Source organism: Coturnix japonica, chromosome 7, assembly GCF_001577835.2.
Source record: "Coturnix japonica isolate 7356 chromosome 7, Coturnix japonica 2.1, whole genome shotgun sequence".
Classification (NCBI taxonomy): domain Eukaryota; kingdom Metazoa; phylum Chordata; class Aves; order Galliformes; family Phasianidae; genus Coturnix; species Coturnix japonica.
Window position 1 is genome coordinate 25,201,429 of NC_029522.1, and position 51,990 is coordinate 25,253,418.

General features: G+C 39.7%; 1 protein-coding gene across 7 annotated transcripts; it reads left to right on the forward strand.

Annotated features, from left to right (window-relative positions):
* Nucleotides 1–12,300: 12,300 nt before the first annotated feature.
* Nucleotides 12,301–36,950, forward strand: TANK (TRAF family member associated NFKB activator). 7 transcript variants are annotated; one of them, XM_015869129.2, is made up of 10 exons: nt 12,341–12,432; nt 12,942–13,050; nt 15,835–15,981; nt 18,384–18,492; nt 19,316–19,428; nt 24,933–25,112; nt 26,365–26,441; nt 28,877–28,995; nt 30,481–31,064; nt 35,367–36,950. In XM_015869129.2, exons 3-10 carry the CDS (start codon nt 15,883–15,885, stop codon nt 35,532–35,534), a joined length of 1,449 nt encoding a protein of 482 aa, XP_015724615.1. In that variant the 5' UTR covers nt 12,341–12,432; nt 12,942–13,050; nt 15,835–15,882; the 3' UTR covers nt 35,535–36,950. The 7 variants fall into 7 exon arrangements, with proteins under 7 accessions (XP_015724612.1, XP_032301911.1, XP_015724616.1 ...); XM_032446019.1 differs by lacking the exon at nt 12,942–13,050 and adding an exon at nt 14,853–14,941 and having other exon boundaries at nt 12,359–12,432; XM_015869127.2 differs by lacking the exon at nt 12,942–13,050 and adding an exon at nt 12,816–12,877 and having other exon boundaries at nt 12,369–12,432.
* The last annotated feature ends 15,040 nt before the right edge of the window (nt 36,951–51,990 follow it).

Consider the following 51,990-nt stretch of genomic DNA (forward strand, 5'->3'; position numbering starts at 1 on the left):
ATGAAGAAGAAAAGCAAGTCAGGCAAAATAAACAAATCTGGTACCATAATCACTGTATGTTCACTACCCTTACTGCCAGGCTGACGTTTGTAGGTCCTTCAGATATCTAAAGAGAGAAATATTTGCTTTCAAGTCAACCATTTTGGAATACTTACAGATTTAAACAAGAACAAAGCACTATGCAGGACAGAATCCAGGTGGTCCTTTCTGTTTTCCAGGACTTTCTCTTTTAGTTTTCCATAAACCAGTGTTTTTTGTAGTTCTTACAGTCATGAGCAAGACTGCATACTGGCAAATGTTTTTACATCAGCAGCTACTCTTTAGAAATAATGCAAAGCTAACAACAGGAATAAGAGTTGCTAGTTGAAAATCAAATTCATTCACTGGAGTGTAAGAAGCAGAATACAAAGGAATCTGTGAGTTAGGGAAAATTGATGGAGTGTGGGCAAAGGGAGAGCAGTAACTGAGAAACTCTTAGAAAGCAGGCAGGTAGCAGAGGATGAAGACAAGAGGATCTAGAGGAATAGAACAGATTCAGAGGGAGAAAGAATAAACAGAAAGCCCAGTGCCTGCTGAAAGATGGACAGCATCTGACTGAGACAAAAGAAACTTTACCTTGCTCTCCTTAGATCTGTAGGTAAAAAAGTTCTCAGTATATAGAACCACCCCTAGGATGCTTTACATACTGGTATTGGCTGCCAGATGTAGAAATGGAAGTGAAAGCTGTTTCTATAATATAACACAACACTGCTTTTGTTGATGAAATAAATGGTGCCTGATATTTCTCCATAATAAACTTTTTCATTGTGCTGTATACCAGCCTTAACCTCTTGACAACTACTGATTTTTCCTTTCAATGTGAAACATTATGCTCTCATTTCTTTTAATATAAAAGAGGCCAAGAAATTCATTATCGTTGTTTATTATCATTATTACCAATGCTATAGTGTGGTATTGCCCGTGGCATTTTGCTATACGTCTGCTCAAGTAGATTGGGATTTGCAGTGAGGACCTGTTTAGATGCTGAATGAACCCAACAGTCGTGTTCAATAAGTCTTGTGTTCTGTCAGAAAAAAAAGAAAAAAAAAAAAGAAAGAAAAAAGAAAAAAAAGAAAAGAAAAAAAAAGCTTATTACTAATGAGATGCATTATGTTATTCAATATCCAAATAAAGCAGTATTTCTCAAGTATGCATGCCTGGGGCACAAATCTGACAAACACTTAGAGAAGCAAAATGCTGTCCAAAGAGACAGGGATTAATAAAGACCAGTTGAGAGAAAGGGAGGAGTTGTTTCCATGTTCTGAAACACTGGCATTGCTATATCGATTTCTTGGAGTGAATCCAGAACCGTGCAAGTACTATAGGGAGAGCTTCAGGATACCCAGAAATACAGGCAGGATCTCTGCCCACTGGCTGGGATATTTACGCCTTACATGGATGTTACTGGGAGCATTGCAAGCTTTGCCCAGTTACCAGTATGATGCCTAGGCATCTTCAGTTTCTTTAGCTGGAGTTGAAGTGCAAATAAGCATCATAGTGAACTGTCATTACATTTTGTAACATGTCTGCATAACATTTTAGCCTGGCAGCACACTATGGACATTGATTCAAAGAGAATTCATATCATTCAATTAAAATAAAAATATTCTCACAGGCTACAATACAGAATAGAAAAATTAAATTGCTTTTATCCTCCATGGGTCTAATAGTGGGAAAAACGACAACTTGCCATGTCCATACAGTGAGCTACTGCCCAGCTTGTTCGCACCTTGAAACGATCACCCATACAGAACCAGTGGTATCGGGTGCTCCACCACAACCACCTGCTTCTCTCTGCTAACTTATACTCCCCTTGCAGAAGAATGCCCTCACTGATGGGGAATTTTCTCAAACAGCAGTTGGCGCCCATGGAGGAAAATTCTATGCGCAGAAGACTCTCTGAGTAAATTAATTCACCCTTGCTGTTATTAATCTATTTTTTTTTTAACTGGCCTAAACAGAATTTAAAATACATCATTTTTAAAATACACATATATCCTATAGTAGTCATAAAAATAAATTAAATGCAGAAAATGCTGTAATTGCTATTAAATGATATGGTCATACAGAATGTTCTCCCAATGAATTTCTCTTCAGCAAATTCTACAAAAACTTTTCATGCCGTGTTGTAACTTTGTATTATTTCCTATGCTTTCTCCTATCCAAACAGATCTATACATTCCAAATACGAGTGTTCTTCAACTTTCTCCTGCAGACTGTTCTCTTCCTTTTTCTTTTTCTTTTTCTTTTTCTTTTTCTTTTCCTTTTCCTTTTTCTTTTTCTTTCTCTTCTTCTTTCTCTTTTTCTTTCTCTTTTTCTTTTTCTTTTTCTTTTTTTTTTCTTTTCCTTTTTCTTTTTTAAGAACAATTATTTGAATCACTTCATAGCCTTGTTATCTATAATCAGTATTATGGCATTGTCTGATTTAAATATTTCTATTGGTATGGCAAGATCTGTTTTAAAAGTAAGTGAATCATATATAAATTTAAAATACATGGCATTCCATTTAGCATAATGGAAGAGAAAAAAGTGATGATGTTTTTGTAATAAAATTATGAATTCAGATGTAAGAATTATGATTTGATAGGCAATGGATTTTCTTTAAATGACTTTACAGTGGAAAAAAAGAAGTTTAAGTCCAAAGAAGGAAAGCACAGTGATACCTGATCCCATCTGATACTGCCCAGACACGAGGAGGGTTGGCCTTTGGGAAAGCAGTCTGGGCAGAGCACAAATGTGTGTGGAAAGAGTACAGAACAGGTTGCGCCTATTTCTGCTGCTTTTTGTTGTTCTCAAGTAAATGAATATTAATTGAGAAGAAGCATTGTTACATATTTTATGACATTCTGGTTACATGCTCCGAAGTCCCATGAGGCCTGGTTTAAACTCAAATTAATCCTAAACTACATTTAATTAGCATTGCTGTAGTTGGTTTTGCTTTTCCTGTTGTAAGGGAAAATGTGATATCTTACAGTTTTGCTGTTTTCAAATGTTAAAATATATGATGGAGGTGAAGAAGTGATTTGGTAGCTGAATGACTTCCTGGCAGGAGAGAATCTGACAGGATGGCATTTTACTAATTAAGAAGAGTGCTGGACTAACCAGATGGGAAAAATACATACTGAAACTTTTTTTCTTTCTTTCTTTCTTTTTTTTTTTTTCCCCAAGACAATGTAGAAATAAACAAGGACAATGAAGGGCACGCAATGAAGAACTGGTAAGTAAGGCAATTTGCTAGCATAAAATAAACCTACATAATTGAGATAATAACCAAATAATCCTGCTTTAATCAGATCATAAATTAGGCAGGAATCAGAAGCCACTGATGTGAGTAAGGCATTTCTGTGCTTCAAACTCAGCTCTAGCACAAATGTTCATGCAGTGCGACTTCTGGCAGATCAGTCAGAACCAGATCTATGCAGACAGTTCTAAGCCTAAATGCAGTATGTAGACACCACTGAGATCTTTGGAGCAAATAAATAAATAAATGAAACAAGGAAGTCCAGAGATTTTGCATCTCCTTTAGAAATGGAGGGAATAGCACAAATTATTCAACATCACAAAATAAGAAACGCGCTTAAAAATGTACCAACAAGCTAAAAAGAACCCAGCAATACATAAGTACTTTTTAACAACCTTAATAACCAACAGTCAAGGAAGTTTCTACTTTATATTCCTTAAGTCAAATTACTGGGGAATGTAAAAGAATAAAACAATGAAGTTTAAAAAAAACAAAAAACCACCCAACTGTATTCTGTTAATATCTCTGTACTAAGACAAAGACAAATGAAGGAGTGCTCTGAACTCTTTCTCTGAAGAGACAGAAAAAGAAGTTATTGAAGATGTTATGGAAAAGGCTGGTTTTTTTTACTTTCTTCAGCAGAAGGGTCAGCCTCAGTCAGCAGGTTAAAGTTCTTGTCAGTGACAACGGCAGAAAAATTCAGGTTAGAATTATGACTTTGATGACTGTTTTCAAACCAAACTGGGCTTGAGAAAATTCCTCTCAGAATGCTCAGATAATAAAGACATTTTGGAGCCATTAGCAATTGTCTTTGAGAACTTGTGGAGAACAGATGAGCTTCTCAAAGAATGAAAAAAGGCAGACATCATGTTTATCTCTAAGTGGAGGGAACAGAAGAAACCAGAGAATTACATAGTGTTCTGCTTTACTTCCATTCAGAGGAAAATACTGGAACAAATAATTGAACATGTCTGTATAAAAGCTTAAGCTTTTGTCTTGTTTTAAGGATAAAAATCTGTCAGCATACATTTGTTGAAAACTATGGTGGAAAGTCTCAGCTGGAGCATATTGTCCGGTTTGTTCATTGTACATTGTGGAAAGTGTGGTTCAACTGAAGAATAATTAGAGATTTAAAAAAAAGAAATCTGTAAGGAAGAACAGAAGGTCCCTTGGGAGGCTGTGAAATCTTTATCACCAATATAGATCTTCAAAACAGGCAAACATATGTTAGGAATGGTTTAGGTAAAGCTGATTCTGCCTTTGGCAAGGATGGTGTCTTTAGAGGGCTGGTTCTAGGCACTGGTAAAATAGAAAATCAGTCAGTAAAACTGATTGTCAAAAGCAGCAAAGTAGAAATACCATACTGCCTATCATGCCATAAAACATGCAAGCATTGTTAGAATGGAGGCTTGAACCCTTAGGGACTGGAGAATTTTAGTCTCTGCGGTCTGCCTCAACTACTCCATGCAAAATCAAATTTTCATATCCAAGAGACACAACTAGAAAGGACTCAGAGCTACAGAGACAGCAGCTCTACTTAAGGCGTTGCTTTTCAGTTAGCCCCATACACTGTGTAGGAAGGAAGTTACATACTGGAGGCTGTAGCAGCTGGTACCAAAACCCTAATTTCCTTTTGTGATTCTTGTCTTTAGCTACTCTACTATGTGCCAAGGAAGAGCTAGATTTATAGAGCCTTGTGAAGATGAATTAATGTCTCTATAAAAGACTATCTCTGTTAGGAAATGATTAGCACTCAGGATTTGGAAGTTGCGCTGCCAGTTTCAAGGCTGGCACAGTAACCAGTGGGTTACTGTGTTTGTCACAGTAACTGGTAACAGGCAGGAACTGAATAGTAACTGGTGCACTCAGATACATGAGTAGGAAGGGTGGAAAATGGTCCATGGTCTTCTGAAGAATTTGGAGAAGAAATTTAAGATTACTTCTGTAAGTTCCAGGCTCCAGTGTAAATCATATCTTCTTAAAAGAGGGCTTTAGAGAGAGCTGTCATCTCTGCTGTATGCAAAGTAAAGCCAAGCACAGAGAAGGAGGTCTCTGGCACTTCATTTTCTTATTATAAACTAACCTGAAATCTATCACTACCATCCATCTTTCCTGCTTTTGTTCCTCTTATTAAGGCTGCCTTTCAACATTGTTCTCTTTTCCTGTTCTCCCTTTTGTGATGAAAAAAACTGAGCTGTTAGTCACTGTTGCAGGGAATGAACCCCCAGCTCTGTGTACAATTCTTTCATGTGATTTAATACACAATAAGCTGATTGCAGTGCAATCTAAAAGCACTGTCAGGTATATACTAACACTGTAGCAATGGTCAAAACCTAGCCAAATATGTATATTGCCAAACAGCATAGGCAGAAAATAATGTGAGCAAAAATGCCAATTGCAACAAGTAATTCTAAGCCTTCAGAGTAAATCTACTCATGGAAATTGTTAATTAATACAGATAAATTAACATATAATCACTTTTTAAGAGTGTGGCAGTTTTGAGTCTCTCTCTGTGATTATTCAGATCTCTAATACAAGCCAAAATTCTTTTACATCTTTTGCTTCCAGGAAGCCAACAATAAATGGAAACAATGTGAGAAGAGCAGGTGTGTTTTCACTCAGAGGAAGCAGCTACGGATATGAAAATGACTTAGCAGCTGGTGAACAAGAAGACTGAAGCTGTGCCAGACAAAGTAAGCGAGCGTGTGTGTGTGTGTGTGTGTGTGTGTGCATTCGTTTTACCACTGATTATACAAAAAGGCCCAAATTCATTGATCATGTAGTTCTATCCCTGCGTAACCAGGAATAAATATTTAAGTGGCATAACAATTTCAGAAAGCCACTTATTACCAGTGATACATTTTCTGTGTTGTAACTGGGAATACACATTAATCATTCTTTTCTTCTTCTTCTGTTCACCCTTCTTCTCTCCATTCCTGTTTACAGCCCAGCGAGAACAACTATCACTTCCATGAAGCTGGTCTGCATTTTTGTTTGACATTTAGTTTTCTCAGCTTTACAGACAAGGCTGTGTTCAAACAAGTGCAGCACCAGTTCACCAAACCTACACAGGATATAACTTGAAGCTTTCTCTTCTTGAAACTAGAAAAGATTTACCGCAGAAATTCAGCAGGATGGTTTATCTTTGGTGTATGAGGACATTAACAAACTTTTGTTAAACCTTGAGAGGAATGATTGTTTGATGGCTGCTCATAACTTTTTGTTTCACCCAGTGGTAGGATTTCAGTGCAGCGGAACACAGTAAGATTTACAGCAACCCTCACCTGAGAACCTTATTTTGTCTTGCACACTCTGAGCAGTCAAGCTAAACACACTAAATGCTCAGAGGATGGCAGTGAGCAATGAAAAAGGCACACTGTCAAAATCACAAAGCTATCTTTTCATTTATAAAACAATTTAAAATAAAGCAGGAGGAGCTGGAAGAACTACATCAACAAGAGAAAGACTGAAGAGATGAATCACTCCTAAATATTTTTCCAGTGTGCAGAAAAACAGAAATATTTCTTTTTGAATTCCACAATATCATACAATAAAGCAATATTGAAAGTACACCAACCGAATGCATTAGGGAACTTATAGTTACATTTTCAGTTGCTTTATCATCCTGCAAAATAATTAAATTGGACTTGTATTTTTCTTAAAAATAAAAGACAAAAATAAATAAAAAAGAAAATGAAGCATTTAAGTAGCTTTCCCTACAGCTTTTTCGTTAGGAAGAAACTTGGAATGTTTATGCTATTATATGGATTTTATGTATAGTTGAGGAGATCCATAACTAAAGAAAACCAGGAAAAATTAATTTGTATGCTTAAAGATTCCATTCAAAGTTCCTGGATTAAATAAGCATTAAAATTTTAGATGTCATCACCACTTAAATAATGGGGAAAGCCTTTCACCACCGCGGGTTTTGAGGTCTCTTTCCTGTGATCCATGTACAACACACTGAATGAGAAGGTTACCTTGCAGTGAGTGTATTCTCATTGATCTTCCTTTGTTTTGTGAGCAGTTACAATGATAGCTAACAACAAAAGCTATGAAATTATGGAGCTGATCAACAGGTCACTGCAGCATAAGTGTAAGCATAGTCAAAGACAAACTATGGAAAGCATCTTTAGAAACCTTCTATTATTCTCAGAACACCATCTATAGCAGAAATGCTAAGTCATGGCTTGAAGCAGTGATTGAGCACCTGGTAGGAAGGCAGGGCCAACCCAGGGGAGCTCAGGTGCATGCAATGCATTGAGTGACCAGAAAGGATGGAGCCAGGATCTATCCCTTTCTAGACCTCATTTAAAGGTTGGCAGAGATCATCTCTTGCTGGAGATCCCTGCATACTGGAGACCTTCCAAAGGTAAGCAGCCCTTTTCTTTCATTTCTGCATCTGTGGCTGCTGCACTTGGCCTTCTTCTTGTTTGCTGCAGCCAAAGACTTTGCCACCCCACTATTACTGTGGTACATTCCATTCTAGCATTACACCATCTACAAAAGTATCAAAATGTTTCATTTTTCAACTGAATATTCTGAACTAATAAAAAATATATATTCTAGATGGACACTGCAAGAACTTTTGAAACTGCTGCAGTTGCAATGTTCCCTATCCTTCCATATTACTCTCTCTTTTACAGGAGATCATTTAATGCAGAGAAATTCCTACGCATTTGTATCAGCATGAAGTCATTAACATAAGAACATATGCCACATTGGTTCAGACCCATCTTCTCTTCAGCAGTGGCTAAAAATCAGTGCCCTGGGAAGAATAAGAACAGGGCAAGCATATGTAATGTTTCCTCAGAGTCTTCTCCCAGCTGCCAGCTATTTTCAGGTCAGAGAACTTCCTGAGATCGATGCTGCCTGTCTCTTTAGTTTCCCTCAGCGAATCTCTCCAGTATTTATTTGACCAGTCTCCCCTTGAACACATCTAACATGTTCACATCCTGAACAGCTTTGACAAGAAGTTCCACAGGTATACTAACACAAGTCCATTAACTTAATGACTTTGCATTAGCACCTGTCTCTTCCTTTTCCCCAGACTCTACAATGTTTTGAGACTACGGAAACAAAAGTAATACCGTGGAAGCACGAATCTTGCTGCACTACATATCTCCACCTTTCTGAAGGAGGGAGGAAAGAGGTAGAAAAAATAAAAACTGAAACAAATCCCAGAAACTAAATGCTTTATTTCAAATACTTCTCTTTATTCTCTCCTTCCTCCATTCTTACTCCACATTGACAGCCTCATAAATGGCTTGGAATCAAACATTCAGCCCAAAGTGCAAAGGCTCCATATATCAGCCATGTTTTCTTAAATTAGATGCTCAATATAATGTAGCTCTGTCTAAAACAGCTACGAGATTTGCTGAATATTATCAAGGAACTAGTGGAGAAGGCGTATGTCATGTAGTTGATATCAGAACACCTCAGTTCTTTACACTGGCAGGCCTGAGAAATTAATATTTAGGCATAAAAGCTCCTGAGTATTTGCTTTTATGGGAGTGGGGGGGGGGGAAGCCACCAATGCTGTGTGTGTCAGCTGTTTCCAAGCACGTAGATTTCTGCTGCTCCCTTTACATGCAAGGTAACACTTTCTCAGGACAGCAAACCTCCAGAAACAGCTGGAATCAGGCATAGAAGTAAAGCACAGCACAAAGGCAGTTTGTCACAGGATGGCTGCCTGCCTGCAGCTGCACTCAGGAAGTTCTCCAGTTGGGTATTTCTCAGTGGAAGTTCCCAGCTAATATTAGTCATAACCAGTGCTGAAACACAGAACTGTATTTCATAATCCTGTTGACGCACCTTCCAGATAACAAAAAGATAAAATAAAATAAAATAAAATAAAATAAAATAAAATAAAATAAAATAAAATAAATCAACTTTACTCTCTAAAAAAAATCCACTGAGAAAATACTCCTGAAGACATTATAAGAGAATTCAAACCTTAGGTTCCTATATTTTGTAAAGAGAACAGGTAAGTTACACTTATCAACTTCAGCTTTCTAATGCATAGAAAAAGTACGAGATGAGTTGCAAACTTTACAATTGTACTAACACTGCTTTTCAATTGCTTGCATTGCACCTAGGTCGTTTGTTTGGATAAATACTCTTCATTTTCTGGAAGCCAGATTTTGTCTGTTGCTACCTATAGACAACCTTATTTGCATTGAGCATCGTTAGGTTTCCACAGGCTCGCTGGCTAATTTAGCTGTTGGGAAAACAAAAAGTAAAATCAGCCTCACCTTCCTACTATGAAACTACAGTGTTCATTCTAAATTAATCCACAGCTCTTCCTTTCTGACCCAAGGTGCTCCAATAGCAAAACAGGCTTTTTATTGTATTAAATCGAGTAATAGCAGAGGGGCGCTCAGGCCGTGCAGGCACCTCGTGCTGCGCAGTGCAGCCTCACGGAGCCTCAGCGGAACAGCGCTGGGAAAGGTTTAAAGATCTGCCGTGAGCCCCCTAGCGCCTTCACGAGTGCCTGCATTAAGGGAGTTCAGGAAACGATGACCTTTCTGACGGCTGGCAGGAGTCAATTTGTATCTACAAGCTTTAAATTGTATGAAGGAATCCCATTTAACCCGGCACTGAAATGCAGCATTTTGGCAAGTCCACCTTCAGCAGTCTGCTCCTCTCCATGCCTTAACACAGTTTAAGCACCAAATTAATCCATTGCTCATCCCATGTTATCCCAGGAAAAAAAATGTGTTACAGTTCATTTCTGGTAACATCAGACACTAAACTGAATACAGATAATGTGAGATATTCATATGGACTGCTTGACTCGGTCAGTGCAAACTCTTGAATTTTCAGTCTGAAAAAGAATCGATTTGCTAATTACCAATTAAAACAATATTAATGATGTTTCCGAGTATATTTAGTCAAGTCTCAGACTGAAGACAAAGTGAAATGAAATAGTACAAACACAAACCTCTTTCCTGCCACTCCCAGACTCCAGATTAGTCATTGCAGCAGTCTTTAAGATTAGCAGATTACTAAAATCTTCAGCTCTTTTCAACTCTACTGAAATAGCCCTGCTCTTCCTGCTTATACATTAAAGGTTACACCTAGAAAAGCAATCCTGCCTTAATAACTATGTGAAAATGGCAAATGGCAACGTGAGGACTACAGAAATTCATTATTGGAATAGCTGTTAGGAGAGAAATACAGAGAATGAGAGGAAGGTGAGAAACAGAAAAAGAAAGCAAGATGAGGAAGAAAGGGACAAAAACAACTGGTTGTAAAGCAGAAGCTACTCTTCTTTTAAAAGGTCAAACTTAGACATCAAGTTAGCTACCAAATGGAGGTTTTCTGCTTATTTCCTCAGATATTCCTTGCTATTTAACAACTTATTCAAAGGGTTGGAAATCTCTAAGAAGGTCAGCACGGGCTACTGTGAAGCTTGTAACATACATTGCTTTCTAAAGTAAGAAAATAAATAATAATAATAAAACCTAAAAATATGAAACTCAGTGGAAGACAGCTTCTCTCGTGTTTTATTGCGATAGGATATTTCTAACACAGTACAAAGAGAATAATGTATTTCACTTGGAGAAGCAAAGCTTTGTCTGTAGATGGTTGTCAGCTTTGCTGACAGGTTTGAGACCTTCACAGCAAAATTACATCAAGGACATTTCTAGAGTTGAATGAACAAACTTTGTTTTCCTACCGAACCACCACCACATGTGGTGGCCATGTCTCACAGCTGGTGTATATGTTGGCTCTCTGCTCAAGTTCACGTGCCCATCATCTTAGCTGATACTTCTCACCATCAGATCACCTACTGGTATTTTTATACATATTAACCCTTTTAAAATTCAGCATCAGTTAAATTATATTAACACTGATCTAACATGGAGAAATAATATTGTTTTCCCTAAGAGAGATACCCAGTATAATTTTAAATGCAGAACTAGTTGGGAAGAGTGAATAAATTTAAAAAAGAAAAAGGAAATGTAGAAGAAACAAAAGCTGCTTTTTTCTTCCTTTCTCCTTTTTTTTTAAGCAAAGACCTGGTTAAATGAAACCTGAAGTCAGACATCTCAAACAGTTTGTTAAGCTAAAGGCTTCTGAAGGAGGAAATTAACCCACCTTTCTTGGAAACACGTTAACAAAGCAAAACCCACCTCTGAATCCCAGTAGTTCACCAGAACCAAACCCCAAGTTCTTCAAAGTGGCTGAGCAGGAAATGCACATATTGGCTCATTAAACTGCCTGCAAGTCTGTCTAGCCTTAACAAAGGCCAAAACAGCCCAAAAGACTTCGTGGGAAAGGTAAGTTATAACAGAAATCATTTCCCAAGAAGTACAGCCATACCAGTGGCTTTCTTTGGGCTCAGTGCTTACACACAAGGTCTGTAAGGTTGGCTCGACTAGAATGTGACAGCCAGTAGCACAGGTTCTGATCCATCAGCAGGCAAAAGATTTCCCAGCAGAAAAAGCACCACAGTCTGTGTGCACACAACCCTGAGGCTCAGACGCATCTGAGGCCAATGCAAAATCCAGGATGCTTCCCTGTTGCTGGCTTTGTGGACAGTACCCTGTGTAAGTATATGTAAAGAACCCTACATTTTCTCCCATCGACTCTCACAGCTTCAATAAAAATGATTCCCACGTGTGAACTAAAGAAAAAAAGGGCTTGTAACAGCAGCAAAAATAAAATTATTCAATATATTTTCAATACATTCCTATGTATATAGAATTTTGCCCTTGCGAATTAAACGCAGGAAAAACACCCCACTTTGTTAAGTTCCAAAAGTTAGAAGTACAGTGAAAACGTAAAGTTTAATTATGTTACAAACATAAGTACCACTCTTTGCAAATAACACATGCATAGAAAGACAAACAGAAAGTGCTCGGGCTCGCTGGCCACGAGCACAGCGCTGCTAGGAGAGGGAGGCCCGGCAGCTCAGCAGGGCAGCAGAGATGAACCCGGAGCCCGACCACAACGCGAGGCCGGCGGGGAGGCGCCGAGCCCAGCCCCGGTTGTGCCCCCGGCTGGCAGCCGCCCGGCCCGCAGAGCCGTCACACGGCGGGCGGGGAGAGGCACAACAGGAAGTGAGTTCTGGTTCCTGGGTTAAGTCGCTCCGGCGGGACCCAGCGCCCTGTGTCGGGAGCGGCCGCGGGCTCCGCGAGGCGCTCGTAAGTCTGAGTCGTTTTTAAAGCCGGGGGAGCGGCGGGCGCTCGGTCTCGGGGCTGGGCTGCGTGCCGTGGCACCCGGCCGCGGGCCTTCCCAGCCCGTCCTGCCCTCGTCCCTCCGCGCTTCCGCCGCCCGCTCCTGGGGACGCCGGTTCCGCCCGGCTCGGGAGCGGAACGGGGGCCGGAGCCCGGGCGGCCTCGCTGCTGGGAGGGCCGCGGAAACAACGGGGCGGCGAGCAGAGGGGTGGGCAGAAGCGTGCGGCTGAGCCGAGTGCCGGCCGGAGGCGGTGGGACAGCCCGAGTCTCCGGTAATCGGCGTCGCCAGTGTAACTTTTATAGATATTTCCATTGGGGTAAAAAAAAAAACACAACTGTTTTGAATATAGAAATACGTAGAGAAGTACTTGTTTCTGGATGGCATCTATGTTCTCACGTGAACCTACGAGAGGTAGGCATGTACATTATGAATGAGAGCCTATATGCACATAATTAGCTTAAACTTTATTTTTCAGAATGGAAGGTGTTTTGTGAGGCACTATGGAAACTCAGCGTGTGTGCAGTGCTCTGCGCTGCTGGGGTTTCACGTGTGTGCAGCAGAACGTTGCTGATCTTTGTGTCAAGGTTTTTTTTGGCATTGGAGCTGTGGAAAATTCATCCTGGCTTTCCCTACCTGTATGAGTGAAAAGTGTGTTGCTGGAAGCAAGGATTTGAAGAGTTTCTGCAGGTTTCCCTGAGTTTGTTTACACACAGCTTTGTCTTACGCTATTTGCACTACCCAGTTGTTTTCCAGCGTTCAAGACTTTCCTCAGAGCTGGAATTCATGCTCTTGTTGCCATGGAGCTGGCAGCACAACACTCAGTTACTCACGTTTACAGGACTCCCTTATCACACAGACTCTGGTATTAATCTCCCTAATTTTGTCCAGCATTCTGTATTGCTGCTTCTGCTCTGACTCCATAAGGCTGTTAATAGTGGTGAAAGAATCAAAGAATCATGGGATGGCCTGGGCTGAAAAGAGTCACAATGGCCATCTAGTTTCAACCCCCCGACCATGTGTAGGGTCGCCAACCACCAGACCAGGCTGCTCAGAGCCACATCCAACCTGGGCTCTTCAGAATCTAATGAATATGAAAGGTTGGGGTTGTCAGCTTTGAGTTGCATGTGTTCCATTTGCTAGATGGATGCAACATAACTAACCTTGGATAAAATAGAGGGGATATTTTGGTGGTCTTTTCTTCCTAACTGAATAGAGGGAGCAGAGAAAATTACAAGGAAGAAGTGGCACATTTCCTGCTAAATATCAATGCCTATGAAGGAGAAGCAGAAAAAGGAGCCATTTTTTCAAATGATCAGGATTTTTGGATATTTCTGCTTCTCACGTTACCTATTTATTCCAGCAGCAGGCAGGTCAGGGTGCAACTACAGAGCTGTTTAATCCAATCTAAATCTAGACTCCAGAGTGCAGCAGTCCTGCCCACAGCTCATCTCATGTTCCCACTGCCTCCTTGTGTTGGTAGTGGTGCTCCAGCAGCCTCATCCTGTTTGCTTATTTATTTCCTTAGAGGTAGCAGGGTGCTTGTTCTCTGGCAAAGCTCAACCGTGCAGCATAGAAATGCTGACGTGGTACAGATAGATGGCAAAAATGCATGGCCTGATGTGGGGGAAGGCGGAGTATTGTTTTCTGTGGTAGTGCAGGCTTTTGTCACCATTATATAACCAGGATTTTATGTTACAATTTTGAAGCCAGTGCTGTGGATAAAAACGGGAATTCTATCTGTCTTTTGCTGATGTTTCCTGCCTTATGTTGGCGACCTTCTACTGACACAGGTATTTGTGGTACCATGTAATTTGAAGTGGTCCACGAAGCTGACCTGCATTCAAATAACAGCCAAAACACCTTCCTGGTACCAGCAGTCTAGATAAGAGTAGGAATGTTTGTTAACATTCCCAGCCTCCATCAATTCAGTCAGTCAGTAGAAGGCTGGAAGTTACGTATCAGTTTTAAGCATTGTTTTTTCCAAACTGAGATTTGAATTTCCATGAATGAAATGAATACCTTCATTTTCTATGAACTGTGAGTACTCTGGATTGAAGCCCATACACTGTTGTAATACTTCTTGTATGAAAAGGCCCTAAATGCTTCCTAGCTGTTAAAGAGTTCACTTTACTATTAATAAAGTACAGCCATCTTGAGATACAATTGGGATACAGTTGCTTTTGAAGTATGCACATATCTTAGGGGTAAAGCTAACAGGACCAAAGGGTACAACATCTGTATAGTAGGCAATTGCACCTTCTAGGAAAGTAAAACCACTTTTCTGCATTAAATATAATCAAGAGCAAGAAAAAAATGAACAAGACTTAGAGCTGACCAAGATTATCCTTGTTATCCTCATACCCTTCTTGCTGTATTTTCTTGACAGCTCCACTATCCCTAAGAGTCTGTGTTTTTTTTCATGAACCCAGAAGACAGTGATAGATGATAGTGGCTGTCCATTCTTTGCACTGTGAGGTAACCATGCTAATATTTATCTAGGAGAGGAAGTGAGGAGCTGTGGATTGCTTTTTTTTTTCCTTCCCCTCCTCCCCCCATAATATTGGCCCTTTTTTCTTTTATTTGAGACCTCCCTCATTATCCTCTACTGTACTTACATTATCATAAATTTTAATCTGAAATCTTAAAATTTATGTAATCTGTTATTATAGAAGCAAAGAATCTGTGTTTCCAAAGTTCATTCTGTCTTAAAATTGAAGTCTGTAACCAGTCAGTATTGTTCTGTTATGCCTCAGTGACCGTGAGCTTTAGTTTCAGGAGCTAACAATAAAATTGCTCTCAACTATAAAAAGTTGATAGTAACAAGGAAAAAACTCCTTGCTAACTTTTATTGGTTGGGAATACTTTGGTTTTTTTAGATAAAATTTATTTTATTCAACTTTTGGTGTTGAGTGTTTTGCCATTCTCAAGTGTGTCAAAGAGTAGGATTGGTTGACGTGACCTGCTATTATAGAATTCTTATATTTAAAATGTTTAATGCGAAAAGCTGTGTTCTGTTCTGGCTTGTTTAAATGGTATCTGTTGTTTTACAATTGGGTAAACATGAAGCTGTTTGAAATGTTGTCAAATCAGGTAACTGGTAATTTGCATCAATTTTAAGTCTGTATGTTCGGAATTTGATTCATTGTTAATCTGCTTTTATTTAGCTTATGATTGAACATAGCCCTGAACATAGAATTAAAATGTTGAGTTGAGCAGAGCCATAGTTCTATCTGTTTTGTGAGCTAATGCTCAAGATTACTGCACGTATTACTTGAATCTAATAATGAAAAGAGTGATGTTATGTGTATTTTTAGTTACATACTTCTTTTTCTTGGCTTTCTCTCTTTTTCCTTCTGATTACTTTTCAGATCTCCTAACTCAACTATCCTTTCAGTGATGAAACAACATTGGGAGTTATGGACAAAAACATTGGAGAGCAACTTAACAAAGCTTATGAAGCCTATCGACAAGCATGCATGGATAGGGACCAGGCTGTGAAAGAACTACAGCAAAAAGTATGTGATGGGTTCTCAGTTGTGTCTGTAAAGCAATTCTTTCAGTCAAGGATTGTGATACATACAAATTTCAGTTTCACTTCAGCTACTCACACTTCAGTGCATTGGAGTTGAGAATTGCAGTTATGAGACCAGGCCACTAAGCTGTGGAGCAGCTCATTAAGGTGTGAATGTAGTAGGTGGGTTTCTTTTTTTTTTTTTTTTTTTTTGCCCTGAAACATTAAAGGTGAGAAAAGAATTTTCTGTTTTGAAGAAGGATCGGTGTAAACTGCGATGAAGTATATGCAGGTTACCCATCTTTAATGAAGTGCATTTTGAAGTTTAATTTGCTTTACTTAAAAGTGGTTTTTTGAGTTATTGTTGTGAATAGCTTAAAGACTCTGATGTATTAAGCACTGGAAAATTGATTACTTTAAAGAAAAACAGTCAAGGTGATACTTCTAGGGCATCTGAAAGTGAGTGAGAGAAATTTCTACCCTAGAAACAAGGCTCTGAATACAAGGTCAGGAGATTGCCTTTCTCTAAGAAAGTTAGACAAGTGTGTGAGATCATCACTGTTAAGAGAAGTAAATGTTTGCAGTATTTCCCTTCATGTTTTCTCTGGTTTTGAAATAAAAACCAAAAGCCTTTCATAACGAATTACCAACTAGGCCAAATTTTTGCTTTAGTCAAACTTTCAGTAGTTGTATTCCATAACTTCAGAAGAGAATGGAGGTATCTTTTCAGGAAGAATTGGAGTATTTTTGTTTTGTGTTGATTTTCAGGTTTTTTAAAGCCAAACTCATGGATTTTGAATTATCTTCGTACAATGCCTTGTTCTAGTAAATTCCTCTGTTCATTGTGTGGCCTTCACACATTGTTGGATTGTCCACCATTCTGTTGTTAACAGTTTACTACTTAAGTTACCAATAGGCCACTTGTTTTGCCAGTCTCTAGAGCTGGGAGCCATGTCAAGCACACAGAAGCCAGAGTCATCTCGGCCAGATGGTGTTTGATACAGATGGATGGTTGGTTGTCATGCAGATCTTCTAGTTGGTAACTTGTTGCTGCCATCTGACTCAAGGAATAATTTGTGCACACTGGCTGTCAAAAGCATCTTCTCTTCTGTCTGTTTTAGCTGTCATGTCTGTGCTCTGTACAGAAGTGTTGACAAGACATTGCTGTTGTACATTTTCAATTTGGTTCTCAGTGATTTTTCTGCTTCATGAGGTCTCTTGTAGCTGCTGGAGTGTACTGCTCTTTGATCACTTTTTTTTTTTTTTTTTTTTAATATAAACTCTGATAGTACAACTACTACCCAACCTTTTAAAATAAATTTTGTTTCTAGGTTTATTCCTGCCTACTTCACAGACGAGCACATTGGGCAGTAGAGGAGTGTGAAATTCAAATGCGACTGAGATTAGAGAATTAGAAATCAGTATGGACTAATTATAAACAGAAGTGAAAACGTACCTGTTTTTGTGCTAGGTGTTGACCTGTTCATTGATAGGCATATTCTTAATTCTGGAAAAAATCAGTGCAACCCTGTAAGCTTTCTTGCTGGGATTTCACAAGTTTTCTCACTTGTCTTAGTGCTGCTGTAACTGCAACATTAGGGGTGTGCTAACCAAATAGTAGTTTTTGATTAGTAGCATCTTCCTGCTGCCTGGCCGTTTGTTCAATTAACTGGCTGTCTAATAACATTTATACACTTCACTGAAATGTAAGTAGCCTTATTAGGCTCTGTATGATCTGATTATTAGGGTCTTTAATGACCTGGAGATAGCACAACTACAATTAGAAAGAATAGGGCTGATTGGCCACTTTTTTTGCTTCTATTTTTCCCTTCTATTTTTCAGATTAGAAAAACAAATCTACTACATTTAAAGAATGTATATAGGTAGGCGGTTTGTTACTTACAAAGTTACTTACAATGGATACTTTGTTACTTACAAAGTATCCATTGTATGGAATAAGAAATGTTGTTTTAATTTAAAATCATCTTTTTCAAAGGCTGTTTTTATACAATTTGTTTGTTAGAAAACACAGAGGAAGAAAGTTATACCTTTGTATGGACAAGGTAACTGACCAGCATTTTGAAGAAATAAGTAGAATAATTTTAACTTTAAACCTGATGTGTTCTTTGGCTGTGAATGAAGACTCCTAGACTGAACTTACCTCGTCCTTTATAACTGCTGTAGTTGAAACAGTTACTGAAAATTAGTACTTAATTACTATTGTATCTTTTCTAGTCAGTGAAGTTTCAAGAGTACAGACTTGCCAAAGGTGGTTGCATTTGGTTTTTCATGTAGAGGTCCACAACTACAATCATCTTTAAAAATCAGAGCTGTTTTTTATATGCTAAGTAGGAGACCCCTAGTCAAAACAAAATAAGATTAATGCTAATTAAATTATATTTGCAGACAGAGAACTACATGCAGCAAATATGTGAACAGCAGGAACAGATAGAGCTTCAAAACAGCATTATTGCAAAACTGAATTCACAGTTAGCTGCTCTGAATGCTAATAGAGGTACGTACTCTAGTCTGCACATTATTTCTTTCTATTCTGTGTTGCAATGATGAATAGTTTTGACTTTGTGGCTTCAGCTTTCACAATATATATCTTTCAAAGCACTATCCTGCTTTTCTGCGAACGTGAAAGTTAACGCAAATGTGCTGTTTCAAAATCTATTTATAAAATGCAACGCTTCTGTATCCTCTTCAAGAAATGGTGAGATTTTCTTTAAACGTAGAACCTGCTCACACTGAACTAAAAAAAAAGAGTTAGGAAAATACGGGTTCAAATCATTCACTAGATTAAAGCGTTGTGTATTAATGCTGCGTCTGTCTGCTAATAAGTTTAGCCTGTAGGTTGTTCTAGATATGAATGCTGTAGTTACATGTCTTTTACATCAGGAAGTCTTGTAACGCTGATTTTATTGGACAACTAAAAGGTCTGTAAGCAGATATTTCTCTTTCAGATCAAATAGCCGTTGATTGATAATTTTCTACAGTTTTGCAGTATTACAAAAATAATAGAAAAGAGTCATTGTAACCATGTGTTAATCTGCCATGCTCATTAAATATTTATTCGCACTCGCCTAACACTCCTGGTCTTCATAAATTCTAGCAAAGTGGTTGGCTTTTATTTTTAAGAATACTTGTGCATTCCTTATTGCTAAATTAGTCTCACATTGTCTTTAAGCACACAATTGGGTTTATTTTGCTTGTTTAATATGAAGATTTTCTCAAAGAAAATGGAGAAGATAAGCCTAGCAAATTTTAGTTTTTGCATGTACTTAGGAGCTGACTGGGGGAAGATACAGTAACAATGGGCTGCTTTTTGTTTTAAGGTAATGTGCATCCCTACATTCTGAGGCATGAAGACATCGAAACCTCCAACCTGTCTTTTAGCCAGCTCTCTGAAAAACTGAATGTAGCAAAGCGAAGAGAAAGACTCTTAAAGGTATGGTCATCTGCAGTGTACTGAGCATAAGATTGCATTTGTTCTGTGATTATACAGTGAGAACCTAAGGAACAGGTGTCTTTGAAGTGTTCTTCCAAGACAACATCCTTAACTGAAGTGCCTGAGTGTTTTGCCCTTAGTTAGTTGAACTAAGCATCTGTTCTTGTTTCTGAGCACTGCAAGACAGTGGCTTCACTTAGCAGCTTAGTTGTATAATGACTGAAAATGAGAGCTGTGTTATCTATTCTTCTCATATGGGAAAACACTGAGAAATTATGCGATGTATACAGTACATTACAGTCAGTGCATGAGAGTCAGGAGTCATTGTTTCAGGTGCTATTTTCTTAATGGAATATGTTATTTGTAATTGTCTGCATTTTGGTTTAGTCGGTTATTACAGTTGCCTCTCAGCCATTTCATCTGGATTTTGGTTCATCTGTGCCACTACTGGTAAGATTTCTGATAAAACTCCGTGCAAAATAAACTTATATATGTAGTCCATGTGGACTTATGTCAGACACAGTCCCTGTCTTCCTGAACAAATGAAGTATAAATACTAATAATTATTATGGGCCAGGTTCACACACAAATAAATAAATAAATAAATAAAAAGAGGAGATAGATAAATTCTTCATGTGGTAAGCAGTCAGCCAGTAGAGCTTCATGTTTCAAGGGAAAACTGGGCAACTTCTTGGAAGATAAATTTATTTAGTTGTATTAATTTAGTGTGCTATTTTTAGTAGAGTCAGACATCAGAGTCTTTACAGTGTCCATAAATCAGGAAACGAGAGTCAATATATGTGGTAAAAAGACACACTCATGTTCATATTTTCCTTGATCAGAACATTTAGTTTTAAATGCTACACTGAGCTTGATTATCAGAATTTCCTTTTGCACAAAAAAAGGGAAGCAATTGTGTATTGGGAATGACTGATGCACATAAATTCTGCAATAAATGTTTGTCTTGCAGGCTGTTAGCATAATAAAAAGTATGGCAATGTGTGGTAGTCTTCTTTGTGCTCAAAATTGTGGGATTAAAATGACTTAGATGTCTAAGAGCAACTACTACTTCAATCTCATAGTCAGTATCAGCTCCTCCAGTGTCACTGTTTTCTGTCTTTGATGCAAAGAAAGCTGTACTGTAAGATTTTTAGGTAGCTAACAAGGCAATGCATTTAGCTTAGTGATAGGTTGCATTTTGTAGCATTAATTAGACCCTGCTTTGTGATTTAAGAAATCATGGTATGCACAATGCATAAACTAGGTTTGTTCAGCACGGAGAGGTGGCTTTAGAGAAAGCTAATACTTCTCCATAGAGATTATCTTCACTGTTGTGCATGGCAAGAGGAATAGAGATAATAGGCATTTGAAATGTGAAAGGTTCAAACTGAACATAAGGGAAAACTTTTCACCATGAGGACAGACAGGCATTGGAAAAGATTATCAAGAAAGGTTGTTCCTCCATCCTTGGTGGAATTCAAGACCTGGTCAGACATCATGAATGACTTCTGCTTTGGTTATTATGTAGATTTGCAGAAGCTTTTGAGGTCCCTTCCAGCTTCAGTATTCTGTGAGATAAACCTCCCCAAAAGAAGTGTTGTAGTTTGAAGAGTTGGTCTTTTCATAATACGAAAATAACCACTTTGCTATGTGCTAATACAAGCGATCTTAAAAGATACGTTCTGCAACCAAGCACTTAAATGAGCAGGAGGTATCACCTACATGACATACCTGTCATGGCATTAACCTAAAGCTTAACATACTTTATAACGTTACCAAGTTGTTTGCAAAATCCAAACTCTGACAGTATTAGAAACTGTAAGATGATCAAGCTGTGAAGGCTTGTATTACTAAGAGATCCTCAGAAGCAATCTCCAGTCTTTTCTCCTGTCATAATATCCTGAAGTTGCACAAAAATAATGATTTAAATCTGATATATCTTCATTGAAACATGTTGAAAGGCTCTTCTAACACTGATTCCCATATAGCTTTTCTTCATCTCTTAAATCTTGTCCCTGCTGCCTACAGGAGAATATGGAAGAAATGGAAGAAAACTACTGGCTGTTACTGCAATGTTCCTGGCTGTCCAGAAGCTTTTGAAAATCTGCATTTTTTGGAGCTGTAATAGTTTCAAATGGATAAATGCTGTGTGCAGATAGATGCTGTATCATAGGTTCAGTGAAAGTTAATTTACTGACATTAAGAGAGTTGTTGAAGGGTGAGACTGAAGGAACTGGGGCTGTTTAGTCTGGGGAAAAGGAGATTGAGAGGAGACCTTATTGCTCTCTTCCAGTATCTGAAGGGTCCTTATAGTGAGAGCGGGACTGGTCTTTTCTCACTGATGGCAGGATGAGGGGAAATGGCCTTAAGTTGCATCAGGGTAAATTTAGGTTGGATATCAGGAAAAACTTTACAGAAAGGGTTGTTAAGCACTTCAATAGACTCTCCAGGGAGGTGGTTGAGTCACCATCCCTGGATGTGTTTAAAAACCATTTGGATGTGGTGCTTAGGGACATGATTTAGTGAAGGGTTGTTAGTTAGGGTAGTATGGTTGGGTTATGGTTGGACTCTATGATCTTTAAGGCCTTTTCCTACCTGAGTGACTCTGTGATTGTATGATTCTAAGTGTTGTGTTTGACGTAAGCTTTATCCAAGGTGTTTGGGTTTACAAGCAGCTTAGTTTCAAAGGAAAATACCAGAGAATCTGTGTGTCATTGTTTTTTGGTTTTTTGCTTTTTTGTTTGTTTTGTTTTGTTTTTGTTTTTGTTTCGTATTTAATGGAAATTGAATTTGACCAGGGAATATTTGGGAACTCAGGGACCAAACAATGGCTCTGTGGATTTGGTGCTTGTGAACTCCCACCATGGAATGTTACTGCCCTCCTATTACTAGAACAGCAAAAATCAGTTCCTCATCCCATACCTTGTGTTTATTTAGTGTTGTCTTAGATGATCATAGCACTCCCTGGTACCTCCTGGTAACTATTTCTGATTTAGTTTGTGTTACTCAGGTAGAAGAATAACAGTGTAGCCCTCCCTGTTCATATTTTACTGTGACTTGATGTATTAAGTCAACAGGTCATGAGCTGAGCTGCTATATGCTTGCATGTTTCTTTCATACACAAACCAATCCTGAAGTCCTCTTTTTAGCTGCTATGATTTGATTTTTATTCTCATGCTGCGTAATGTTTTTCAGACTTGTGAAGTATATAGTTGTAAAACAGCATCCAGCTTTTGGCTCTGCTTTAACTTTCTTCAAAGTATTTTCAGATCTCTTGAAAATACTTCTATGCATGCCTCCATCTCCTCTTAACAGGACCTATTTTTTTTTCCCAAATTGATAAAGATGATTGTCTTTTCTCATTCATCAGATATTTCCTTCACATGCTCTGAACTTTCTGTGCCTTTATGTTCTTTAGGATTTGTTGACCTAAAGTCTCCAGATACCTTGTTCTTTTCAGAACAAAAATCTTTCTTATTTTGTCCTCTTTTGCTGCTGTTTGATTCACATGCTTCCCTGGATTCTTACCTACTATGATGCAGTACACAGATTCTACATAGAAGACTGTAGAAAGTGTTTGATTTGTCCTTTAAGTTCTATATATTCCTCCAAAGGTGGAAAGTGTGGAAGGAAGGGTCCTTCAGCCTCAGGAATTAGGAAGTTTGCAATACCTAAAGCAGAAATACCTTGGCACTTCAAAGATGTTTGAGTAAATGGATTTGTAATATCTGCAAATTGTGGTGAGAGATTTTTTCTAGAATAGGAACAGCCTATTTTTAGACAGTGTTTTGAACCCCCTGAGAAGAAGTTTAATCTGAATATCTAAGATTCCAGCAAGCCCAGAATTGCATTGAAGCTCTGACCTTAAGTTTACTGTGTAAAGTCACAACTGATACTAAAGAAGAAACTGCCTTCAATGCTATTTTTCTGACTTTATTTAGGTAGGTAGAAATAGCTACTTGGCATATAACTGTTGTTTCAAACGTAAATGCACACGCCCATGCTTAACCACCCAATGTGTGTGCATAGATGAGCACACACATCCATCACTATGTGGCTGTTATTGTCTCATTTCGGTTGTCTCACTGATAATATCTCACTATCTTATAGTTCAGGTTAACCTTTACCTATCTAATCTCCAAACAGATGACCTCAATCTATTTAGATCCCATTCGTAAATAAAACAAACATTCTTCTCAAAAGAACACTTATTTTCTTCTTTCCTCTTCACCTTTCATGAGCGTTTTACAGACCATTGATGACCTACTATAACATCATCAACGAATGATAATCAGTTTCAAGATGTTGAAAAAGACCAGACCCAGTACCAACTGCTGGGGAACACCATTAGCTACAGGCCTCCAACTAGACTCTGTGCTACTGATCACAACCCTCTGAGCTCTGCCAGTCAGACAGTTCTCAATCCACTTCACTGTCCACTCATCTATCCCACACTTCCAAGGCTTACCTACAAGGATGTTATGGGAGACAGTGTCAAAAGCCTTGCCAGAGTCTAACTACGCAAACATCCACTGCTATCTACTCAGCCAGTCATGACATCATAGAAGGCTACCAGATTGGTCAAGCATGATTTCCCCTTGGTGAATTCATGTTGACTATTCTTGATAACATACTTTTCTTCCACTTGCTTGGAGATAACATCCAGAATAAGCTATTCTATCACCTTCCCACAGGTGGAGGTGAGGTTGACTGGCTTGTAGTTTTCTTGCTCATTCTTCTTGCCCGTTTTGAAGATGGGAGTGACACTGACTTTCCTCCAGTTCACAGGCATATATCCATTTCACCATGACTTCTCAAAGATGATAGAGAGCAGCTTGGCAATCACTTCTGCCAGCTCCCTCAGCACTTGTGGGTGCATCCCATTCGAGCCCATGGATTTGTGTGCATCAAGTTTGCCTAGACAATCTCTGACCAGATTCTCCTTGACCAAGGGGAAGTCTTCCTTTCCCCAGACTCTCACATAGTATATCCTGCATTGGAATGGACTCACAAGGATCCTGAGTCTAACTCCTGGCTCCATATAGGACCACACAAAAATCTGACCATATATCCGAGAGTGTTGTCCAGATGCTTCTTGAACTCCAGCAAGCTCAGTGCCATGACTACTTCTCTGGGGAGCCTGTTCCAGTGCCCAACTGCCTTCTTAGTAAAGAACCTCATTCTGAAATCCAAATTCTTTCTTATCTGCGGAGTCTGGGATTCTTCAGGTGCACTCTCAGCAGTAAAATGACTAAAAACATTAATACGACTGTCATAAATTCAGAAAATTCAGTTGTTTTGACTAATCATATATGATCAGATACATCTATGTTTAGCTGTATGAGGTCCTTACTAACAGTTCAAAATTAATACTGTAGTAAATAAGACTGTCCATTACTTAAGTTGGAGAAGCTTAATTTAGCTTTTTCTGGACTTCTAAATAGTGACATTCCACAAACTGCAGTTCTAGTAAATATACTGGAATTTCTGAAATTGTTTTTTAGGAACAGTTAGAAAATGAGAGCATGAAGTTGAAGCAACTTGAGGACAGAAACAGTCAAAAGGAAAGGAAGCTTATGTCTATTATTTCCAACCAAGAAGATAAAATACGAACTCTGAAAAACAAATTGAAAGAATTAAATGACGCCCAAAGGGGTACACAGATGCCAACATACAAAATAGAGGTAAGATAAGAAACCAAGTGGAGGTGAAATGAAAAAGCAATCTTCTGTAAAATGCTACTCTTTTCAAGCACATTTGTACTAATTATTCTAAGAAAATGATTTTAAATTTCAACACTACGTCATTACTAGGAAATTGTTAAAGTATGTAAAGTCCATAGGAAACTCTGAACTATTCAGTACATTGACTGGTTTGTATGTTAGTTATTTTTACGTTCTGTCATCATTAAACTAGCATTTGTAAAAACTGGAGTTTTATAATCTTCAGTTGGGAGTTTTCATCAAGATTGAGTTGATTTTTTTGCTTTTACCCCACTCTATTTTTGTTACAGAATAGCATCTGGAGTGAAATACAGTTTGGGGACAACTACACTGCAGACGCTGGTGTAAATGTAATCTTGTAAATGCCTGTTAGCTAGCTAATTTAAATTGAATATAGGTAAGAGGATGAGCACAGCAACACGTAACTTGTTGCTATCAGACTTTCCAAGCATTTTTGTCTTACAGCAGACGTTTGTAACCAATGCTGTTAGGAATAAAGCAGCTCAAATGTGCCAATAGGAACCACAGTTGCACTTTAGCACCAGGTAGGCTACGAGTCAGTGGTTATAAGCAATGTATCACTGAAACCAGCTATTTTGACAGACATATGATCATGTTATGAGCCTGATGTGGAGCACATATGAACATATCCAGGCCATCTGGTAATGTAGATCTAGTGGAACTGAAGCTTGTAATGTCTGTTTATCGTAAAAACTTTTAATACCTGGCATTGACATAAAGCTGTGTAATACTAGAACGAGCCACAAGGTGGTAGTCAAAGCTAAGAACAACTGAAAACCCAAGAGAACTCTTGATGAATTCGCTTCTGATGTCTTCATTGATTGTTTTTGTGAATAAATTGATTGCTTTTTTTAATAAGAGATGGAATTTCTGGGTGCCTCAGTAACAAGCTTATACATAGTACTTAACCTGAATCTTATATATGATTGAAACAGACAATGAAGCAAGATTCTTAGAACCAGTTTCCTTTAAGGAAATGTGAGCAGAGGAATACCACACCGAGTTGCTAAAAACTAAACTAAAAACAGGGATTTCACAAAAACAGTAAAAAGATTATTTTGTTGTTTTGTGAATGTTTTGAGTGCTTCTGGAAGGACTAAATGGAGGGTACTGCGGCATTTTAATCATATCAGGGCAAAGAGCAAAATGAATATGCTAACCTGTGATCCATACTTTCATGTTTTACTTCAAGGTGAAAAATAAGAAAGTTGTTCCAGATAAGCCTGAATTATCTATAGGGATTTCTGGTATTTCACCTTTGCCTGAAAGGTAAATACTTCTGCAATATTTCTGCAATTTACTTACAATTGTCTTTTCTGCTACTAATTATGACCTCTTGTTTTCCATCATTTCTGCACAGTACCTTAAAAAGTACTGGGGAACAGCAGGGCATGAGAGCAGAAGAGGTCAAAGAGCTGATGTTGGAAGGAAATAAAGCTATGTAGAATCACAGAAGAGCTTTGCAAGTATGTACAGATAAGCTGAGAAGAAGAATAGCTGCTGGGTTCAGCAGGACACTATGGGATATTACAGTGGACCTTAATGCTGGGTTTTGGATAAGCATTAGCTTTCTTCAGAACAGGAACATGCAGCTGTAATGGATTAACTGATGGCAGCACAGCAGAGTAGCCTGCTGCACTGCCAGGAGGTCTGATAGTCAGCATGAATAAATAATTTTTGGCCCAATCCATCCTAAATGAGAGGGCTTGAAACCAGGTATATCTGCAAACAGTATATTTCCTAAGGAAGCATTCCTCTTTCAGTCAGTGTTTTGAGAAAAATATTGGCCATGCTCTTAGGTTTGTGCTTCTTACAAGACAGATAATAACACCGCTTTTAACAACCTTTGCTAATGTCAAGTATAATATTCTTGAAGATGACGATTGGAGAGAATTGGGGAAAAAAGTGTTGTGAATTCTTGCTGTCCTATACTCTTGCCTAGGCATCTGATTGTGACCATGCTCTAGATGAACCAGATTGATCTTTAGACTGAACCATTACTACTACATAATGAGAAGAGGGAAATAAGACTATGATAAAAACTTTATCGTCCTTATTTATGTATATCTAAAGAATAAAAACTTATTCCCATCTCCTGTCTTCATCTCAAATAACTCCCTTACTCTGCTCTGGTGAGACCTCACTTGGAGCACATGTCCAGATGTGGAGTCCTCAGTACAGGGGAGGTGTAGACCTGTTAAAATGTATCCATAGGGCCACAGAAATGATCCAAGGGATGGAACATCTCCCTATGAGGACAGGCTAAGAGAGCTGGGGCTGTTCAGCCTGGAAAAGAGAAAGGTCCGGGGAGACCTGAGAGCGGTCTATAAGAAGAGGGGTTAAAAGCAGGAGGGCAACAGACTCTTTATTGTTGTGATAGCACAAGAGGAGATGGTTTTAAACTAAAAGAGGGGAGATTTAGACTGGATATAAGGAAGAAGGTTTTTTTTTATGATAAGGGTGGTGAGGCACTGGCACAGGTTGCCCAGATGGCTGGTGGATGCTCCATCCTTGGAGACGCTCAAGGTCAGGCAGGACCAGGCTCTGAGCACCTGATGGAGCTGTAGGTGTCCTTGCTGATTGCAGAGGAATTGCACTAGATGACTTTTAAAGGTCTCTTCCATCTTAAAAGATTCTGTGATTCTTCTTTTACTTTTTTTCTGTAGAAAGATTACGTTGTCACAAATGTCTAGCGAATGAACATTGGTTCATCGAATCATATGTATATTTTAATGCTCTGGTTAAAAATGCGTTAAGAGAATTTTCCCATTTATTTTTATTGAAACACCGGAAAAGTGGTCAGAACTTTAACTTCTTCTGTAGGTGTTTCTTTATTGAAATGAGGTTCAGGTAGACATTTGTCTTCAAAAAGAGAAACACATTGGGAGTAAGTGTACAACTTGTGATGCTCCTGATTGCTGTTAGAATAAGCAATAGAGAGGAAAACAATATATCGAGGTAAAGAAAAACAACCCCTCTGAGCTTTTTTTGAGACAAAGATACAAAATTCAGACCGTCACAAACTTAACTTTTTCATTATTAAAGCTAGTTTTATAGTATCTGTGATATTACGCTTAGAAATATAAAGTATTCAGCAGAATTATCAAGATTTCTCAATGGAAATTTATGCATAATATAATGTCTGGTGCCTTAGAGCAAAAAAGTCTCAAATCAGCATGAAGAGCAATGTCTGCCAATCAGTGTAGGTAACTAAATTTTGGATGATGTAGAAAAGCAGAGGAATGAGTTTGCTAGCACATCTCCAAGATGTGAGGTAGACAGAGAAGGAAGAAGCAGTAACAAACACTTGTGTTTTCCTTCTCCTACGAAGCCTGAAGCCCACAAAAAGCAGCACACTATTTTGCCTAGACTGGAATAAAAGCAGTATTTTGCACAAGATGATACCTAAGGAAACTGAAAAAAAAGTGTAAAGACTGGATTGTCTTTGGGTCCTTGCAGAGTAAGGCCCTATGCTTGAATGTGTGTATAAATTATGACTAAACAGCTCCTTGACTAGATTGTTTTTCCCTTTTCTGCCTGCTTTTTTTCCGAGAACAGAAATGTATATACATATGTTGAAGAACAAGGTATCCAAGAAAAGTAGCTTACGCTATTGTTTTTCTCTGGTTTGTGGGTGTGACTACAATAAAGGTCACAACAAGCTGAATTGATCGAGGGTCTAATTTACAATTTCAATCTTCCAGGGAGAATCTGGAGACTATTTTTCAGGAGATGAAAGAAGAGTGCCATCGAATATGTACGTTAGCCAGAGAACAAACAGACCAACTGAGTAAATTTAAAATAAAGCCAGAACCTGAAACTGGTAATATCATACTTAAGCTCTTATTGTGATTCAACTGTTTGAAAGCTTTGCTTTATATTTGAAAATACTGTAAATTACACATACATAGAAGTACTTCCACTGTTTACCATCTGCCTTTTTCAAGTCTGTTCACATGGTGCTCAGTATTTCACCAAGAAAACGCACCGCCAGTTTTGGCATTCTATGACGAATTCTCCAACTCACATGCTATAAAGACAGTCGTCACATCAGTAACTCTTATAATTGTTTTGTCCCTTGGAGTGAGAGGCAGGCACTTACTGCATGTGATATCCTATCGTACTGTGTGAAATACAGAATTTGCTTGCTTTGAATTTAGCTGTCAGTTCAAAAGATGTCTGTTATGAATGTCTGTAGCCTCATATTTGTTACAGGAAAACTTCTGAATTGAGGAGAGTGAGAGTACTGATTTTCTAGACTTCCTTGTGCAGACTTGTACATATTGTTTAGTTATATGGGACAAATGCTTAACCCAACACTTCCCTGAAAACAAAAGACAGACTTGATTTATGCAGCTGATGGAAGAGATCCTGGATATCCAGTTCTGCTAATGCTTATATTTAACATAATGAAGGCTATTATGGGTATTCTTACTAGCTTTGCTTATTAGTAAGGTCAGATTCTTAAGTGATTTCAAAAAATATTTGCCAAATTTACATCATTGAAGCAAAATGTGTAGATTCCAGCACTTGCTTCTAATTTAAGTTTGCCTTTGAAGCCTGTAACTTCCAAGGGCCAAGTCAAAACTGTATTGTTACATTCTAAGCATACACTACAGAATTTTATTGTCTGGGGAGCGGGTGCTTGGCAGTTTATTCCAGAATTCATTTATTTTATTTAAAAATGTGCCTAACTCAACTGTGCAAAAAGTTTTACATCATAAAGATTTAATCTGTGTGAGTTCTATTACCTCTGTGGCTCACATTTGCTATATATGACTGCTATCAGAAGATCTTTGTGCAATGAATATACAAAGTGCCAAAACTGAACAAGAGTTTCTTGAAGCACAGGGAAATATGATCCCTGCTCAGTTTAAATATTTGCCGAATTTGGAATTTGCTGGGAGTTTGGTACCTGAATATGTTCTCAAATCTCGTTCATGGGGCCTAGAATGTTCTCAGCACTACATGAAATATTTTTGGTTCCAACTTTTATTTCTGTCAGAACATGCATGTATATGTTAGGCGTATGGGACAACATATATTTCAGTTAAATTGAAGTGTTCGTAACCCTAAGTCAAAGAGAAATATGACTGTTAAAACAGAATTATTTTCTCTTGTTTCTGTTCTGATATTTTTTGAGTCAGAGCAAGTGTTTATGAAAGAGAAATTGAACCTTGAACCGATTTCAGGGAGACAAAACAAAGGTTAAAAAGCCAAGAAGGAAAATCAAAAATCTTTTAGGGAAAAATATCACGCCTTCAATAATGATATTTTTCTTAATGTTCTCCTCATTCTTTCTTCGCAGAAATACAGTTTTCCATGCCAATACAGTGTACTGATAAAACTGATGAACAAGCAGAAGAGCTTTTTAAGCCTCGGGTTATACAGGATATAAATAGAGGTGCATCATGCATCACATCTATCACACCAAGAGGAGTGGGCCAAGATGAGGACAACAACTCTGTAGAATCACTTTCTAAATTTAATGTCAAGTTTCCACCTACAGACAATGACTCTGCTTTCTTGCAGAGCACTCAGGAAAAAGTAACAGTTCCTTGCTCTGGTATAGCTGAAAACATGCTTCAAGATCATCATTTTAACCGGGAGCACAGAGACCGTGCTGTTAACCTCAGTAAATTGGAACCTAACTCATTTGAAGCTCATGGAGTTGATCTCGTGACCTCAGCTTTACAAAGCTTAACTACTGTTGACAAAACAAACCCTCCAAATCATGCAAACATGCCCATAGAAAATACCCGTGACAAAACATGCTTGAAAACAGCAGACACCGCTTTCACGTTCATATCTAAACACGCAAGCCAAGGTGCACCTGAAGTGATTTTCCCTTCTTTAGAAGCTGCTGGAACAACCGTCAGAGGTCCTCATCAGGTATCTTTCTCTAAATACTGTAGACTTTGGAAAAAGGTAATGATGCTATCAGCTGTATTGCTAAGGTCTTTGAGACTGGATTAACATATTCTCTGAGGTATGTCACCAGTCTTCTGTTTAAGACAATACGTTTTGTCAGTACTTCTCACTGATGCTGAAATACGTGTACAAGGTGCTTTACCAGGGAAATAGGACGAGAGTAAGACTTTAAATAGATATGTGCCCAAATTTTAGTTTGTGTAGATATTAAGTGCTTCTATATTTGTTTCAAAGCTTTCATTAATCCTAAGTTGGCACCTAGATCACTTTCTTTCTACCCTTTATCTCAGATGAATAGAGTGTGTAGTTGTTTTAATTGTCTTGGGTGTACATCAGAGAATAGGACAAATGAATTAATTAAAAAACCAAACATAAATGTACAATGTGGAAAAAAAAAATAAAAATCTACATTTTATCTGGATCTGAGTTATAAACAGAACCCTATTCCTACTGTCCACAACAACTGAAAATATGTTTGTCATAGTTTAAGCAGTCAGGTAGGAAAGCATAATTATTTCTTTTGACAAATGTATGGAAGTAGACTAAAATAATTCACGTCTATGTAGGTAATTTGAATTTAAGTCCTAACTACTGGAAGTTCAGAGAAGTTCCTGAAAGCAAGGCCCAATTGCTGTAAAGCAGGAGAATGTTTTGGCAGCTTCTATCAATTGTGTCTCTGAATATTTTGCTTCCTTTGTGTAGCATTCTGTATCTACTGAAATTGCTCATAATAATTGCAGACCTTGTATTTATGTGGCTTTTCTCACACCTTGTGAAAGGAAAGCTGCTCAAATCTACACCAATAGTGGTGTTTAGGAATTTTGAGAGGCTGGATTTTAAATATTTTCACTATTTACTTTGATATGATTTTGTGTTCTTTCCTAATGACATGCAACAAAAGAGCTTTACCTCTCAATTTTATCACTGCATGACATGCAGAACTGGTGTTCGGACAGCACCTGAAGGACATCCTAGCTATGTTGATTTCCTTCACCAAAACTTACCCAGACTAAGTTCAGTTTTCCATTGCAAAGCAGTTTGGAATGAAAGTTTAAATTACAGAAAGTTTACTGTTTCCATTATTTTAAACTATTGCTGCCTGATTTTTACAAATGTGTTTAAGGTACCTGTCTGTAACATATGAGGTCTCAGTTATACTAACTTACTAATTTTTGTTTTTTATTGTGCTTTATTTTTCACTGGGTCTTCTGTTAAAGTTGTGTGTGAGTTAAGCAAATTAATTCACTTATTTTGTTACTGGTAGAATTCCTGCAGAGCTGTGAAGCATTCGCTCCATTCCTTGTTACTCTTCTCTTTATCTGTACTTTCTCTACAGCGTGTTCTTTTACTAGTTAGTCTGTCTATTCCTTTTTCAATAGATGGCACCCTGCATTGTAAATTACAGCCAGTGAAACAGCTGGTATGTGATTATAAATTGATAGGGGAGTATGCAGCTTGAAAAAAGTGGAGAAAAATTGTGGTTGAATAGCAGTAAGGCTTTGGTTTGATCATTGCTATTTCTGCAATAAAGAAATTCATTTGGGACCACCACTTAAAATATAAGTTATTTACTTTGTGGAGAAAACATAATAATTGTAACTTTGGGGGTGGGAAAGGCAATGAGAAACTATTTCACTGTTAATAAGTCATATCTACATAGCACTATAGAACATACAGGATACAGATCAGAATGCATCTTATCCAGAAATTTGTTTGAACTAAGCCAATATTACTTTAGAATTGATTAAATATCCATCTCTTTCTCTCTCACAACATCCATCACCTATAATTAGATGCCTACAAAAAAGTTCTTAAAGTACTTTTCCTAGTGAATGGGACTTGGTTCCAATTCCTAATGAACTGGATTTACAGATAATATATGTGTAGATTAAAACAGTAGGGTTTTATTCATGTTACTTGCATACATGTCTTCTTATTGTATTTTCTTATTGTATTAAATTTAAAACAAAAAAAAAACAAAAACAACAACAACAAAAAAACAAAACTGTGAATAACTTGTTCCTGGGATTTTTACAGCATTTTTAGGGAGTTGTTCCAGTTCCATCATCCCTGCCACTGGTAAATCTCCATCAGGGAGCAATGAGATACCTGACTGTTTTTTTACTAGTGCAGATAAAACTTTCAAGTATTTACTACATATGTTAACTTATAAAATGGAAAACCCCATAAATGCAGTAGATTTGGCAACAGTAAGTTCTTGGAACTGCTCTCAGTTGCTGTAATAAATTTAGCTCTTTCCTTCTTTGTGGATACTAAATGTGAAAACTCAGTACTGTTTTCTTCGGGTGTAACTTAAAAAAAAAAAAAAAAGAAAATGACTGAAAAGAGCAGCAGATTAAAATAAGCACGGATATATGGATATTAGTGGACCTGGGGTTTTACAGACTACTGTTAATTGAAACTTGCACGGAGATGCATTATGTTTACCAGTATTCACAATTTGCGGGGGTTGTTTCAGCCAAAAGCATCTCTAAGAATGTTCATGATTTGAAATCAAGTCAGTAGTCTATTGATCGTAATCTAGGTCTTGTTTTAGAAATGAAACAGCTGCTTAAATGAATCTCTGCTCTGAAGAGCATTTTAAACAACACTCAGAGGAAAAAATTAAAGTTAAGTGCTTGCTTCAGCATTTTGCTGGATTCTTTCTATGTGGTGGTTCCAAGGCTGGAAATCTTACTGTGTCCTATTATTTTTACAATAATATTTTTAATGACCATTTACATAATTTGGTATTAAAAAACAGTAATTTTAAACACATTCCTGGAGGGATGTTTGAGTGTGTCTATGTCTAGAAAAAATTAATGTGCAATTTACACCAGCAATGTACAGTAAGTGGGCTCTTTTAGCTGAAAAGAAGTGGTGTGATTGCACTTAATTACTAATTAGCCAATTTAATTATATGGATTGCTGACCATAATGAAAGATGGTAAATCTGCTACCACTGTCTGATAAGCTAAACACTGTTTAAATATGGAGAGCATGAGGAATTGACTCCAGGAAGTTGCAGCTGGTTTAAATACAGGGATTAACCACTGTGAAAGCCACGTTCATTGTACAGTGAGTTACCATGGCGGGGGGGGATACAACAGATTCTAAGTATTTGACATGATAAATGTGTGAAAATTAAAACTCTTGGATTAGAATGGATAGCTAGAACTTCAGAATTTCATAAGAAACTACTTTCTAAAGTATTCTTACTTGCGTTTCCACATGTGATTTAAGCAATAGAGAAGAAAGATGAGCTAAAAAACTGGATGGTGCTCTCCTTTTCTAGGTTCCAGCCCTATGTAGATCTGATAGCAACTAGCTGCCATTCTGTCCGCTCTGCAGTCACAGCAGTATGCATTTGTTTTTCAGTTTATTCAAAACCTAATTTTCCTGGCCTTGTAATATAACTATGTATTTTATCTTGGGTTTGTTGCTAATGTTGAAGTAGCAAAACTTAATTTTTGACTTTGCTTTGATGAATTTCTTAATCCTGGGTATTATCAAGCCATATAACTGGCGTACGCTCAGGCTCATGTCCCCATGGTCTTCAAACAGACTTGCTGGCTTTCAACTGGCTCACTCAGGTAGCAAGAGCAGCAGCAGCTGCTGAAGCAATTTTAGCATAGCTTGCAGACTTGCCTGAGTGTATGGATGAATATTCCAATGGCCCTATTGAGTTCATTGCTGTCATGGAAGAAAGAATCCCAACACTGAGACTACCTGAGACATGCTTACACTAAAAGGCAGTCAGAGCAATTAAGTAACTTTGACCATGTGACATTGCTGTAGTTGTTTTGCAGTTAAACTGAAAATTAGATGTGTACCAATAAGAATAGAAATATTTCATATAACCTTTGTACAATAAATAATTATTTTAAGGTTAAAAACAATGGTACTAAAGATTTATGTACTAAGGCTTCTACAGTAAATATATATATATATATATATATATACGATGTTAAAGAAATGAATTTATGTCATACTGATATTACAGAACTCTGTTCATGGCATCATTTATCATTAATAGATATCAAAATATCAAGTACTTGCAAAGGTAGTATGTTTAGGAGAGTAAAAAAAATGTATATATTGCCTTTTTTAAGTGAGAATTTTCTCCAGTTAATGCCTCTGCCAGGCTTACGTTAAGTAAACCTAATATAAAGAGGGAGGTATATTTTTAATATAAATATGTACCACAGCATAATGTAATTCACATCATAAACCACAGCAGTAATCATTTTCTGTTTCTTTTAGCTCATTTGGCAGCCTCGGGACAATGATTTGCTGGCACAAACTTATACAGACTCTGAACTGAATCAGCGTGGAGTATGTGAATTCTGTCGAGAAGTTTTCCCACCATCTCTAACATCTAAGGAAGATTTTCTTCGGCATCTGAATTCCCACTTTAAAGTACAGTCTTAACATATGAGAATTCAGCGGGTCACTGTTTTTGCATCCATTTGGGTTTTTTATTATTGTTGAATAGATTTGCTAAGAATTTAAGAATTGAGACTTCTTGTAACAAGAACTAACTGAAATTATCAGATAAGCACATTTTTTTCATTGTCATTTGATGAGGTGAAATGCAACCGTAAGTCAGTACTGTAATTCACTTTACTGCTTGTCATGCTTCAATATTGCCATTGGGATTGTAGTTAAAAGCTTTTTTTTTCCCCCAGCTGATCTTTGCCTGAATAGGCTTGAAGTCATGATTATATTTATCAGGACAGATTTGCAGGATTAAGCCTTTAATCTGGGACAGAAATTGGTGTACAGCTAGGATTTCTTCTCAATATCCACTGATACAATTCTCTAATTGAAGGAATCGGGAAAGAGGGGTAGGCTCTCATTTTTAGTTTCTATTATAAGATTTGTTATAAAAAATAACAATTGTGTTGATGTATCTTTCCAGCATTAATTATTAGTTAAACTACTTTCATGCAAAATATTAATATGAAGGATGGAGTAAGAAAAGGCTAAAGTGTCCCTAAAGGTAAGAATACCAAAGATGGAAAAGTTTACCTTTCTTTCTAGTCTGCTATGAAGGATTGTTCAAATCTGTTATGGCTTAGACAAGCAAGGGGAAAACCTAATCACAGAAGTCTCAGTGACTTCAGTTCTAACCTGAATATGCAGAATGGTTTTCTCAATGCAGTTTAAATGCATTTAGTCAAAACGTTGCATTTTGATAAAGTTTGCACATTGTATAGATTTATCAGGTTCAAATTTAAAAGTCATAGGTTTTTTACGAAACAATTTATATTAATGATAATGGGTGATTTAGAGCTTTTGGCACTTGAACTGAGTATCGTTTTTAGCCCTGATTTTTGATAAAATTAGCATTAATATTTTTATAGCAGCAAAGTACAACACTTTTTAAAGATTTGTTCGCAGGCGACCTGTTTCTGTGAGGAGAAAAAAAAATTCTGCAGTTATTTGCTCTGTTTTAAATATCTCATGTTTGTGACTGGCTGTCAACAGTGTGTACTGTAATAAACAGCAGTGCACAGTGCACATCTGCTTTGCGACCTGGAGAAAGACTTTGTTCCTGTTAGCAGCTCTCAGTCCCTACTGGTAGCAGTGCTGAGGGTCCATTCAGCACTGGCTTGCCCATGTGGCTGCGATGTACCTCGCAGTACAACCAGGAGGCTGCTGGGGGGCAGAGCTTCCAGCACTGAGAGGGAAGGTGGGGATTTGCACATCTCCAGACTAACCAACACAAAACCAACTTGTCCTCTCTATTGTGAAATCCTAGCTCAGGAGCTCACGTTATTAAGCCTGCATCAACTGTGATTCACCTTTAAAGAAAATAAAGTCATCTTTCCCCTGGCACACACCGCTCTGGGTGTGAATGCGTTTTCCCTGTGAGCACCACTATCAGCAGAGGTAGGAACCCGAGGCCCTGCTGGGCTGAGCTGAGGGACACAGTTGGCTGGAACCTGGGTGCAGCACAGTCCATCCCTCTCCCACACTTGCTGGGGGTGGCATCTGAGGGACTTGTTTCATACTGGGTATTTAAAACTGCCTCCCAAGGGGGTCCAGATAGGTTCGATCTGAGTCTGAGGAATAACAAAACTCACACCAAGCAGTTACAGGGAACTTGAGGTGGGAGGTGAATGCTGTCCCTGAGTGGGCCCCACTCATACAGCTTTCCTGGAGGAGGCTGCTGTTGGCAGCAGGGACATCTGCTTTATTACACTCACCAGAGGAGGTTTAGCATTCCTTCCCTCCTCTCCCCCTTCCACGCAAGCTTTGCTCAGGCAGAGGAGGTTGAATCCAAATGGGAAATGTGAATACATTAAAAATACAATAATAAATCTGAAGGAAGAAAGTAGAACTGGGGAGGAAAGAGAGCAGCAGGCCTACTGGCCAAGGCTGCTCCTGGCTGCCTCAGGGCCTGCAGCACCCCAGGGTAATGCAGGGCTGTTGGGTGGGCTCACTCTCTAAGCCGCCCTGCAATGACTGTGCACAACGTGGGAGCCCCTGTTCCCAGCCAGGAGTCACAGAACTCTGGCTCTGACTTGAAGGCAGGGAAGCAAAGTACTTCAAACTATCAGGGAGGTTTCCGAGGGGCTGCCTCAGCCTGGTGCGAGGGCTCCGTGCTGGCGGCTGGGCACAACACATGTAGCTCCTCTGTCTCTCCGGCGAACTCGACAGCTGCTCGTAGCTCCAGTAATTAGACTGTCATTGCTTGTTAGAGGAGAGAAAAATGCTCCTATGACAGATTCCACGAGTCCTCTGTTTTTTAAGACCTCACAGAATTCACCAGAGCATTAATTGAGATCTCTTATTTCTCTGGAATCAGAAGGGAAGAAGTTCCCTCTGCTGCTTCGCACTCCAATCAGAGCCCTCTCCCGCCTCCCATGGAAAGCGGTTAATTCACTCTCAGAGCCTCGGGAGAAGCTGAATGCCTTTCGAACATACCCGGCAGGAAGAGAGAGCTTCCAGGCCGTGAGAACTTTGAAATCTCCTCTTCGTTTTGCTAAATTTAACCAAAAGGAGATATACAGCCTTTTCTCCACTAACTGAGATCTCCATTATCTGAGTGGAGACTCAGACTCTTCTTGCCATCCAAGCTTGTTAATTCGGGAGCTGCTCGGAAGGGGCTGTTCCCCGCCGAACAAAAGCACAGGAAGATCACGCCAAGCTGCTCCTGCCCCCACCCAGCAGATGAGACTCAGAGGAGGCGATTTCTTTTCCCCCCTTCCGTACATTCCCCTTTCCCCCACAATCATACAAGGTTAACTCAACAGAGGAGTCTCAATCCAAATGGCAACTGGGATTGCATTTTGAAAAAAAAAAAAAAAAAAAAAAAAAAAAAAAAAAAGCACTGAAGGAAGGGGGAGGAAAAAAAAAAAACAGAAATAGGGAAAGAAAAGAGAAAAAGCAGCAGGCTGATTACGAGGTGTCAAAACTGCCAGGAGCAAGAAGGTGATAGCAATCAGGGGTGAGAAGAGTGCGCCATTCGTGCGGGGCAGCTAATTATCCGTCTCATTTGAGAAGAGCAGCATTCGAGGCAGCAGCGTTCGCCTGCTGAACGGTGACAGATTGGCGCGGAGGAGAGGGGAGGTGTTAAAACAATGGAGCCGGGCTTGCGAGCGCTGTTGCATGCTAATCAGCCCGGCCTCCTTCCTTCCTTCCCTCCCTCCTTCCCTCCGCCTGCCTGCCGCGATCCCTCCTTCCCGCCGGCCGCAGACAAGCCCAACACTCCCAGGCCCCTCCGCAACGTGCAGCCCGCAGCTGGCCGAGGTGGGAATCCAGAGGGACCCTCGGGGAGAGCGCTCAGTGCGGTGGGCGGCGCCGGGGGGTCCGGCAGGCCCTTGGCTACCGGTGGTAGCTTGCGGAGCTCGACCGTGGCGCGCGGAATTGTCAGGCCCGGCGGCCCCAAAGGTTTCTCGGGCCGGCGCCCCGCTCCCAGTGTCCCCCCATTGTACAGTCGCAGCGCAGAAGCGGCTCCGAGCGAGGCTGCCCGGCCGGAGCCGATCCGCCGCCGCAGCCAGGCGAGGGCCGCAAAAGCGAGGGAAACGCAGAGCTGTGCCAATTACTGCTGGGTTCCAGGACTCCGTTGTCCTCTCGGCTCTGCTCAGTGACTAGAGTCTGGAATGCTAAACAGGTTGTAAGCAAGTTGCACGGCCGCCTCTCGCCTCTCGGATCGCTTGGCCTTGCAAGTCTGAACCACCGTTCGCACCCTATGACGAGGAGGTGCAAAACGAGCCGTCCTCCTCTCCGAGCGGGCAGGCTCCCGCTCACGGGCGGTGTGACGGGGGCAGCGGAGCTTCGGGCGCCCCGCACGGGATCGCGTCGGTCCCGGCTCCCGCAAAGCCCCCCGTGCCCGGGAGCCGCGGGGCGAAGCCCGGAGCCGGAGCAGTGACAGCCCGGCGGCAGCCAGCGCCGAGCTCCGCTCTGCCAGGAAGAAGCAGAGGAATGAGCGTTGGAATGTTTACTCTCCAATATTTCTCAGTTTCCATTCCATCCTGCCCTGAAAGATTTCTGATTACTATACACTTCAAAATAGTATTTATTACAGATTTACATAATCTGTATGTTTTATGTTAAGGGAATAACACATTGACGCTGTACTACTGAAAGGAGTTAATCTTAAACTATGTAGTGTCTGCTTTAAGAGTTCCAACTAAAACAAGTCCTTGTCTCCTGGCAGCGATAGGGAACACGCAGCCAGAAGGACATTGCCCGGCGCAATAGCTGAGCTCCAGGTGAAGCCGCCGCTCCGCTCCCGAACCTTCCCGTGGGCTGCACGACAGCACTCGGCGAAATTAAATCATAAGCGACTCTGTGTAACCTCCCGTTTCATTGAACAAGCGTTATTTCAAACGGCACGTGTCTGATTTATGGCAGGATTCGTGCGGGTGGGCAAACGCTGGCAGGGGAGGTTTGGGCCTGAGGTAAGCGGCACGGTAACGCAGGTGAAATGGATTGAAATGAGGTCTGAGAGTGCGTTTGGTTCTGCGGTACGTTCAGATTTTGTTATTCCAAGTCTGTCGTTGAGCGTTCTTGATGAATTGTCCGTGAGCATCCAGATGGTGAGATTTTCGTGCTTCCGTGCCATTCTGACATCTCAGCCTGTATAAATAAACTCCCAGATCGCTGTGATACCTACGGAGTGGAAAAATCCGGTCCACCTTAATACTCAGCACTGAAGTGTTTTACGTTTTAGAGTCTTTGTAACGCCTGATACAGAAGTTGGTGTGAACCGAGAATAGTGATTTAACGGATTTACACTACAAAGCAACAATGAAGTTAACTTCTGCACCCTTTGCTTAAAGCACATTTTTTTTCCCTGCCCTTCTGAGTTCAGAGCCTCGGGAGACGGAGATAAAAACATTCTTTTGTTTTTTTCCTGTGATTTCTAAAGACTTTTTTTTTCATACTTTGTACATAAGGGTGACAGAAAGACCTTCGAGAAGGTCAGGTTTTACTTTTCCAGAAAAGGTTCTTGGTTTGTTTATTGATATCACACGCTTTACCAAAGTGGTGACAAACAGTTGTGTCCTTTGCGATTATTTACGTCGCGGATCAAAGGTATTCGAGTCCAAGACTTTCCCAAATCAAATGACTTCTTTCGTGTCTAACCAGCCCCGCTGTGGAGCGCTGCGCTCCGCCCGCTCAGGCTGGAAGGCAGCGGCGCTGGCACCGCTCGCTCAGGGCATCCCGCTGGGTAACGCCGGCCCGCGGGCAGCGAGTCGGGCTTCGTAGAGTTTCTGAGCTGACCGAAATAGAAAACACAAATCGATATATATAGCAGGGTGATATGGTGAAAATGAGCTTAAAGAAAAGCATTTTGCAGAGACAAATATATATTTTTTTTTCAAAAGGTTTTAAATATTCAATTGGTGAGAAAAATAACTACTTGTAAAAACGTGTGTACTTTCATTATGCTTAATTTGCCATTCAAAACAAGTTTTTCTTAATAAGCTCTATTGTTTCTATCTGTTTGGTGAAATGTAATACGTGTGAGACAGAAAGCAGACTCGGAATGTGAATGAGTCTTGTTTTTCTCCCTTTCTATCGCTTTTTAAATACAACTGTATTCGGATCAAGAGAACCTTAAGTCAATAAGAGGATTAATAGAAGGAAAGCGGAGTGGCGTTCCTGAGGCCGTGATCTAAAAAGATGAAACATGAAATCTTACTTACTAGGTCAGGTGTTTTTTTTTCCCTCCCTACATCAGATTTCTATGCCATATACAAGTCTCCATAGGCAAAAGCACTCTGCGGTTAGTACTTATGTTTTTGCTCTCAGCAGCGACAACAAGCTTTGTCAGGTGTTCGCCGCTCGCACTGTTCATTGAAATATTTTAATAAATGACTCATTGCTTTAAGAAATCACCACACTATCACCCGAGTGAAAACATCTCTATGCTCTCAAGCCGGCAGTGTCAAAAAGTATAGTCTCTCAGGGCAAGGGGTTACGAAGCCTTCATAAAGGTTTCCCATCTGTCATTAAGCGCGACATCGAGCCCTTTAGGTACCGCGAAAATGATTTTCTTCTGAGTACTTCAGCCCAAAGATGCCGTTCTCTTAATTACTGGCGTTTGAAATTAGGAACGCCACCGAATTCCCTGGAGATTCGCAGAAGACATGCAAAAATAATCTCTTCTCCTGCTCGCCTGCCAGGTCTTCAGTACCTGCCCACCAGCCATTCGGCTCATTTGCTAGGTAATGATGGATGAAGCACGGCGGCCCTGGCAGCTGCGCCGCCACCCCTCCTGACATTACCGATGTGCTCCACGGAAATCTGCCTCTTCACAATTGATTGTCAAAAAGGAGTGACAAATAATGTTCTATTTATTTTTGTATTGATTAGCTGCCCTTCTCGCCATCGCGGGGCTCCCGTGCAGGGGTTCCTCAGGCACACGGGGTAACGGAATGAGAGGAGCCGCTGGGATCGCGGACCGTGAGGCTGTCACTAAGTCTGCGTGCAACAGGTGCCCTGCAAAACCCACGGCAACTCCCCGTAGGGTCAGTGTGCGTGTGGACAGCGCAGGTACGGACCTGGTGTGGAGCCGAGCTTTTGTGTGACAAGACCACGCCGAGTCTGAGACAAGAAACTGAGTCTGCTGTCGGGGGACAACCCCATCTACAAATGGCCATTAGCGCTTTTTCCAGAGGTGACAACAAAGCTTAAGGCTGCCCGACCCACCAATTTGTCAACAGCCGAGTGTCGGAGGGTTTTCTTGGGTGATAGGGGTTACAGAATTTGTCGGAGGAGGAAAAGAATATGAAGAGGGTGGGAAAAAAATACCATTGTGGTCGCGTGTGGGTAATGTCCCGGCACGAAATCTGCCCAATGGAACCAGCTGAATGCAGAGATACGTCTCAGGGCGCACAGATAGACCCGGTGACGGGTACGTCTGCAGAGGCTCTGCTCGTGTTGTCAATCCAAGCAGCGTAGACTACATTTTTAATATGTGGAAATGTGTACATAACTCTGGACATAAGGGTGGGGGCGTAAAAAAGCCACGTCCAAGCTCAATGGGAGCACTGGAGAGAAACCTCGGGCTCCATGCCATCCGAGATGTGAAAGCCCACGGAGGCTCAGCAGCCAAAATCTCATACACTGATTTTTTAATAGAGTTCTCATCCATGTGTCCATTTAACTGCAGTTGATACAGATCAAATAAGCTTGTTACTTTTAGATTCCCAGTTGTCTCAAGTGATACAAGACAGTAGCAACAAGAAGATCCCTAATTAAAAGGGATTCATCTGATTTTCTTATTCGGGGAGTTTAGTGCCCCTAAGTATTCTAACAGGATAAACCTCTTCCAGCATCAGTCTGCCAGGTCTATCTAGCCTTTCTTCTGCCCGGGGAATAGGAACAGCAGGTTTTCTTCCACCTCTAAAACTTCCTTCAATTCTTTTGTATCATTTTTGAAATCTCCTTCAGAATACTCCTCCACGTATTTCTCCGAATCTTGATGTATAAGTGTAATTTCGGGTATGTAAAAGCACATACGTTTCAAGCAATAGAAATCTGAGAGGGAAACCAATAGAAGATGAGACACTGTTTAATCGTGAAATAGATTCGTGCCGCTTAACAAGGTTTCAGAAGTCATTATTATAAAATCTACTTTGCGTAAGGATACCTGGGCGCTGTAGCTCGTGATGACAACTGCAACTTATTGAAGATATGTGTGTAGTAATTTGTGAGCGCCTCTTAAAAGAAGAGGACAAAATGCTTCACAGATTAGTTTGAAGTTAGTTCAGTTTACACGCTTGTTTTATTATCCAAACGCGTGCATGCTGTTCCTTCCCGGGATCGTCATTGCCCTGCGCATCAAAGAGGCCACAGGATCTACACCCGCACTGAGGACTGCCCTGCGTACCCAAGTTTTAGTCAATGCTCTGTGGCGGGTGTGTGCACGTATAGACGGACAAGGGTGAAAAAAGACCCACATGAAAGTTATTAGCAGGGAGTCTGCAGTCACTCATTCAAGTTCACAAGCCTATTAACATCAATGGGCCTTAAATGCAGTAAGAGTTTTTAAGTGTGTCTTGCTTTTTAGTCCCTAGAGAATACCGGGATTGCCAAGAAATGCTCGTCGAGTCCAAACACGCTACAAACATAAAAATAAAAGGTTTCAGCTTTATTTTCCGACCCCATCATACGGTAGAAAATGGTTGCAAGACCTGGAACGTGATGCGAATCTCAGAAGTGTCAAACCTTTTATGGACTTCAAGGGAATTGTATGGCCAACAAATCCAGCTTCATTCTAGTTTTACTCAGATTATCAAAGAGAAGAGATTACTAGAATGACAGAAAAGCAATTAATTACCTCGCTCTTTGCATGGGGGTAACAAGACTACAAGCATGCTAAGACTCTCACAGCGTTTCAGAAGGTCCATATTTCCCACCGGGTCTAAGTGCCTTTTCCATTATAGGGTGAAGAAAATGGCTATTATAAGAAAATGTCGGTGGAGAAAGTGTTACTATGTAATAAATAGCCCGGTCTCATCGTTTAATATAGAGTTTGAAGGAAGTAATCCTGACTGGACTCGCTGTCCTCTAAATCGGATCCCTTCCCTTCTAACTATATATCAAGTTAGATGTTGTGCCGAGATGAGGCTAAGGGGGCATTAGGTTTCTTTTAAAGCAAATTCGTGCCGTGTGTAGGTGTGCGTGTGTGTGTTTGGGGGAGGGGTGTTGGGAGGAGATTTTATTATTCTTTTTTTAATAAAACTTGTTCCTTTGACTCTTCCACCGAGGTTAAAGGAACACGTTCCTTTCTTTGTCTTCAGAAGGAATGGCAGAAAGTTCGAACCTTTTCTCTTTCTCTTCCCCAAATAAATGCGTTGCTACGATTAGTTGCATGTAGAGAGAGAGAGGGGAAAAGAGAGGGAATAAAAAAAAGAGCAACTGCTTCCAGGTCCAAGTCTGCGCATATAACCATTCACAATGTTTTTGAAGAAACAGATTAATCTCAACCTTATTGTTTAGAGCCGCAAACCTGCAGTGAAATACCGTTAAACTGGGTTCTTAAAGTTTTAGTCGGTGGCATTTTCTTAGGTTGACTGTGTTCACTGTGTTGAGATGCTGTGAGCAATAATGTAACTCCCATGGGGACTCGTGCCTCAGAGCGCTGGTGAGGAGCCGATCTGCCATGTCTGGTGTATCAGAGGATGGGATGCACACTGGACTGACTCTACCGCCTTATTTAAATGTGATGATTTTTCTCATTTGTTACATTGTTTGTATTAATACGAATATCTTGTTATGTTTGTTTTGTCTCTTGGGAGCCAATAAAGCTGTGAAGTTTTTCTTTACACCAAATGCAGCTCTACGGGCGATCAATCAATGGGTAGTTTTTGGATAATCTGCGAGAGTGAGAAATCTAATAAAGCAAGCAACTAAAAAAGGAAAACAACGTCTATTTTCTGTTAGGTTGGTTACGTCAGGAGTCAGGCTTTCCACCGTGCCTTTTAAATATATTTAAGCAGCTACATTGAAGTATCGGGGCAGCACCTCGCTAAATTAACTTGCTGACATAGAAAGGAAAAAGTTTAGGCACCGTGACCTCGGCAGCAGTGTGGGTGACTCATTCTTCCATTTCAATTTACTTTGACACTTGCATTTCCCCCGACCCTCCTCCGCAGTGGTATATGAAAACATACTTAGGCGAAATATAGCCCGATTGTGAGATGAGAGAACAAGAGATTTTTTAATTTATTTATTTTTAAATGCCTAATGCTTTGGTATACTACGTTTAATGATAAGAATAGGTAGACAAAGACGAAATAGTTAGCTTCTATGTCGCAACAAGGTCCATAGAAAATCGTGCCACTTAATTTCAAGGCAGCAGTTCTCTTATCACAACAAAATGAGTTATAAACAGATCAAAATAACAATCTGAATTATCTAGCATTAGTGGCTGAACTGAACAGCCCCAGATTACGTGATGAATTGTTAAATTGCAGTAGCATTGTTTTGGAATTGCTAATTAAAAAATAAGTAAACCCCCATGACTCTGAATATGACAACTGAAAATACCCACAAATTATTTATTAAATGAAGCGTCTAACAACTCTAACACTTCCAGCTCGCCTTGTTAATAAATGTAATTTGAGGTAGATTTAAAAAATCTCCCATCTAAACAGTGAATTCACTACGCGACGTTCAGATCTCCAGATGCCTATGGACTCCTCGGAATTAGGTGTTAAATAGACAAAAGTGAACCAAACTGCCTTTAAAAGCACAGCATGACCATGTAATTCTTTTTCCAGTTTGTGGTAAAAAATGATGAAACTTCTTTCCAAGTAGCTATCACCCAGATTTAGTGTGAAAAGTAGTGTAATTGTAATTCACGCCATCAGGGTCTATCACTGATAGACTATCAGCTGTTCTGTAGTTAGGAAGGCTTTCTTTTCAAATAGGAAAGCTGCCAAGTGCTCTGTGATACCTCCAGCAAGCTTATCGGATGGAAGATCGGAGCCAAAACAGCAGCTGCACACATATGCAAATTGGCAATTAATAGTATAACATTCTGGGAGGATTTTTTTTTTCTTTTTTTTTTTTCTTTTTTTTTTTTAATATGGGAAAGTATAGCGGAGCTACCTTAATATTAACCTTAACAGTGACAGGAAACTTCTTGTCTGAGCGGCCAAAGAATAATTACCCTCTGGAGAGACTGTCACTCTATTACTTTCCTCCTTCACACAAAGATCAAAGCTTGTTGTCCTGCCGAGTTTCTCTCTATCAGGAAAGTTAACTTCGCTCTGTAAGAAGGGGGATACCTTGTGGCTTCGACTCTCGGAGCTCGGGAATCCTGGCTATGCCTCCCCATCCCCCCAGTTTATTTAATTGTTTAGCTTTAAGATGCTTCTCCTGCTTCTGGGGGAAAAAAAAAAAAAAAAAAAAAGAAAAGAAAAAAAAGTTTCTTGCTAAGTGAAACTCTTAGAACTGTGCGTTTGTTACGGATACTCTAATCAATGGCAAAGTCATTGAAAGGATTAGTTTTATACATTCTCCCCAGCCTGCTGCAGCAAAGCAGCCTGCTTTATTTAGCTCAGCATGTATGAATACAAGCCTTCCAATTAATGCAGTTGCTTGCTCTAGTTAGAACGTTTCCTTTCAAAGGATCCTCACATGATCCTTTTCTTGTAATAGCAGACTGGAGCTGGGAAGGCTTTCCAGGGCTACTGCGTTTCACAGTAGCTTGTCCCCAGCGATTTCCCCTGTGTCTGTCCGTCTGCCTCTTCTAGGGCAGGCGTGGGGTGATTAGCCAATGTTTGCCATAACCTGCAAATTCTTCCCGACCTTATTTTCAGCAAGAAAACGCCGGCGGTTTGGCAGCGGGAGGCTGCAGGCCGGGGAGCGTGGCTCCCGGGGCAGGTTCCTAGCGGAGCGGCTCGGCTCAGCCGTGCTGCGGCTTGCCGGGCGGCGGGACTCGCCGCTTCTGCCGTCCTTTTAGCCTCTCACGTGCGCTCGGTTATTAATTCCTTTCCATTTTCTTTCTCAGTAACTACATTTGTAGTTGAAACACCTTTGCGTTGCAGCGCTTCAGCCGTATTTTAGCTACAAAGAGCGCCGTTTCGGAGAGGTACCGCCGAGCACGCACGACGCCCATGGCGCCCGCGGGTAGAGCGGAGCGGAACGGAGCAGCCCCCGCTGGGCGGGCAGTGGCACCGCGCGGCGCTCCGCCGCCTTCTGCCTCCTCGGCACGCCGGGGCCTGGAGCCTGCCTGCCCCCTCCCCTCCGGCTTTCGAACAGCCCTTCCTCCCCGAGCCCAACGGCAGCCTTGTAGCCGGTACCCAGCAGCTCAGTCAGACAAAGAAAAGAAGCTAAGAACGCAAGTCCTCGCTACTCCGTTCCACAGCCGAATCGATACTGAGAGCAAGTTGGAGAAGCACGCTCTGAGCCGGAGCTGAAAGCCCCCCTTGTCTTAGTTATTATTTACGATGCCTTTCACCGGACTGCCAACGCTTCCTCAATATCTTTGTTGAACCACTGTGGTCTTTTTCCCAGTGCTTCACATACATACAGAATAGAGGGGGTCTCTAAAAGTGCTGTAGTGCAAGTATGGTGTAAAATTTAGTGTTATTTACTCATATCAGCATCCCAACATTAATATAAAATGTGGTGGTTATTATTCCCATTAAAGAATTTAATGCATTGACACAACTCCTTTGCTTCTGCTCTATTGATGACATAAATCTCCTCAGACAGCTCAGTTTAAGAAATGGGCTTAATTGACATTGAACATAAAATCTCCAGCAATGTAAGGCTCAATTTTACCAAATAGGTAATACCAAAACTGATGTTTGCAGTTTGATGTAGATCAGTGGAATCTGGGAAATTCAGAATGAAAATACCAGGGTTATTTTCAAGATTAAGCAAAACAGCATTTGGGCCTTCGTCCTTAGTTCACTTTATTATAAGAGCGCACCACAAAGAGTGCGATGCATTGGAACTGCATTGCTTGGACAGTTGTGGAACACCTGGGGTTTCAGAATAAAACGTCTCTCATTGCTTTGGGGATGGTTTCCATTTGAGTGTTATCTCGGCACCATTCATCAGAACGAGCTGTACACCTAACTGCAAACAGCAGAAATCTTCTTTTTATTTGCTGGGCACTGTGCTACTCCAACATTCATAAGGTGTTGTTTTCCCAGAGTTTGGGAAAAAAATGTGCTTGGTGGTTTTTTGATTTCTTTAACACTGTTTCCCAAGGACAGTAAGGAAAAAGAATGCTGTTAGGTTATGGCCTGCTGCCTAATACTGTGTATATAGGTCTATTGGCAAGTTTCAAGCACATTTCAGAAGCTGATATTAAGATCCCGCTTTTTGTTATTGTTATTATTTGATGGGTGTAACAATAAGCCTGTTCATACTAACAAACAGAACAAATGATTCCAAGCATTATTTGCTGTATTTGCCAGAAGGTGGTGGACAAACAAACAAACAAACAAAACCAAACAATAACAACAACAAAAAGCAACCAAACAAAAAAGCAAAAACTCACAGGTGCTCCTGGGCCAGTCTCACCTCGTCATGTCTCTAATCTGGCCAGAACCCAAAACTACAGGTTGAGTGAAAAGCCAGAAACATTCTGTGGATGTCCCTTCAAAAGGACAGAGGATGTTCTTTATATTTACCTTTCTAAACATAACATGGATGTAATCTAAGGATTACTTGAGACACAGAGAGGATGGGAGTAGGAACAAGTCAATAAGATATACGAGGATATAGGAAACAGAAGTATAATCTATTGATTTAACTATTAACTGAACAGCTCTATCCTTTGAGTATCTGCTATTTCATTACTGAACAGTTTTCTATGGTCCTGAGACAACAGATGAGAATGACGAATCACTCACGGTGAATTTCAGAACTTTGTCTGCCAATTCATTATCAATTTCTGTGCTGTAGAAAGCAAACCTTCACATTTTACACCAGTACATTGGGGCAGAAGATAATTGGATGGACTTTTACCAGTACATTTTCCTGACTTGTTACTAAAGGGAAGCAGTGAACAGCAGAGGGTGAAGAGGAAAACAGGTCAGTCAAGTATGATGTTAATAGGAGAGTCACAGAGCCAACAGGCTGCTGACATTTGATTCATGGAAATGGAAGCAAAAGGCTGTTTCCTTGCTTTTGTTTTCCCAATGGCATTTAAACATTTTAATGATATAGTCTTCCAGTGCTAAGAGATGATGCTATTTTGTTGCATTTGAAGGACAAAAATTGAACATTACAGACCAAAGCGCTCATGAAATTTAAAAATAAAGGAAAAAGTCTGGGGGGAAAAAGAGAAAAGAAAAGAAGAGCCATGGAAAGATGCTCTAGAATGCGGCTGCCTTGGGAGACAGAGCTGCTCCTCAGTGAGAGGTAGTCAACCTGGAACTGGAGTTTTCTTGAGAAAGAAAAGCCATACTGAAAAGTAATACAAACTGGGACTGAACCATCTTTTCCACATGGTGTAGGCCAAACCATAGTAAGCCTGTCTATTCCATGATTTATTCCAGCAAATGTAGTTGATTTAATGGAGATATTTTAGAGAACTTCCATGTCTGGGAGCTGGAGAAGGCAGTGTGTCTATAGATAAATACTACTATATGGGGGAAAAATCTTATCCTGAATACTACACAGATTAGATAATAGCAATATGTTCTAAAATTAAGTCACTTGATTTAGATAAATGATGTAAATATTATTCACCTATATAGAAACATTTTTAGCAATAATTCTACAAAAGTGTTGTATGTGTAATTCAATACATAAAACCACATCATCCATATGTAGCTGTCAATGAGTCATCTCTTGAAGCGGAAGAAGTGGGGAACTAAGTAAAAGCGTAATACAGCAAACAATAAGTAGTAACTGAAAGACAGAGACAGTGTTGCATTAGTTTTAGGACTACCGTTGTGTGCCTCTGTTGAATTTAGAGGGAGAGATCCCTGGACACCCTAGAAAAAAAGAAATAAACTTAGAAACGTTTTGTTTCAGAGACCTGAACTTAGAAGGGAGGGCTACTATGGGTTTGGGGTGGTGTGGGGGGAAGACTTTTGCAGGATCTGCAGTAGTGGAGCCAGTCAGATGTTCGCAATATATTGTTCACCAAGAAACTGAGCCTGAGAATTAGTAAGTTTTTTGGTGAATAACTTTGAATAATTAATTCTTCTGAGAAAACCACAATCTGTTCACTAAGCGTTCATGGGAAAAAAAGAAAAGAAAAAAAACAAGGTGAATAATTCATTATGAATTATTTGACCGGTTTTAGCAATGAGATTCTAAATCTGTCCTCTTATGGATATTAACCTCATTAATACTATTTAGATACCAGACTTAGGGATAATTAAGATGATGCAATACTGTGTATCTAATATGACATTATTAATATTTTTATAAATACTTTGGAACTAATGCTTAATTTATTGTATTTTTAAAAGTCCTTGTGTATAAATTTAGAAGAACTGATTATCTTAGAATAATTAATGCAATAATAGGACATTCTTACATGAGAAGGAAGCCTTGACGACAGAGAGATCTAAATGTTTCAGATCTGCTGGGGTCCACTGCTATAACACATAGCTGAGTGGCCATTTCACCATCACTTGTGAGTTCTAGGCAATTTGAGGGAATGTCTAATCCTGAACTGAGAAACAGAATTTCCAGGGATAAGAAAGAAATCAGGTTTAAATCAGCACTCTTAATATTTAAAAATACAAACCAAAATAAACGCAGAACAATTACTGTACAATAATTGAATAACGTTAGCAGACTGATTTCAGACCATTCTGCTACACCACCCAAGAATAACACAAGAACTAGTCATTTAACTGCTCGATACACTATTTTTGTTCAAATACAAACACATTCTTTTAAATAAAGCTAATATTTTCTAATAATCCCTACAAATACCTGAGCAACTATCCAATTTCATTAGGTAAAGCTGCGGTTTCATGATACTTTGAACTGCTCCAAATTAGAGCTGCTAGGCTGTTTTCTGCCAAGTGCTTCAGCCTACACCCTTGCATCAGCAGTAGTGTTTGGATGATGCCATTCTCTCCCATCTTCCCACAGAGGTGAGCTGTTTCATGGCAGAATAGCTGCAGCCTGACAATAAAGATAGGCTGGTCCAAAAAAAAAAAAAAAAAAAAAGAAAAGAAAAAGGAAAAAAAAAAAAAAAAATCCAAACCAAGAGAAAAAAGGAAGCCCATATCCAAAGAGATAATTTTGCTTCTTTTTTTCTGTTCCCCAAACTGGTTGCATGCTTCCCTGAGATTGGTATTAATCTGATCCTGTGAGGAAGCCTATCTTACAAAATATACTCTTCTAGGTTAACAGCAGGCCACTGAGTTGCAATAGATACACTTTAAAGTCAGATGAATGAAGGTGCCAGTACAAATGCTGGAGAAGAGCACAGCTAAGAAAGCTCAAGGGAAAGCAGTGGTAACATATGGCCAAAAGTAGGGTTTGCAGCAATCAACATTTAGATTGGCTTCGGCTCCAGTGGAACCACAGCCTTAGATTTACAGTAAATAAGATCTAATTCTGAAGGAACTTCTTCAAAACAAACATAAGGCAAGTCATTCCATACTCCTTCCCCAAAGAAAAATCAATTACAGTAATAGTAATAGTAACTTATTTCACCTAAAGTTTTTTCAGCCACATGGCACACAACGTGTGAGTTTACCAGCTTACTACATGTAGTGCTTAACTAAGTTTTATCTATGTAAGATTTAATCTGGCCCTGGAAAAAGGTATTTTAAAAACAAACAATTTCAAATTCAAAGCAATGTATTTTAGAAAGCATTTTCTTGTTTACTATGTGCAAATATAGATCACTTTATTTGAAACGTTGGTAAAAGTCTTGTGAAAGAATAGCTCTTGTGGATGAAATTTTCCATTTATATAATTCTGA

Bases quoted from the DNA above. Each gene is read 5' to 3' on its own strand.
- TANK (XM_015869126.2), top strand. From the start codon at position 15,883: ATGGACAAAAACATTGGAGAGCAACTTAACAAAGCTTATGAAGCCTAT. The intron at 18,493-19,315 runs GTACGTACTCTA...TTTTGTTTTAAG, and splicing joins TGCTCTGAATGCTAATAGAG to GTAATGTGCATCCCTACATT. The intron at 25,113-26,364 runs GTAAGATAAGAA...TTTTACTTCAAG, and splicing joins TGCCAACATACAAAATAGAG to GTGAAAAATAAGAAAGTTGT.